Here is a 68,997-nt window from a genome sequence, read left to right on the forward strand (position 1 = left end):
TAGTTTCATAAGTTAAGAGACACTTCAAATATGTATAAATTGCGATAATTATGTGTATTTATAATCTACCTTCAAATAGTGCATGTGATAATAAAGTAAATCCTAGATTTTTCTCTTTTACCTATTTTTTTAATTTTAAAATTTTTGCCAAATTTTCACCTAATTTGTTGAGTGCGAATGGAGTTAACCTAGACTACACACACCACCAAGGTGTGTAAATACTAGAGCGAAGACCTTAGACCCCAGCCAAGCAAGCTGCAAGATAAAATTTCAAATTCCAGAAATACCCTCCACCCGCCCACACGCTACACCATTACCCGTTTTGTTCTTTCCCCTTCTTCCTCACAGGTTTCACTTGCATGAGACTCCATTTCCCTTCTCTCTCTCCCTCGCCGAAGCATCTCAACTCCAATCATCGCCCAGATATTGGCAAAGTTCAGAGCCCAGAAAAAATGGTTTCGAACTCGGACATCCTGACCCGGCTCACAGAAATCCTCAGCACTTCAGACCTCGACACGGCCACCGCCGGCAGCGTTCGCCGTCAACTGGAAAACGATTTCGGAGTTGATTTATCGGACCGGAAAAAGTTTATCCGGGACCAAATCGACATTTTCCTCGAGACCCACAGGGCAGAACCCCAAGACGAAGAAGAAGCAGAGGGGGAGGAGGTCGGTGAAGGGTCGGAGAATGCAGAAGAAGAAGAAGATGGAGATGAAGAAGGAGAGGAAGAGAATAAAGGCAAAAATAAAAGGAGAAAAACGTGAGTTAATTTTTTAATTTATTTTTTAACTGCATTTTTTGTTTTGTTTTATTTGTGTTTGGTTGCTGGGAAAATGGGGTTAGTCGGTAGGAAAGAAATTGAGGTTTTAAATTAATGAGGATACCAGTTGCCCAATTTGGCCTCCCTTTTTTTCGAGTTTATTGGGTCCCACATGATGAGAAATGCGGCTTCTTTTCCTTTCTTCTTTTCTATTGAAATAAAAGCCAAGTCAATAATCTTTTGGGATTTTGGAGTAGTTGCAAGAAGTGAACTTGATTCCTTTCTAGATATTTCTGTCGACTATGTGCATCCAATTGCAGTTTTTATTGCCTTTTCCTTTCTTTATCATATGGTTGGCTGAAATTTGTATTGAAGTTGATTTCTTTCTTTCTGGTCTTAAACTTTGGTTTCATAATCCACAACATCATTTTATGTGAACATATCATACTTTGCACTTAGAAAAAACACATACCTGATTGAAGAAATAATGAATATTTTTTCGGTGTTTCTACATGGATTGCTCATTGAATTATCAAATACTGAGGTTTTCAGTGCCGGTAGCAAACTGACAGCAGTCTGTCTTGCTGTCTCATCTTGAAACTGAAAAGGCTCCTAGAAGTTTAAGAAGAGTATACATTTTTAAAATTTGCATATTTAGATTTAGTTGAGGAGTAAATGCGAAGTCTCTGTTTAGTGAAGAATTTGATATGGAAGTATACGATTGACAGTGAATTGGAAATGATCAGTTCAGAATCTATGGCTTCCCTTAAAACATTCACGCTTAGTTTTCATTTAATAACAGTGACTTTGTATCTAGAGATATGGCCCTTAAAGTCCACCTTACTCATTGTAAGGAAGTCCTCTTTTTTTAATATGCAATTACTTGTATGCCTATAAATCTGTTTATCTATTTAGCTCTTCATAGTTAATACTACATATTTAGAGCACTATATGAAAGGAGTTGAAGCTTATACTATGATTACATTGACAAGTCAAGGATATTGCGCTATATGTTGGAGGCTAGTACTTGTACGACTAACGTTCCTTCTCTCCTGTTATTCTAAGGAGCATATATATGTTGAGAAAGCTTTGCATTCATCTATAGGCTAATTGTCTAATATGATTGTGGAATTTCTCAGAGTAGGCTCATATCTCTGAAATCCAGTTCAGGGACGATGATTTCTTTACATTGTTTCTAGAAGAATGAATTTTCTGTGTACTTGTTGTTAAGTTCCATCTGTGGTTGGTTACTTTTGTCCTCAATATATGAATGAGTATGTGATGTATGTGGCTCTGTAAATACGTATTCGTGCTGGGGCTCTGAGTTTCTGCTATGCACACTTCTCTAAGTTATTTTATATTGCCAAACAGGGTGGATAAAGGAGTTGTCAAAAGAGGTGGCTTCAACAAAATATGTAGCTTGTCTCCACAGCTTCAAGAATTTGTTGGAGAGCCTGAAATGGCCAGGACAGAGGTATAATTTATTAGGTTTATGCAATTTTTTATTGTTTACTTTCAATGCATCCTTGTGTTGGATGGAGATTACGGAACCAAAATATGGTACTTATTCTCCCTCATTCATTTTTAGGTAGTGAAGAGAATTTGGGCCTATATCCGTGAAAAGGATTTGCAGGACCCAAAAAATAGGCGGAATATAAGATGTGATGAATCACTACATTCCCTTTTCCGTGTTAACTCTATTAATATGTTTCAAATGAATAAAGTTCTCTCCAAGCATATATGGCCGCTTAGCAGAGAAGATGGTATGTCTAGAATTACTTTCCTCATCCTTCTGATGGCACTTATATGTGAACCGATTGTCTTTGGTCATGGTGTTAACTTATTTATATTACCCTTGTACTTACATGTTGATTTTCCATATACTCAAGAATGTGCGTAGTGTTGTTTTTTTTCTTTCTACTTGTTACTCTCCGTTTGATGAGCATGGTATATGCAGCTGTTTGACATGCATTTAAACTCCACTAAACTTGAATGTGCACTCAATGAAAATGAAAATAAAGGACATTCCTACAAGACATACGCTATTTTCTACTGTAATTCACTGAGGACAGGCAATATTACTAATTGTTTATTCTCCAGTTTAAGAATGATTTTACATTACGGAGTTGTATGAATCAGCTTATGATAGGATGGAACCGTCCACTTATAGGTTCTCTTGGATGCTTATCCATTTCACTTGTACTTTGCGCATGTGGTTGGTTTTGCTCACTAACAAGAAAGTATAACATTTGGTTACAAAGCTTAATAAAACCATGATTTTTAAAAAATTTGTGCTTTGTTATTTTTCTTCGGAGCATGATTTCATTTTTTCCTTTCTAAGTTATTTTGACTTTCTGTAGCTCTGGTATAATACTGATATGCTCATAAACTATTCTCTTTTTTCAGTATGTCCATTAGCATGGGGATATATGTAATTTATTTTACTTTTTTACAACTTCATCTGCCAACAAAAAAGTCTTCCAAATAGGATCGTTGCCGTATTTCATGTAATGGTATCTTATAATTTTATTTATCATTTACCTTTACTATTGTCACCCTGAAGTTGCATGTTATAGTATTTATTTGAGATTTTAACACCGTAGCATGATGAAACTCAGAACCTGTAAAGCAAAAGAAGAAAGGGGAAGAAAGTGATCATTCTGTCTCTGAAGGAGATGTAAATAATGTAGCACAAGAGGAAGAAGAGGTGGAAGAAGAAGAAGAGGAGGAGGAAGAAAAAGTTAGTAAACAAAAAGAAAGCAAGAAACGAAGGTTACTTTCTTTAATTTCATGTCTTATCCTTTTTTGTGTAGGTTTTTGATTTTGTTGACCTTGTCATTGTTTCCATTATTTTTTTAGTTCTTCTATTATGCATGTTCAACGTTTGGAAGTTGGATATTTTAACTTGAAGTCCTTGTAGACATGTAATTATGATTTATTCGTTATTGATTTGCATAACTAGGCAAAAACAGATTTCCTGGAAATTCAAAACTGTAACTTCTAAATCCGATCATTGAATTCACTTATTGTCTATTTACTTTATCAGAATAACACCCGTAGAGTTATTACTTGTGATAGTTTGAGTTTCTCCTGATTTCTTCTGCTCCCGCCCAAAAAAGAAAAGAAAAGGAAAGTCCATTACTGTTTATTTGTATAATGATATGTACTGGGCACATAGTAACCTATTGGATATTCATAAGACCCTCTATGGCTGTTAGGGCGATATATACCTGGTTCTGAGGTGGCTGGTGTTTATTTTTTCTAATATAGTGTGTTATCAAGTAGGGCTGCAAAAGTGGATAAAGAAGTCAAGAAAAGGGGAGGAGGTGGCTTTACCAAATTATGCAGCCTTTCTCCAGAACTTCAAAAGTTCATGGGAGTGCCAGAATTGGCCAGAACAGAGGTACTAGTTTTAGATTTTCAGAAAACCCCTTTCTCCTCGAGGAAAAAGAAATTATTTTATTTTATTTTTAGCCAGATGAAATCGCTTTAAGTATAATTTCAAAACTTATTGTATACTCATTCTCATTTCTTTCCTGAATTAGGTTGTGAAGAAACTTTGGAGTTATATCCGGGAGAACAATTTGCAAGATCCAAATAATAAACGAGAGATAATATGTGATGAGTCATTGCGTGCCCTTTTTGATGTTGATTCTATCAATATGTTTCAAATGAATAAAGCTCTGTCCAAGCACATATTGCCCTTAAATGGAGAAGGTATACATCTTCAATAAACATGCATTATGTTTCCTATGTACTTATGAATTTGATTGTCATAAATCCTGCAGTTTTCAGCACTGATAAATCAAAATGCATTGTGTAGAATAGGGAAACTGTTTCTTGGATGTGATACTTTTTGCATATTTATTTCTATACTTCATGCGTATGGATTATGATATATTGATAGCTTCACAAGAAAGGGTGATAGGTCAGCAGGAAGGAAGTATATAATTATTGTACTTGCTCTCTGACATATGTTGGATGGAACATGGTTCCATATATTTCACCTAGAGCTATATGCATTTAGCTTCATCGTGAACATGAGTATTTTGAAATGTCTCTTTGTCTGCATAGAGCTGCTTTCAGTTTGTTTATATGTCCAGTGATAAAAGTGATAAATTTTCTCAAGGAAGAATTTTAATTCGTCAGAAGTGTATGCGATGCTATCTGTGCTATGCTGTCACCGAATTTATACTCTCTTGTTGAAGTTTTGACAAATATTTTGGTACCTACTTACAAATTGTGTTATAATCTAGCAGCTCCAGATAACGCTTCACGAAAGGATAAGCAGTCTGAACAGGAGCATGAAGAAGGTGAGATATATCTGTATATATATATATATATATAATATATTCAGGTCTTCAGCTATCAAACTTTGTTGGGTTGCAAAGTTATTGTATCTTTATACCACATCCTGGTACTGGCATAATGTTTCCAAATAATATGCTAAGAAATGAACCAAGGTGCTTTCAGTTATGAACTTGTGAGTCTCAGCACCAATTTCAATATTCAGATTCAGATGACCCTAAGCAAAATGAAAACGACTAAAGAAAGTTGGTTTGGTTCTTCTTTCTCTCCTACCACTTTCGGCCCAACATTGATTCTGCTGCCTAGTAGTTTTGTGTCTGTCTGCTAAATGATGTTGATCCAACACACTATTTCAGAGCAGCTTAACTTTTTGCCTACTTCTATTTCCCATTAATATATGTCTAAAATCCAAATTATAGTGCCCGGGGATCATTCAGGTAAAATTGGCCCATTTTCCAGTTACTTGAAGTTCAATGGGATAGGCATACCTGGGGGAAGATGTTACGTTTGATGATATAAATACATTAATGACTGTTTTCTACTGTATTGCCATTGCTTTAGGGTGCCACTAGATCTTGGTACTAACTGCTTAACTTCACACCTGCATTTGGCTGTTTTTTCCCCCTGAAGGATCCCTCTGATAAGTGGAGAATGATGTGTGATGATAAGCTAAAAGAAATTTCTGAGGTCGACCCCTTCAATGGCTTCTCAGTCCCAAAGCGTCTGACCGCTCATTTCATCAAGACAGGACAGAATGATGCCGAAGTGTAAATAGTTTTAGCCCAATTAAAAGAGGGCATTTTTGCACTAGCCATTGTCCTTTCCAAAGTTTTGTACTTTTTATGCTCGTAACATCTCCAAGAAATGGAAATAGAAATTTTGAGAAACTTGATCGTGCTACCAATGCCCCCCTCACAGTTTTCTTCTGCATATGTTTACAGGCACGCTGTCATTTTCTTTCGCCCCCTTTTCAAGGGATTTGGTGGCCTAGCTTAGCGCAACGTTTTTTTGTTTTGTTCAAATGCTAAGCATAATAAGTTGAAACTGAAGATTGACAGAAAAGAACTTTAGTCCCTGTTATTGTCTTGCTGGAGCGCTGTTCAATCGTTGCAAAACAAGTTGTTTTCTGGTGTGCATGATACAGTCTTTAGCCAATGTTCTATCTTTCTGTGGTTTAAGAATCAGATATCATATATACTTCAATCCGAAGAGAGAAATTTGGTCACACTTCAATCTCAGAGCATTTTTTGTTCTGATTTGGTAACCAATCTGGGCCTCATTATCCTTTACGGACAGTCACTTCTCTGATGTGGAACAATTGCGTTTGATCTATTTGAAATGGCTAAAAGCGGTTTTGAAAACATTTGGCATGAAACATTGAAGTGCTTCTGTATAAAAGCCTTTTTCTGACCACATGCTAGGGGTATTTTCAAGAAGCATTTGGAATTGTAATAGAGAATTCTGACGTGATTCTAATAAAAGCGCTTCTTGCAAAGGTGCTTACGAGTAAAAATGTTTTCTACTGAATCTTCCAAAAGGGCTCTAAATGTTTGGGCCTTCTTGTTCATCATTAAACTCCAAATGGGAATGTATTTAACTCCAAATGGGATTACAAAACATGTCCACCAAAATGTAATTGGGTTTTGCTCGACCTAGTTAACCCTCTGTTTGTTGGGCTTTTGGGTGGGAGATGAACAAAAGGTAAATGTCCCTTGCAAGTCAGTTCCCAAATAAAATAAAATAAAACTCCTTTATTACAAGGGCAAAAATTAGAGATGTATTAGTGGCAGCAGCTCTAGATCGTGAGACTTGTGTCCTCAGATTGGAGGGCACGACGCCATTATTATAGGGACAGGGAACAGCGAGCTAACTCATCCCATCATGGAGGATAAGAATGCGCAATCAATATAACCTAGAAAATGCTTGCAAGGAAGGAAGGTCTCGAGTTCATGCTCTTTTAAATTGGTGTCTCTGGTTATAAATTGGGCCAATTATTCTGTGTGCACAAGTTATCACCATATTTTTGGGTGAAAGACATGAAATCTTATTCAAATATTCCATCTATTTATGAAAATAGTTTTTGTTTTTTATTATCATCGATACGAACATTTTACATAAACTTTTGCTAATTGTATACTTTTTTTTGGTATTTTTTATTATTATAAATTGGGTCATAACATGAAAATATATGTCAAATACAGCACGAAAGGAATCTGATATTTATACTTTTTTTTTTTTTGGGTGTTGATAATGTTACATGTGTAAATTTAGTAGATTTCAGTCGTAGACAAAAGCATAATATCCTTATTTGCAAGCAAAGCACAAATCAAACCATTGATATTTGATGGAATGGAGAGTTGTGAAAGGCACACTTTGGCCACACGGGCATATGTGGTGTAGAATTGTAGGAGGAAGAACTAGGAAGAAGGAGAGGGTGAGAAAATGTTATTTGAAAAAAAGTAGAGAACAAAATCCAGAAAAAGAAAAATGGCAAATGGAATTAAGGAAGGCGACAAAAGAGAGAATCTGATGGGAGGGGGGAGTGTGGGGCCCACCATTAATTATTCCTTAATGTTAAAAGCACCGCCGCTCCTATGCGGCGATCCGGATTCCCTACCCATCATTTTGCCACGTCATAAGCCATGATCGCCCTCCCGACACTCCCCACGTTTTTTTCACCGTACTGCGTACCACACTCCACCGTAAAAGCTTTCCTTTCAATTCAAGACTTGAGATGGGATCTCCACAATATCTCTCTCTACGCATTAGTGTCTCCTTTTTTTCTTTTTTTTTTTCTTTTTTTTTTCCTCACTAAAATATAGAAAATTATAAATACAAATAATTTTATTGAGCATTTACCTCAGTACCCGAGTATTTACAGACTACACAAACTAAGATGTTACCGACTATATTTTACATGTGTGATTTGCATATAATGATAACATAAAATTAAGTAATTTTTACTTTTTACTATTGGAAGAGTTATTTAATTCGACTGTCTTTTTGTTGTTTATTAAAACTTATATAATTGATTTTGGAAGTAAGGCAATCAAATTACAACGAACTTTTTTCTAATAGTTGCAGCCAAAGTTTCTCTTTGTGGTTCAAACTCATGTAGCTAGCTAGTGACAATAAACACCATGAATTTATGACTTTGACAAATGTAGTATAATTCCATCACGCGCATGAAGACAGGAGGTTCAAGCCGACAAAATATCATAATTATTTACAGCTCATTTTGTAGGATTCAGATTCTCTGTTATGATTTTCTCTGCTATAATCTGCTTTACTTTTGTTTTTCATATGCCGTCTTATTAAAATTTAATCTAAGGGACTTAAAAATTGACACATCATCCTTGAAATAAAAATTCAATTTACTCCTACTTAAAAAAAGGAAAAAAAAAAAACCCTAATCCAACTATCGGCAAAGTTAACGTTATGTTCTTTTTTCTTTCTTCTTCCTGTCTCACGCCCTCCACGTCTTGTCCCTTTTTTTCTTTTTTTTTCCCATTCTTCTTGAATATGCCCCAAAATCTCATCTCTCACCAACGTCACAAAACATATTAACAAATATCAAATACTGAAGGCTTTACCCAGAAATGAAAAACAAGAATTTATTCTTCTTTTTCTTGTTTCTCAGGAAGCTTTATAAACATATTAGATTTTTAGGTTAAAAATGAATAAGTTGGTCAACTATCTGAAAAATTACAAAAGGCATTAGATTTGGAAGCCTCATCACAAATTTGGTTGCTGGAATTCGGAGAAGGCTGCCATTTCACCATAAAGCCCAGAAACGCAAATATCCCACCACCTACAATAATAGTAATACAAATTTACAAAAACACTCTCTCTTAAAACATGATTTTTCTTTTGATAGGGGAAAAAGAAGGGATTGTGATTGTAGAGGTTTTGGAGAAATGAAGGCTTGGTGTGAGAGATAAGATTTTGGGGCAGAGACATGAAGAATGGAAAAAAATAATAATAATAAGAACAGGACGCGAGACAGTGATTGAGTAAAAAAAAAAACAGATGTGAGATAGGAAGAAGGAAGAGAAGAAAGAGGACATGATGTTAACTTTGCCGTTAGTTGGATTATGGGTTTTTTTTTTATATTTTTTAAAATTAGGAGTAAATTGGGTTTTGTTTGAAGGATGATGTGTCAATTTTTAAGTCCCTCAGATTAAATTTTAATGAGGTGACATATGAAGAACAAAAGTAAAGCAGATCATGGCAGAGAAAATCATAGCAGAGGATCCGGATCCCATTTGGTATGCAATTAGATTCAAAACACAAGTGATATTATGTAGGCATTAATTAGTGGTAATTTGGAGTAAATAATTAAGATAGATTATTTGTAAGAAATAATGGAAAATGCTATGGATATAAGATGAAGACATTGTGTTTTATATCTCTATATAGATGAAGTTTGCCAATACAATGGATCCCATCTTACACAAAGTGGCCTATAAACTTGATATTCCGAACATTACTCAGTGATTATTCAATATGTCCACTACACTATGTCAGATTCTAATGAAAAATAAGTGAGATCTACTATTGCACGTTGGATCTCACATGAGACCAAACCTATATACATCAAAAATTTGCTATTTAACAAGCTGGACTTTTGATTTGTTACCCTTAATTAAACCTACTAATATATCTTTCGAATGAAACTCTTTCTTGATTTCTAGAAAGGTAAGATCGATGGGAAAAGGGAGAGTGGAAAAAAATGATGATGATGTAGTTGGAGAGGACTTGAGGGAGGGCCCAATAAGTGGAATCCTTGCAAGGACCAAGCAAGAACACAACACACCAATAATGCCATTGAATACAACTCCTTAAAAGCAGACAAAGACACACCAAAACCCTAGATGACAAAAACAGCCTCACAAAAAGTTGCGAGAAGAAAAAAAAAAAAAAAAAACTGTAATTTTTTTGATATCTAGCATTATTTAAAAAGATTCTATCCGTCCTTGACATGCAAAAGGGGACCCACTTATTTGCAAAAAAAAAAAAAAAAAATGGGGGAGGAGAGAGAGGCAAAAGATACCCTCCCTCAGGAGGAGGTCTCGCAGAAATTGAAATGGCAAGAACAAAGCTTGTCATCACGTGAAAGATGCTTTTGGGGTTTGATAAGGATTGTGTGTGTCTTCTTCGGAAGCATTTTAAATTAGGTGTTGTGTTTGTTCTTTTGATTGACCCAACAAGAAGCTAGTTGCCTTTGTAAGTATCTTGAAAGTGAGAGGGAATTGGCTCATGCACTGAATCTTGTGGAAATTTTGAGACGTACACATTGGAAGGTGCAAGGTGCAAGGTGCAAGATGCATATGCTTTTCCTTATCTCTATATATAAAAATGAGTATAATCAATTCATTCTTTAGAAGATTTGTTTGTTTTCAAATCAGATAAATTTTTGTATTACCTAATAATATGTGTATATGTAATGATAACCGTACGTATATCAAAATTATATACTATGTCATCGATTATATGCATCATGTCGACAGAGAGCGTTATAAACACTCAAATGAAACCATTTGAAACTCATAAAGCTACAAAAGGAGTAGAGGATCCAATTCTCTAGCTCTAAAATCTTAACACATACACCACGGCCGGGTAATAATCAACGTAAGTTTTTATTATTATTATTTTTTAACGAATCTATAGGGCTGGAATTCGGATGTGGTAATGATCAACATCATATTTTCTTTGAATCTCATAATAGAGCTGAATGAATAAATAAATCAATAAACAAATATGAAGGTCATGAAAAACTAGACTCTTCATTATTTGTGAATGTCATTTATATTTTACAAAATGTGCTTACCAGTGGATGCGACGTGAGTACATTCGATGTTAATTTTTCTAAAACATATGGTAATCAAACTTATGTTTTTTGAATCAAAGAATAAAGTAGGTGATGATCTACCTACCTGTATATATAATAAAATGCATTATTTTTAATCTCTACCGACAATTTCATTTTGTTAAAATTTGTCAACAAGGAAACTCACTAGCTAATACATGCTTTTGGGGAGAGTTGAATTAACAGAACACTAATTTTTTTTCATTAAATTAGGCCACCTCCTTAATTTCACTGCAGCCAACTCACATTCAAACTCAGAGATCTTTGTATTTCTTTTATACTGAAAAAAAAAAAAACTAATTTATAAATTATGTGCTTATTTTATTTGTTTAAATTTATATATTAATTATTTGTGATTCTTCATGTTGCTTTCTTTGATGGTAATGTGTGTGGGAAAATATATATATATATATATTCTGTGTGGTAGAAAAGTAGAAAACAGTTGGGTGGTACAGAGATACCATTTCTTGGATTCCAGATAGTACCAAAATAATCTCTTCAAATCAAAATTGAGATGCTTTGCTTTGGCACTCAAAACACAAGTTGGTTGGCTTTCAAGCGGTCAAGCCAAGCTACCTCTCTATCTCTCTCTATCTCTCCTTTTCTCCTTTATCTCTATATTTTTATAAAGTCTTTAGAGTAAATTCCATGCCTTCCCTTTTGTTTATCTTTTTCTTGAATGGATCAAAGACCTGGCTTCAATTCCATGCCATCATTTGCTTTCATTAGAAGCAGGATTGAGAGAATCTTATCCCCTTTGACCCATCATAATGAACAATATAAAACTAAATAAGCACACAAAAACGAGGGTATAGCTCAATTGGTTGAGCTCTTTCACCTTCATTTATGTAGGCAGAGGTTCAAAACTTCTAGGCACTCAATGAATATCTATGTACCCGCCCACCCATCGCTTGTACTAAAAAAAAAGGGAAAGACCACATTGTGAAATGACTCAAATGCCCTTCCATGAGTCACTCATAATCTTGCAATTTTCATTTGCATTAATTAGACTAAGAGATGGTTAAAATTCTACAAGAGTGGCTAATTTTGCACTTGCTGGAATAACGGAGTCTTGTTAGGTAAGGTGCCATTTGCTCGGTGCCTTTGGAGAAATCATACCAAGGGGGATGAATGGAGTTGATGGGATAGAATTACACATGGGTAAAACCACTCATGAAAGATGTTTGCACATGATATCATCTTCTTCTCCATTTCTTGTGCTTTGATTTAAAGATCACAATGGCATGTGAACAAATTTAGATTAGGCTTCAGCGTATAAATCTTTTGTCAAACTTTCTTTTCACGTCAAATTCTCGTTTACAACACTTGAACTTGGAATATTTTTCAACAAAATAATTCAAATGGTCAATATCAATAACATGTGAACATTTAGACTCTCTAATTAATTTACAATAATAGAGAACATGTACATGCAAAACACAGTGTAGATGTGCTCAAAATAGCAATTAACATTGACCAAGTAGGTTTTTGTTTAAATATGTAAAGGAAGAATTTGGTAGATTCACAACATAACATGGTGTAATTCTTCCATTATATTGAGGTATCATAGCATTATGAAAAGAAATAAAATATCATATAATTTTCTTCTTATTACCCACCAAACTTGTTTTTTCTTTCAACTTATTGACTCAACTTGAACCAAAACATAACATGGGAAAACCAACCAGTTGTTTTGGGGAAATAAAGAGATTATTTAAATTGTTGAAGAAATGGTAGAAATTTTAGGCATTAGTTGGGTCTTTTTTTAGAACATCTGAATATTTAAATTTTTTTTTAAGGAAGAAGATGAAGATATGGGGAAAAAATTGGAAATTTCAATTACTTTCATTTTATTTTTACTTCGATGGTTAAGAAAATTATAAATTGAGGATATTGATGTACAACGATTTTTTCAAAACCAAGGTATCTAACAAAATGCAGTTGTATTTCTCCCATATAGTCATAGGTTCAAGTCCCCATGATATCTGTGCGTGTGAGTTTCCCCCCTCCTTCTTAACTTTGGTATAATAAAAATTTACAATTATATTATATTTTCATGAATTAATTAATATAGTGCTACCGGCCAAAATAAATAATATATCGGTTCCTTTGGCCAACGGAATTCGTTGACAGAAATTAATATATTGTTGAGAAAACAACTTTATAGCCCATTTGACTCATATATATCTAGGTTTAAAGAATATTATCATTATTTTTAATATATATAAAAAAAAAACTTGGTGGGTTGAGAAGAAGCAATTAATTATCATTCTGGCTTTAGAAAAATGAATATCTTCAATTTTTTAAAATAAAAGGGATGTAGCGATAGTTTAAACTACAAAGAATGGAGATTTCTCACACACATACACAACTATGATGTCGTGGGAATTTGAACTTGAGACCTCTGGTCTAACAAGTCAAGTCTCTTTTTCACTGGGCAATACCCCGTTGGCATTTTTTTCTTCAATTTTAAGAGATAAAATTGAACACAAAAAATACATTTTAGTGTATGTTTTTTTGTTTGTGTGGATACACATGTTAGTGCTTTCTTATGTAAATAAAAAGACATAGAAAATTTGGAAGGATGTGATAGGAAACTAATGGAATGGAATAGACACAAAGATTCTTAGATTACAAGCATCCGACAAAAACTAATGGAGATGCGAGAAATTGGAGCCGGATCCAATCCAAACTTTCTTTAATAAATATATTAAAACAGAGAAAATTGAACTTGGTGGAGCAGCTTCAAGAGAATACTAGAATTGGGATAGATTCTTCAATTCTATGGACTAAAGAAAAGAGATGGGAATCTAATGGCTGTAAAAGCCTGTCTTTTTTTTCCTTGAAAAGGGCATCTTCTTCTCTCTTCCTCCTCCCTCCTCCTGCCAACATTAACATATATATTTGTTCCCTACTGAAATCTCTGGCGATATCGAAGTTGGCCCCAACATTTTTCACAAGATTCCTCATCTCTAAGTTTTTAGCCACCTTTGCTGAATTGATGGGTCCATAAACATCACCCAATCACATGTTGTATAGTCGCTTAATAATTGCTCTGGATTTTGTTGGTTTTCTAAGTGTCATTAATCAATTGATGCAAATCGGAATCTATAGATTTATTTTGAATTTTTAGCTTTTAATCTTTATAAGAAAATGAGGAGAGCTTAATGTTCATCATGTACTCGACTAGTTTTTGGTTTAACGGTAGTTATCTTTACTTGGTTTCGATCGATTTGAAATATTTTCCTAATTCACACTTTAGGTAGGGATTAATCCTATTCAAACACGCCAAATGACTTGTGAACCTTCAAGGGAAGATGACCTAAATTTTGGGTTTTGGAATCCAGAAAAAGGTACAGAAGAAACAAATTTGGTGATCCACCAAGCCGAACCCTAAGGTTTGAAAGTGGGGTGGATTCCTTTGAAATTGGGGAAGAAAAAAAAGCCAACCACTACCCAATAGCATAGAAAGCCCTGCCAATGGTAAACAAACAACTACTATTTTTTTTAATTTATTTTTTCTACAAATTATTAAATAATAAATAGCTGTGAAGGACTGAAGATCATAAAATATTGTACATCTGTAGGAATCTCAATGGACATAGACTGGCTATAACATGAAAATTCCACTTTGGTGGCCCTTCTGTTCCCATTAAAGAAATAACACCACTTTGACCTACAAGCCAGGGCTACAAAAAGTGGGTTATAATTAGGGCAAAATTATATTCTCCATTTGACTGAGAATGGAGATTGGATTTGGAGGGTTGAGATCCATGCTCAACAACAAAATTATAAAAGAGATGTAAAGCTATTTCAATATAATTCACTTTGAAAGAAGAACAACTTTTAGGTTGTGAGATTGACCATTTCAAGACACTTTACCATATTATTTTACTCTATTTTTACCTGCCATTTCAGAAATGTTTCACACAAAAAAAAAAAAAAAAAAAAAAAGAGAGACCAAATTCTAGAGCATCTGTTGGGTTCAAAGTTGGTGATGAGGCCTCAAATTGGTGGTTGGATGCTTTTAGGGTTATGGCTTAGACTACCTATTGACCATTTCTTTTCACCTTTCCTTCATGAGGGGTTGCTTTAAGATAATTGACCCTAAGCATGTGGGGACATTGAGCAAAATGAAGATCAATTTCTTTATCTGATTCTCTAGCATATATATCTTGTTGCTTTGAAAAATAAAAGAGGCATTCATTCATGTGAGCTAAATTGGTCATTAAATTATAGCATTTGGATTGCAAGTTGTTTGCTTTAAAACACTTGGGCACGATTAGATCATGGTGTTTGAATGTTGCATGTGAGTGTTGGCTGTTCAACCTCTTTTTCCTTCATGAGCATCCTCCTTATATAGTGTTCAGGGGCAGGGCTTTTTCCACATTTTTCTACATTTAAAAATGACACAATATTGAATTTGAAGTGTGGGAGGATATAAGATAAGAGTTTGAATAGTATGTCGATCTTCATGGGGCGACCTAAAATAAACTACATGACCGAAAGGCAAACATCTGGCTCCAACACAAGTGTTTCTTTTTTATGTTTATACTTTCATTTTGCCAAATTATGTTAATGTATTGTATTAGAATTTTGAAAAATGTTTAGCTCTATTCACATGTAAGGATGCATGCCTCCATACACAATAGAATATAATGGACTCATACACCTATAATGAGGCTACACGATTACCACATTTAACTAGGTATTGAACTCATCACAAATATATATCATTATTGACATCCATGTCAGTTGAACTTGAAATCTCTTCTAATCAAACGGAGGCAAACACTATTACACCAAATTTGTTTAATGTATCTTCATATTAATCTCATAATGCTAAACCACCACTGGAAAGCACAAAATATACCTATTTAAGATTTGCTTGGCCAACGGGTCGAGTAGAAAAGGATCTTGACTTACAAACCAATAGTCATAGGTTCGAACCCTCATAATACCGTGTTAGCGTGTATATGAGAAACCCCCTTCCCCTTGTAGTCTAGATTATCGCTTATATTAAATACCTTTTTGGATATTAGGTTTTACACAAAAATTCAATTTAGTTGCTGAGAAATTTTTTTTTTGCCAAATTGGTCATTGTGTTTCCCAAAGTTTACAATTTATAGGCATTCCGCTATCTTTCGTCAAGTACAGTTTTTATTTTATTTTTATAGGAAACACGTTTAGTCTTCCTCTAACTCAATGAGTTATGGTATATTGTGTTATTAGGGTTTAAGAAATTGGGAGAAATCTTGTGCTGAAATCGAAATCGCGACTTCGGATGGGAAGGAGACGTAATCACGATGATAGAGCACCAAAATATATTTGTAAGTTGTTGATTTCATTTTAATTTGGTTTTGCTTTTTTATTTTCCTTATACCCCACAATTCAATTTCAACACAAGATTTTCCAAAATTTGTTTGAACCCTAATTGTAAAACGTACCGTAACTTGTTGAGTTAAAGGAAGAAGACTAAAGGTGCTTCCTAAAATAATAAAAATAAAAACTGCACTTAACCGAAACATAACAAGATGTCTATAAATTGTAAACTTTGAGAAACACAATAACCAATTTGGTTTTAAAAAATTTCCCAATGATCAAATTGAATTTTCGTGTAAAACTGAGTGACCAAAAAAGTAGTTAACCCAAAAATAAATAAAAATTTGCTTGTAATCTGATAATTATATGAAACAATAAAAACAAATCCAAAATCCAAATACTCATTAATAAATATCTGAAATTTGAATGCAACATGACATACCTTATTTGGTTCATACATACTCATCCAATACAAGGGAAAAATAGTTTCCACTTCTTCAAAGAATATGAATATTATTATTCTTCTACCACCGTCACTATCTTTATTTATTTTGTCAAAATACTATATAGCAAGAAATTGATACGAGTATTTACTATTTACTATTTACTATTTATTAGAGAGAAACAAAGTAGACTTTCGATGCCCGAGCTAACTCACTCAGAAGAGAAAAAAGCCCGAGTTAACTCGGGAAGACAGAAGGGTAGATAAAAGACGCGACGCCACGAAAGAGACTTTCTTAAAAACCCGTCCAAACTGGGCGATGCTTTCTCTCCCTCAAGAGAAACTTCTCTTCTTCTTCTTCCTCTCTCTCGACTTAATATTCCTTTTTCGATTTTTATTTTCCTTTTTAATTTTCCCACTTTTTCTCTGCCCCCAAACACCCTACTCACTGTATTATTTATAACATTGTCTATATAAATAGATCCTCACTATTTCTGATTCTCGGTTTTCACCTCTCTGTTTCTCTCTCTCTCTCTCTCTATCTCTCTGGTCAATCACACACAAACACAAAGCAACAAAGCGATTGCAAACAGAAACCAAAATACCTGAAGGATCCAAATCTTCAAAAATCTCAAATGGGTTCGGTTCCTCCTGAACTGAGCTTGGATTTTAGACCCACTTTTGTGCCTAAAACGATCAGTGATTTCCTCAAGGAGGTTTCAATGATCGGTAGTGTATCCGAGAGGTTGTCCAAGCTTGACGATTTTGTTAAGCGATTGGAGGAAGAGATGAGGAAGATCGACGCCTTCAAGCGCGAGCTTCCTCTTTGCATGTTTCTCTTGAATGATGGTTGGTTTTTGTTTTTTCATTCCACTAAAACATTAAAACTTCGATTTTTAAGTACATATTTTCCTTTTTAACTTTTTTTTTTTGGGGAAAAGAGGAACCAATTCTGGAGATGGGGTTTTGGATTTTTTATGGTTTTGATTGATGGGTATTCAGTAAATGATTAAATTAGTTCGATTTGAGAATTGGGGTTTTTGGTGTTTGTTGGTTTTGGTTAATGGGTTTTTTTGTGTGGTCGAAATGGTTAATGGGTTTTTTTGTGTGGTCGAAATGGTTAATGGGTTTCAAGTTTTGAAGATATTGATCAATGGGTTTTTGTTTCGTTCTAACTCTTTTTCTGGGTTTGCTTTCTTCATATTGATTGCAGCGATTCTAGCTCTGAAGGAAGATGCAGTGCAATGTGCGGCACTAAATGTTCAACCAGTGTTGGAAGAATTCATACCATTGAAGAAAGATTGTGAAAAAAACAATGGAGGAACCAATAACAATAAGAAAGAAAAAGACTGTAGGGATAAGAAGAATTGGATGAGCTCTGTCCAGCTTTGGAACACTGATAATTATCAACATCCCTCTAGTGATTTCCCATATGATCGAAAGCAAGTTTCTGAAATTGATTCTAAGGTAAACAAACAAAACATCAAAAAATTTGAATAAAACTAAACAAAGCATTGAACTTTATCTTCTAACTGAGACAATAAACTATGGCAGAGAAATGAGGCAGAAAATGGGTTAGCAAATGAGGATCCCTTCCAGACATGTAGAAATAGGACTGCTGGAAGAGCATTTATGCCATTCAAGACATACCCTGCTTTCTCTGTCACGGCGGCTAGGAAGGAAGATAAGGAGGAATTGCCAGTTCATGGGCTGTCGTTGCTTACTCCAGGAATCAAGAATCCAAAGGAAGAATCAGCTTCCAGTGGTTCAAGATCCACTTGTGGCAGGGCAGTCTCCTTCTCTACTGCCAATGCTCAATCCAATATGCGGACTCCACCGCAGCAGCCAACTAGCCGGAAACAGAGAAGGTGCTGGTCGCCGGAGTTGCATCGGAGATTCGTCAATGCCTTGCAGCAACTTGGAGGTTCACAAGGTTAGATAACTTTTTTTTCTGGTCAACTGTTAGATATTGAATCTGAAATTCAGGTTCTAATGTAAATTAACATGTATGTCTTAATTTCGTGATTGTGAGAGTCTAGATTCTAAAACTTAAATTGGAGTTAGTTCCCAAATTTGTTTTTGTTTGCTCATTATTTTGGTTTCATGGATTTGATTCTTTAGAGTTCACAATGGAAATGTGGATTATTAAATGTTTGAATCTGGAAAAGGTGCAAGTATTGTCATTTTCCTTCTATGGCTAGGCTACTTTAATTTTCAATGGTTGAACTCCAGAATATCTTGTGCTATTATTCAAACATATGTATAAGGATATTAGTATGAATCTGGCAAGTGACAGAATATTTGTTGCATAACAGATATTTATACTCTCTTTATTTTCCCCCACCATATATAGTGTCTAACTTGAACTTTTTGGATCTTTTGCAGTGGCCACTCCAAAGCAAATTAGAGAACTCATGCAGGTTGATGGCTTGACCAATGACGAAGTGAAGAGTCATTTGCAGGTCGGTTCTAAGTTTCCCTTTCCTTGCTTCTGTTTGATTATGCAAAAAAATTTCAAAGTAACAAAGGAGAAGGCATTGTGGAAGTCTTCGTCCTTAGAAAGAATGAGATTGGACTTTCAAACATTTTTATTACTTTTGACATTGAATGTTGATGTTGAAAATTGAGCGAATTTTCTTGTCAATGCAGAAATACCGACTTCACACAAGAAGAGTTCCAGCTGCCACTGCAGCCCCAGACAATCAATCTGTAGTTGTTTTGGGGGGCTTGTGGATGTCCCAAGATCAATATGCTGATTCTTCAAAAGCTAGTAGTTCCCAATCTGGCTCACCCCAAGGTCCCCTCCATTTAACTGGAACTGGTGGAGATGATGAAGATGATGAAGATGCAAAATCTGAAAGTTATAGCTGGAAAGGTCACATTCAAAAATCTGGAAAAAATGATGTATAGAGTTTATCCACCATCAATTTTGCAGATATATTTATACATGGGAGGAGCCAATGAATATAAAGAAAAATATAATTACATTATACATAAAAGGAGAAGGATCTTGAGAGACAGACAGAGCGGCTATGAAATTTTGCAGGATTAGTTTCCCTTCCCCTATGTCTTGAGTATGAGTTTTATTGTCTCAAAATTGGTATAAGAATTTTTTGGTTAGGTCCTCATGTCCATGGAAGAAACAAGGCCATTTTTCCTACATCAAGCTCATAGTTCCATGGAAGTTTTATTGTTTTAGATTTGAAGTCTTTCAGATGGGTTCTTGAGCATTTCAGGTGGTGGAACAATTCAATCATGATCTCATCTTAAATGGACCCTGAGGGATCTGTCTCTCTCAATCTGTTGAAAACTGACCCTGCAGCTTCGGCCCTTTTTAATTCTCAGACTGAAGAGAGCTCCTTTGTCTAAATTATCTTCAGAGGAATGATGGAAGTATTGGTCAAACTATGAAATCCAAGGCGCAGATGAAATGTTTGAAATCCAACAGCAAACATCAATTGAACATTTCAACTGATGAAAAAAAAAATGTCAAAATTCTATGCTTTATGATTGTTAAAAACTAGGCACTCGAACCATCTTGTTTTCAGTTTTGCCTAATTGTTGTCTGTATTGTTTCTTTTTGGTCAAAATTGCTGAAGACTTCCATTAATCCAAATAGAATAAAAAAGTTGTGCAGAATGGTTTGCGTTTTTTCTTCTTGTTTTCACCCTGGATTGGACAACTCCAGATACCAAACCTTTAGGACTTAGCAGAACCGCATATCAGCTTTTATCAGGAGAATAAGGTGGAACCCTCTAACAGTTAACATATTCTAATGTCCTTGGAGGTATGCCTTCCTAAGTAGATGACAACTTCGGTATTTTCAAGATTACTATTGTACTCTTTTGGTCCATGGCATTTTGAACTATGCTTCTGCTTGACATTCCTAAGCTCAAATGAGATGATAATTAATTACTCCATCATATTATTTGAAAAATATTGGTTATAGTAATAAAAAAAATTGTTTTGCATTAATGAAATTGAGTCTTCAATTCAATCCCATTCTGCCTATATTTCTATTGTTTAAGTTATCTTTAATTTGCTTCTAGCCCAGTGGAAAAAGGGCATTGATTTGCATACTAGAGGTCTTAGGTTTGAATCTCCATGACATCATAGTTGTGTGTGTGTGTAAGAAATCTCTCACCCTTATAGTTTAGACTATCGCTTATACTTAGAAAATAAGTTATCTTTAACTCTTGTAGCTAGTGCAACCTCTGTTTTGTCAAGACTAGTAGTGTGCGATTCGGTCCTCCATGACACTGTGCTGTGTGTGTGTGTGTTTGAGAATAATATGATGGACTGAGTCCAATTTACATAAGCATTTGAACATGATTTTGTGAACAATTCTCTAAAATAAAGCCATCAATGCATTTACTAGGACAGGAGATAAACATGCTTGAAAGAGAGCAATGATTAATTTCAATGCCTTGGCTACCAATAATAATAAAAAATAAGTGTCAATGTTCAATTTGGTGGATGGCAGATTGGCAGTGTTTTAGCTGTATTGAACAAGATGAAAGGACAAGATCCGGACTTATCTCCTCTATTTTCTTGTCATTATCTTCAATCCCTCTGAGAACTGATGGTTTCTTATTTTATGAAAAGTAGACAATGAATGAGTTGACATTATTCTCCCAAATTCAGGCCACCTAATAAGTATCAGTTTGAGTTCTTAATTAAGAGATTTTAACTGTTGTAGGGTAAAGCAAAAAAATCCAACCAAAAACGATTATGACATTTGTCCTAATTGCAGACACAAAAATGGTAAACTCAGAAATGATGAAGGGCTCAAATATGCAGAAGGCCAAATCAATGAAACTCATGAGCCAACCTAGCCTTTCCTTTTCCAGCAATTCTGTTTCAGCTACTCAAGACCATTAATCTCTTGGACTCAAAAAAACCTCTATCTTTTGCTTTTTTTCTTCCCTGGAATGATATGATAATGAATTAAACAAATATATGATAAGTATTCCAAAAGATATGATAATTTGGTCAATTTCTTTAGATTCGAACTCTCATTGCACCTTGACAGTGTATGTGTGAAAAAACTCATCTCTCCTTCCTAACCGTGTAAAAAAAAGGCCTCTTTATTTGAATTATACTAAATCCTGCTGATTCTATCTTTTATACCTAACCCTGTCATATCCCACTTTATGGAAAGCATAATCAGTTGGTATGTTTATCTGAGCTGCATGACAAAACAGTCTCTCTCACAAGCAAAATAATAGAGAGAATCTTATAGACAAGATTATAATGAAGGGAGCCCATATTGAGGGCCCATTTTGTGGATGGTATAAATGGTTTGTTTGGTGACAGAAGTGAATGAAAATGATGGAGGGTTCTAATTAATTTCTCTTGCTAAACAAAGGGTTTATTTTATTCTTTTGGTTTTGAGTAAGCTGATCAGATTTCAAACCCAATAGTTATTCTCTTTCCTCTATTGGTAGAATGGAGATAGAATATGAGAAGCAGCTACACACATTTGAGAAAGTCACATGGCAGCAGAAGTAAAATATAAGTGCTTGGCCCACACCAACAGCATTCTCATTAAAGATTCCTTCAAGGACCAGCCATAGATAATGATCCCTGCTGATAGGGATGACATAATTTGGAATAATTGACATGGAAAACACATTCAATTGGGCAATTACAGATAGGGTTTTGGAAATTTGGTACAAAGGCCAAGCAACTAACTATTTCCAGGACTTTTCAAGGTCCTAAATTCTATCTGAGATTCCCATGTGTTGCATACACCCAAAGGAAACTGTGTTTGATCATTCTTGTTGACAAGATTTGTGCTCTACCATGACAGATTTGGCAGATTTGGCAACTCGACATATCAGTTGTGAGTTGCTCAGTTTTTCTATGATTCAGGTCTTTCAGAACCAAATTCACCATCCATAAAATAAGAAAAGTGCCTTAAACAATGCATATTTGAGATTCTCTGACAGTTGTTTGTATCTGATTCTCAATTTACCCCATGATTGGTTTATTCTTATGATGTGGCAATGTTTTATTTGCTGCAAATACTCAAAGTCCATAACGGGTTTAGAAAGAAAATAAATAAAACGACAATGTATCAGTTGGTGTAATAAGTTGGTGTCTTTAACATTACTCATTTATTAAAAAAAACAAAAAAACAAAAAAAATTGATGTCAAAGTTTATGACTGGATTAGCCAAGAAGGGATTAGAACTTATTTAGCTGCCGCTACTAAGTATGATGAGATTTAAAATTTGGAATTTATAGGACAGGTTTTGTTTGGGGTCAAGTGCCCAAGGAACCATGCCCAAGATCTAAGGTATGAGATCCATGTTTCAGGGCTCTTAGGATAAATTAGGGTTTAAATTTCTGATTTTGGATTCAAAGCCTAAGTTTTGGGTCAGTATAATTTTGAAATGTTAACTTATGTTCTAAATTTATAAGTTTTATCTTTTTTTTTTAAAATCAAGAGTATATATAAACTTCATTAAGGCAATCAAACAGATACAATTGATAGAACCTTAGGTACTACAATTGATATTGAGTGAGGAAGAATCAAATACATAACCTCTAGCCAACGAAGTCTAGCCTAGTGAAAAAAGACATTGACTTGCAAATAAGAAGTCTCAGGTTCGAATCACTATGACATCTTGGTTGTGTGTGTGCGAGAACCCCCCCCCCCCTTCTCACCTGTAGTTTAGACTATTGCTTGTACTTGAAAACACATAACCTCTAATGCAAGGATTGATACTCCTGAGAGATTCTCCAATAAGTCTCTAAGTTAAGAATTTGTTATATATTTCTAATTTTGGTCATCAAATTGCATTCAGTAGATGTGTTGGTAGATTTAATACGCAACATACATGTAATCTAATGGTCAAGATTAGAAATATGTAATAAATCATTAATATAAAATACTTATTGGAGAATCTCCTTGATACTCTTAAAGCTTGTTTGGGACTGGTTCTTTAGAAAGTATTTTTGCTCATAAGCGCTTCTAACAAAAGCTTTTTCATTATAAAAATCTTGAATTTTCATTAAAAAAATCATAGTGCTTATTGGAAAAGCATGTGGGAGTGCTTCATGAAGAAGCACATAACAAGTGCTTTTCCATAAAAGTGCTTCTAAAATGTTATGTTAAACGCTATTAAAAAGTCTTTTAGTTAATAAAAAGTGCTTACAATCCTTCCAAAAGTACTCTCAAACAAGTTCCTTAGTCACCTAAATTATAAGTCCGTTACTCATAATTTTATCTCAACTCGAGAGACAATGTAATTTATCAACAAATAAATAGGAAGTATATTGACTATTTCATCACGGACTTGTCTTCTTCACACAGTAGTGGAAAAACTGATGTTCTTCCTTAGAAATGGACCAAATGGAAAGTTGAAGTCATAAATTATGTTCTTTCAACATCTCATCGGCCTAAATGGCTGGCCCTCTGTTGATCCGTAATAAGGCTTTCCTCAACTTTGTGCTTTTGAATTTATATTGGGCTAAAAAAATCTATTGGGCCATATCTCAAGTGGGTGAAGCAGCAATAATAGAGAGCATATAAATAGATAATCTAACAATTTTTTTATTTTATACAAATAATATTCTATTTTAATATAATCTAAATTATGGAGAAAAAAAAAGAGTGCAGAGTGGGGAGCATATCCGTACTAGTCAACTTGACTAAATCCATATCTATAATCGAACATTTTTTAAATACACTATTTTTTTGAATGGGGACTAGTAACCCAAAAAGCTAAATTACACTTTTTAATCCATGTAGTTTGTGTTATTTTTCACTCATCTTTAGTATCACAAAGACATCTTTAGTCATCTCTCTTCATTATTAATCATGCACATTTGATAAATAAAAATGTCTCATCTAAAACTTATCCATTAATGATGCATTCATTGTTTTAGAACTGAAGACAGTTTTTTTACATGATTAAAAATAAGTGCTGCTATTTCCACGTACCTGTTTTATTTCATCACTCACCTTATCTTCAAAATTTAAAAGACAAATTTACCTTTTATAAAATGACTTCTAAAAACTTAAGGAAACATGTTAAAACTCACTAGCCTCTTCACACGCGTTTACGTGCCTATGAGAGGCTATTTTTTTAAAAAAAAATTATTTTGTTTTAGAATTAAAAAAGATAATGAATAGTTGTGTTCCATTAAAATAGGATCCATTATCTGATTTTCTTTTAATTTTAACTTTTTTTAATATGAAAAAGTGTAAATTTACCATATTATCCTCATTTAATTAATAATTTCAATTCCTAATGTTTGCATTAACCAAGGACATTTTCTAGTATTTTGAATGTTTTACCATTCTTTGTCTTTTGCTATAGATTTTTTTTATAAAAAGGATAAAAAAATACAAAAAAGATTAACCCCACCCCACCCACTGTCTTTTAACCTCCACCCACCCTCTCGAACCCTCCTCCTCCTCCTCTATTTCTTAACTCAGACCCCTAGCCCCAGATTTCTGTAGTCACCCCACAGTGGAAAGATATGGGTATTTTAGGAATAATGGTGGGTAGAAAGATAGGGTTGTGTTTTTTCAAATTTATATGGTGGGTGGAAACTAAGGTGAGTGGAAAAATAGGATGGGGGTAGAAATAGCAACACTCTTAAAAATAAAAAAAGTAACAAAAAAAATATTAATAATTTAATTAATATTCTACATTGAGTTTATCAATTTATTTATAACAAAATTATCAATTGGAAGTTAATTTTCTTTCAACTTTATGCACACAATACTTTTGTGTGTGTCAGTGTGTCACCACGCTAGAATTGTCTTCCTTTTTATCTTTTTGAAAAGAAAAAAATGGGGAGAGAGAGAGAGAGAGAGAGAGAGGTTGTTAGAAGTGCACTCTCGCTATCTCCCAAAATGGTCACATGAATCATAAATGTAATTGTATGACCAAATTTGTAGGACTAGTTGAGAGAGAAAAAGAGGACACTTGGGCAAAAAGGAAACCTCAAAATAACCAGTCAAACCCTCAAGCAACGGTCATGTGTAAGAAAAATCAGTCCCTACAAATCCCAGATTGAAATACGGATGCCCCAATATCTGGGCGCCAAACAAGGCTTCAATATCAAATTACAGTTACTAAACTTGCAGACAATAATCAGAAAAAACCTTAACACTCAAAAAAAATCAGAAACACATAGAGAGAGTGGGTAGATAGAGAGAGAGAGAGAGAGAGAATAGAAGAAGAGCAAAAAGGAAAAAAAAAAAAAAAAATGGCACAACCACAACCACCTGGGGAGAAAACCCAAGATGCCCCAGAAATGGAAGTGAAAGAAAACCCAATAAGCCCATCCTTCAAATTCAATGCACAAGCACCTGAATTTGTGCCAAGATCACATACCCAGATGCCCATTTCTGGTTATTTTTATCCCTGCTTTCACTTTCTTGGTGAGTCTGCTTCCCCTGATTGGTTTTACATTGGGGACCAGGAGTTGCCTCCTTATTTGATATCCAATAATCCCAACATCCCTCTTGCCAATCGATCCAAGAATGCACTCCCAGATGATCTTCAGCAGAAGATCATCAAACAGGTATTCTATGAATGTTCATCCTTTATAGTTTATGTGTTAATGCCTCTATTGTTTCCTGTGATTATATTCTTTGGATGATTTCTGTGTTTAAATTTCCTACCTTTCATGCATTTATATTTGGGTTTTGTCTCATCTTAATGTCTATGTATTTTTTTTTCTTTGCAAATATCATTGTTCCTGTTGAGCTCCTTGAAATTGACTACATTTGTGTATTGGTTTTTATTTATATTCTTTTAGACTATATTGTTAAACTATGTACCTGCAAGATCTGTTTTTTATTTGGAAGATAAATTATATGTCAGGATTTGGATCATGTTGGGCAAAGTGGTATCATCCTTTTAGGTCCTTCACTTATTCCCATCCCTCCATGGCTTTTGCAAGTCAGATTATATTGATTCAGATTCACACACCTGCTATCTGAAGAACTTATTGTTAACTTGATATACATTGTCGGCCAATTTTTCTAACCGTTTAAGTTTTCGAGGTCTAGTGAATGTCTAATATGGTCGGAGCTCTAATTGCCAGAGGTTGGGTTCAAACCTTCCAACCCAAATTCCCCGGTTTCCCCTCTACATCGCACCTTCGTTTCTTAATGAAATTCGGTAGTAGGATCTTCATAAATAATATGGACCTTATCCAATTTCAGATGAGAAACAATTCCAGGATTGCCAGGCAGGAGATTTACCCCAGAAGTCATTGAAAGCTTTTGTCCCATAAGGGAACCCATCTCTAAATGTTGATAACAATGAGAAATCTCTCTACAAGTGATAAATCATCTTGTTTCCTTTTCATGTTATAATTCTGTAATATGCATGAGATGTTAAGGCATTCTACATATTGGTTGCCTGTCATCCTTATTGATGCTGGTCATTAAACAATTAGGACTGAACTATGACAGCACCTCCTGAATCTAAGGACTATTTCTGCATAAAACAGGTGGAGTACCAGTTCAGCGACATGAGTCTGCTGGCAAATGAATCTTTAGTGAAACATATAAGTAAAGATCCCGAAGGCTATGGTAAGCATTTTCAAAGTTTAATTTATACAGATTAAGTAAATTTTTTGGTATGCTTTTCGATTCACGCATGATTTTTTATGTAAAACAGTTCCAATATCTGTTGTTGCTTCCACCAAAAAAATGAAGTCACTTATTAGTAACAACCACATGCTTGCACAAGCACTCCGGTCCTCTTCAAAGCTTGTAAGTTGTCTGATAGAATTCTGATCAGTTATTTTCCTTTTCTTTTCTTGTCTGAATAATATTTCTCATTTGGTCTTCAAGCTTTCATTATTGTTCTTGAATAATGTTATTAAAGGTTGTAAATGAAGATGGCAAGAAGGTTAGACGTAAGTACCCTTTCACTGAAAAAGACAAAGAGGAATTGCAGGTAAAAACAGATTCTTCCTAAACCACATGGATGTAAATAGCTTCATGAATCATTTTATGTTGTGTCTTCTTTCTCTCCTTCTTGCAGTCGCGTACTGTTGTGGCAGAGAATTTGCCTGAAGATCACTCTCATCAAAACCTAGAGAAGATATTTAGTGTGGTTGGAAGGTTGGATTTTTGCACTGAGCTTATTATTTCACTTCCTTTTCTTTTGTGTTATCATACGTTTTAAGAGAATCATCACTGCATATTTATATTTGCTGTCAAGAACAGTGTGAAAACCATCCGAATATGCCATCCCCATGAATCTAATTCTTCCCGGTCCAAAGGCGATTTCATTATCAGCAACAAGGTAAAAGATTAAATTGAACCATTTTTTTAATCTAATAGTCAGACATATAATTCCGAAGGAACTTATTGTATAAGTTTTCTTTTATTCTTAAATTTCTTCTCTATTTTATGAAGCTTCATGCACTTGTGGAGTATGAGACAACAGATATAGCAGAGAGAGCGGTACGTTGATTGCTGTTATAACTTCAGAGTTACACCATTGGTTTTCTTAACATTTTTTCGTGCTACAGGTTGATAAGTTGAGTGATGAAAGGAACTGGAGAAAAGGGCTCCGAGTAAGGTTGCTGCTTAGACGCTCGGTATGTCTATATAAAACTTCTATATCTTTAACCTCCAATTGTTTGACATAGCCTCATTACTTCTGATGTAATTTAATTTACAGCCAAAATCTGTTTTGAAGAACCGAAAGTCTGATTTCGATGGCATTTTAGAGGATGAAGAGCCACAATATGACTGTGCAGAAGAAACTTCTCAGCCAAGCAACCCTGAATTGGTTACCGATAGTCCTAATGTGAGTCTTTCCTTGCATACCAATCATAGTATCATGCCATTACATCACCATAGCACTGTCTTTTTACAGCATGTAGATCCCTCAGATGGACTGAGAATAGTTACCAAATGTCAGTTGTACAAAGTAGATTGCATGCTATGTTTACAATGAAGCAATGCTGCATGTGTCACAAATAGTTTTATCAATTTCAAATAAGATGTTGATCTCACATGAGAATATGTTTGGGTAGGAAGAAAATTTGGCGGCATCCAAGAAAGGATGGGCTTGGGGGCGTGGTAAGGCCCGAGGGCGTGGCCAGGGACAGAGTGGCCGCGGCCTGATTGCTCCATCTCCACAGTCAAGCAATACCATCCAGTGTGAAGCACCTGCAAAACAGAATGCCAAGGGCCCAAGAATGCCAGATGGGACTAGGGGCTTCACCATGGGAAGAGGCAAGCCCGTAAGCGCCATCAATTCGCTTTAGGAGTGATTGGTGGTGCCCCATTTTTGTTGAAGAAGGTCTACTCAGTTATTGGTACATGCATGGCTCTGCCTTCCCTGAGGATTCTTGAGAAGAAGGGGGATTTTGGTTAAGTAGCCATAATTTGTGAAATGATTTTTATTGATTTAATTGAGATGTATAGTATGGTAAAAAAAAGTATGGGGATGTCATAGCTCTTGGCAGTGATCATAGTGATCACTTTTTTTGTTTTGCATTTTTTATAGAGGTACTTTGCATTTGGGATGGCATTCAGTTCTCTTTGTACAATTCTATTTGAATAATGAAGTTGATGGGCACATCTCCCTCTCTCTCTCTCTCTACTGCTTAACTTTTCATGGTTCCTTTATAATCACAATATCTAAAATATTTAAACACAACAATAGTCATAAGCACTTGCTCAATGGAGCACTTCATCAGCAGGATTTGGTTCAGGTGTGGAATTCATGGTGGTTTCTGGTTTGAGATATAACCAGCAAAATTTGAAACCATGGTAGGGTTCTTGTCAGAAATCGTTTTTCTTTAGAAGAAAGAAACAAATATTGAATCAAAAATCCTAATGAAGAATTTCAAATCGTAATCATTGGGCCCATACACAGAGCCTTATTATCTGAAAGCCGGAACAGTTCGTTTTCAGAAGGATAAACCCCGAAAAAAAGAAAAAAAAAGTTAGAAGAAGTGGCCCATGCAGGTCTCGAACCTGCGACCTTCGCGTTATTAGCACGACGCTCTAACCAGCTGAGCTAATAGGCCTTGTTGATGGAAACACCTTCCAAACACAATATAACCGTAACTTTCACATATTTATTTATTTTATATAAGAGACAACAGAAATTATTCTAATTTAGAGCGAGGGAATATGAAATTGGGTATGAGAGGAAGAACACGTTGCATTGACTAACTAGTCTAACCTAACATATGCAATTACAAGTGCTTTTGGTGAATCTTAGGATGAGTTTTTGATTGATGGCATTGTCCACCAAATGCCAATTGCCCATCTACAGTTTTGTAAAAACTTAATCTTGTGATGGGATTTCAGCATGAGTGCTCCTTTTCAATTGGAGTGGATCCCAAAATGAAATACATGATTCCTAGCAATCATGTCAGGCAATGTGGTTAGTCATTTTCCATTTTTAAGCATCAGTTTTCCATATGCATCATTATAGTTCACTTCAATTGGCCACTACTTCATGTTCGCCAACTTATCTTTGTACCCTTTTTATGTTGTACATGATTTGGCCAAATCAACCTAAGAAGCAAGAACACAATGCTTTTTCCAGTTCAACAAGCCTTACATACATGGAATAGTTCTGTAATTATGCGTTCATCTTTTCTCTTTTTGTTCACTTTGCATCACCAAGGCTAAATCGTTACGAAAATTGCAACACCTTTTTTTCTTCTTCTTGTTTTTATAGAATTATATTAGAATTATATTACTTCATAACATAATTATATTTATAGGTTGGTTTACATCAGTATCTCAGTTCTCAGTTCTTTTAAAATTGAACCCAAGTTCATTGGATTTGAACCACCTCTCTGATAGGATATGCCATCAATGGAACTTGGAAGAGATAGGTTTTGTTAGGTCTCCAGTTTTTTTCTCTTACCTTACCACAAAGCAAAATGGGATGACATACGCCCACCCAGTCCAGTTCTTTTCTGAAGTTAATTCTATCAGAAGTGCAAATGTAGTGGCATGAATGCCATGCCAAGTGCTTTTTCAAATATTAACTATCAGAAAAAGTTGCAGACTTGCAGTTGTATAATGCAAAGTGCTTGGTGAAATATCTTTGGTTAGCCTTCACCTCAGCGACACTTGTACTTCCACTCTTTTGTATTTATATGATAAACATTAGGCATTTTTTGTGCAGGCCGCCCCTTATCTCTGCACGTTGACTTAAAGACTTAAACAATATATTCTCATGAATCTTTAATATGAGATCCCAGTCAGGTTTTGGAATTTGCTCCTACCACATGTATCTATTTAGGTTACTTAATTATGTTTTTCTCACCTCATGATCATGCTAAAATTTCAACCAGTCCATGCTGCTTCAGATATAGTGTCAGTAAACTTCTTTTTCTAAATTGCTATCCATTGCCCTGATTTGGAAACATTCTCAAACGACAAGCAATTGTGAAAAGCGCATGTGTTGAATTGAAACTAAAAGTTTACCAATTAAGAAATAGTTGAGAACAAATCTTCAATTTGCTTTGTCCAAAATCATCAGATTCATTCATCACTAGCAACTTATGTATAAAACGTTTTGAAGCAAGAGGTCACCAGTGCACTGAGTTTTTGGCTGTTTCTGTAGTGCTATTGATCATCTATGTTTTAACTTTTTAAGTTTGACATCTTGTTGCAGCAAAGACATTGTTCATGTTATTTCAACATTCCTTTTGCTTCAGAAAGAGAGCAGTTGAATGATGTGGAACTTTGCTTTGTTAGCATGGAAAAAAAAGAAGTAATAAAATAGTAAATGGATTATATCACAGGGAAAAAAAATACTCCAATATGATAATTTGGTTGCAGAGTTGGCCATTAGATTTTTCCAACTAGTGGCATTACCACTCTGAGTTTAACCAATGAAATCACTTTGAATTTTCAGTGTTTTCGCCTATAAATAACAGCAAAAGATCCCTTTAGATGTCATCATAATCAGAATTTCACAGCAAACCTTTTACATTGATCACCAGCTATGACTCACAAAATCATCTCCTACTTCACTTTTTCTTTATGTTTACTCTTGTCTTTGTCTCCCTTTGTTCATATGCATCCATTTGCTTATAGCCAGCTTGATTACAATTTCTACGACAGATCATGCCCCCGCTTATCAATGATTGTTAGGTACAATTTGTGGGCAGCAATCAGGAATGACACCAGGATGGCTGCATCCCTTCTTCGGATGCATTTTCACGATTGTATCGTCAATGTAACTGTTCTTTCTTAAACCTTTTCCACATCTTTATCTCCTTTGAAGAATGTTTTAAAGTAAAAATTTCTAATACTGAGTGCTAGACTGTTTACTAGTAGCTTTCTCCTCTACTTTTCACCCTTTTATTGGTTGCAAAAGAAGACCTAAGACAGCAGATATATTGGATTTACACATGTCTGCAATTCACATTTTCATACAGAGTTAGAAAACTTTAAAAGATATATTGGTTGCAAAGGAAAATAGGCATATACAGCTTCCCTCATTTTAGCTGAAATCCTTTGTTCTAAAACCAAACAAATAGCCTGAAGTTGGTCCTAAGCAACTTCAAGAAATCCTCATATCCTAAGCAAGAATATCATGGAAGTTACAACTTTCTTGTGACAATGTGAAACATGTACTTCCTAATAATTTATTCTGCAGAAGCCTTTACTAGAAACTCTGTGTTGACACAAGGTGTTATATCCAATGTTGTTGTTTTGTAGGGGTGTGACGGCTCAGTGCTTCTTGATGACACAGAAGACTTTAAGGGCGAGAAGAATGCATTGCCAAATCGTAAGTCACTTCGGGGTTTCGAAGTGATTGACAATATAAAGGCAGATGTTGAGAGATTTTGCCCATCGACTGTTTCGTGTGCTGATATTTTGACTCTTGCAGCAAGAGAAGCTGTTGGCCTGGTATACTTGACAGATTTCTATATATTATGGCCAAGTTACCAAATTGGTTGTTTCTCTTTGCAGTCTTTCTAGTCTCACTTTCATTTCATTATTCTGGTTTAGGCAGGAGGGCCTTTTTGGCCTGTTCCATTGGGCAGAAGAGATGGAACAACTGCAAGTGAGAAGGCAGTTACTGAACAACTACCATCACCTATTGAGCCTTTAGAGAATATCACTGCCAAGTTCACATCAAAGGGTCTTGACATAAAAGATGTTGTAGTCCTCTCAGGTTCTTGTTTTTCACTTTCTTCCCACCAAAACCATCCCCTTTTTTTTTTCTCTTCTCTTTTGGGTTTAGTCATTCTCCAAAGTTTTAAAGCCTAAAGTAATGATCCAAATATTCTTGACATGAACATATTTCTTGCTTTTGTTTCTTGAAGGTGGACATACTCTAGGATTTGCTCAATGCTTCACCTTCAAGAGAAGACTCTTCGACTTCAACGGCTCTGGCAAGCCTGACCCAACACTTGATTCTTCAGCCCTTACAAACTTGAGAAGCATATGTCCCAAAAAAGATTCAGCAAACAGCAATCTTGCTCCTCTTGATTCCACTAATCTCAGATTTGACAATGCCTATTACACAAACCTGGTTAGCAACACAGGTCTTCTAGAATCTGATCAGGCATTGGTAAAGGATCCAAATACTGCTGCAATGGTTAATTCTTATAGTGCAAACCCTTTTCTTTTCTCTAATGACTTTGCTGCATCAATGGTGAAGCTTGGTAATGTTGGAGTATTGACTGGGAAAGATGGGCAAATAAGGAAGAAATGTGGATCTGTGAACTAAACGAATGATTTGTAATATTAATGGCATTTCTCTCTATGAAAAAGTAGTGTAATCTAGTTGAAGTTGTTAATGGAACCATGAACATATGAATAACTAGTTTAATGTTCAAGTATTATTCTCTTGCCCTTTATGGGAAAACCAAAGCAGCACTGCACATTATAACTAATTGATATATAATGAATATATTAACTAATTTGAAGCATGACACATGAAAGGTAACATTGTTTAGGCAAATATCTGGAATGTTAAATTTTCAGGCTATAAATTTTAAACCACATAGTCATTTGTGAAACACAAACGAAGTTGGTTTATTGGGGTTTGCCAAAAGCTAGCTTTAATCGCTCAAATACGCATGTATTTTCAAATCGTTAGTAGGTGTGAGGTTCGCAATCACCCATAATTAATTATCAGTTATTCACGCGCATGTAGAGAGCTATTCTAGCTTCTCTCACTCACTGAGTCTGAACCCTTTTTATAACTAGTGTGTGACTAGTGAAGGTGGTGACCCGGTGTGAACTAAGCCTGATATCATCAGTAAACAGTACTTGTTGTTCACAGAATCACATTGGTTTCTAATTTCCACTTTCAAAATGGGGAGAGAGAGAGAGAGAGAGAGAGAGAGAGAGAGAGAGAGAGAGAGAGAGTTAATGAGTTCTAAACCAAACTGAAAATGCACATAGTTTGAAAAAAGAAGCCGACAAGGAGTGCTTGGATTCAAAAAAGGATATAGAGAAAAGCTGGTAGATGCCTGAGCCTAAGTTGTAACCTCTGTACGAGCACATTGAGATCTTTGTCCTTGTCTCTCCAATTTCCTCCAGTCCCCAATACCATCTTTTTATATATTTGAATCTGCCAAAAAAAATTTATTGTATATCATGAACCATCATCATCATCATCATCATCAACAACAGATCAGGGACATATTCTCTGCTTTCAGGCTAGATTCTATCTATGCTGACCTGACCCTTGGCCTCTCTGTGGCTCTCTATGTTTGCCACCTTTTTGGCTAAAAGGATTTTAGTGAGATTCATTTTGGGATTTGTTAATTGGATTAGACTCAATCTCACCAAATAAAAAAACCAAATGAAAGACCAACACATCAAATTATCAAGCAACCACCCTATTCGAGCTTGGGTTAATAGTAAAACTCATTGATTAAAAGACTAAATATTTTTTTGTCACTAGATTTTACATGAAATTTCAATTTGGTCAATGAGTAAAAAATTTAGCCATATTGATAACTGTATTAATCAAAGTTTACAATTTATAAACTTTTCGTTACATTGTTAGGTTAAATAACTTTTTGGTCATTGAGTTTTACACAAAATTTCAATTTGATCTCTGAGAAAAAAACAATTTAGCTCTTGATTAAATACCAAAACACATTTAGCCTACATTAACTATGATCTAGCTGGCTTCAATTGTTGGGCAATCAATCAATCCTTTCTCTAGAATAATTCTTTAATGTGCCAAAATAAAATTTTCATCACTAAGATGGTTAGGCCTTGCTTCTGTAACTTCCGAGTACATATAATTGGTGGAAAAGACAGAGAAAGGAAGAGAGACTTGTGGTCCAATTGGCTTAAAGTTTTTGACATAGTTTTTAACTTTTTGACACTTTTTTGACAGAAATCTTACACTTTTTGACAATCAAAAAAAGCAAACCTATTCCTTATATTAAAAAAAAGTGATTACCTTTTTTCTTTTTTCCAAAAAAAACAGAAAAAAGAAGAAGAAGCGAACCCATTGCAACATCCACAAACTTGGACTTGTTTGATAGGAAGGACAAGACTAGCAATCAAGGCATAATATTGATATTGTTGTCTAACTTGCAAGATGAATGGGGACTATTTATAAGTTTTAGTCATCAACGTCTTATAGCTAGTCTCTATTCATCCTTCAAGTTAGGCAATATATTCATATTATGCCTCGAATGCACATAAAATATAAGAATTTTGCTAATAAAATATAAGAATTTTGCTAGTAAAATTCAATTTAGTATAATCTTCCCTATCAAACAAGCCCTAGTGATCTCCCAATGCAATGGAATGATCAGAATCATCCATTTTTAAGACGTAAAGATGATGGTTGCTAAAGGAAAATTAGAAATTATATAGTCATCTATCACATAAATAATCATCATGCTATGATAATCAAATGTTTAAATTATTTTCAATTTCACTAATCTTTTGCATGAACGATTTCCAAAAAATGAACAGTTTCAAACATCACTCAACAATGTTAATCCAATAATGTCCGCAAAAGTCCATCCAAAAATTATTGGTATACAGTGTTCTCTCTTAAAAAAAGTACAAAATACAAAATATAAAATATCCAAATGTGAACAAGTCGAAATGTCTTGCATTTTATTCATCATTTTTATCAACCATTCGTCTAATGATATTTCTCTCTACTTTGTTGAAAGAAGTTCTGAGTTTGAAATTTTTTTTTTTTTTCTAAATAAAAGAAAATAACAATTTATCAAAGTGTCCATCCAGATATGTTTTCTCCCCTTCATCTTCATATTCCATCTCCTTTCTCTATCCTTTATCCTCTAAACACACAAATTGGCCAAACCAAACGGACTGGTTAAGCTAATGGCCGGCCTGGTTATGTTTGGAAAATCCAAACAGATTAGATCACCAGTTCAGCTTTTCATTTAAGCTAAATGAATGCATTTTTATTTTAAAGTGCTCTCTCTCACTGCCTAATGCAACTATGCAGGGTCTGAAAAAGCAGAGGACCCAAGTCCTCCATTTGGCATATTGATAAAAGCATTATATAAGCTAGCTGTTTCTCATTTTCTTTACAACACCAGAAAAAGCTCCCAGAAAAAGCTAAATCTCCCTCCCATTTGAAAAGGGCTTTTCTTGGGTTTTGTCCCCCCCAAAACATTCCCATACAGCCCTCCCTCTCACTCCCTTCTCCACCTCTCTTCTTCCCTTCCTCTCACAAATTAAACAATCCCCATTATTCTTTCACATGCTTCCCATCATCTTCCTTTTTCAGGGAAAAATCTATCAATCCAGCTGAAAAGTTAAATTCTAACCAAAACAGAAAACAAAACAAAAAAAGAGAAAAGGCTGCAACTTTTCTCAGTCTCTTCTAAAACCCTCAAAAATCTCACCATTTTTGGGATTCGAAAACTTGACACAAAACCACAACTTTCACTTATGGAGCAGCAGCTGCAGCCACCGCCCACGGCAGTGACCCAGCAAGCCTACACGACCCATTCGGGTCACGGGTCGGTGGGACCCGTGATTGCAGTGGTTGCAGTGATCACCATCCTCGGAGTCATAGCCGGTATGATTGGTAGGCTCTGCTCGGGTCGTCGGATCATGGGTCATGGACGGTACTATGACTTCGAAGCATGGGTCGAGACAAAATGCTCATCGTGTCTAGATGGCAGACTAGACCCTCCTCCGCCGCCTCTGGCTGCAGTCCCCGGTGAGAATGTTCTGGCGGCCGAGGCAGCAGACACATCACCAGAAATAAAGGAAGAAGAAGAGCAACAACAACAGCAGCAGCAACAACAACATCAACAACAACAACAGCAGCAGCAACATCAACAACAACAACATCAACAACATCAGCAACAAGAACAACACAATTTACATGCAACAAGTAGTAGTGAGTGTTAATGAGAGGGAGCTGCTTAATGCTATTTGGTAATTGGGTTATGCTTTTTAATTGGGTAGTGGATATTTGCCTTGTCCAAGGTTGGGCTTTATTTGTAAGCTTCTTGCTTTCATTTGTTTTGTTGGGCTCGTTTCCTTTCTTTTGTTTTTTTGGTTTGCCATTGTGGTGGGATGTATACCATTATTCATGACTCATGAACACGAGGCAATTTAAAATATGAATATTTAATATGAAATTGGTGGGATTTTTAATTTTTGTTCATATTGAGAATGTTGCTAAGGTAGACAAAAATAGAAAATTTATAAATCTTTGTTTATGTATTTTGCCTATATATGGTATTGTGTAATGTAATGTGTATATAGTGTTGATTGTATTTTTTATTATTATATAGAAGCAATATTGAGGGAGGATAAAACGAACATAGAACTTCGGGTGTTTGAATTAAACATTCTTAATCATTTGAGAACGAAAGGAAAAAAATAGCAATGTAGTGTTAGACTGTAGAATATACATATCTTGGCTCTCTGGATTCGTTTTAGGGTCATTCCATATCTGCATATCCCTTGTTATTGTCTGCAATTTGTTTCTATCCCTTTTCTTTGGATTCTTTTCTTGTGATGTGATCCATATATTATTAAGTTGTGAATTAAAATAGTAAAAATTCCTTTGTTATTCATTAAAGACAACTAGCTTTGTGGTTCCATGCAACTTTTGGTTTTTGAGGTCCCAAGAAAAGAAAAACGATAATGAGTCAGACAAAATAAAAATGAAGAAAAAATGAGACGATATCGATTAGATTTTTATTTCAATTTTAAATTGCGTGACATGGTTTTCAAGAAGAGTACTCTTTATTATATTGCTTCATTAGAATTATTTATTAAAAATGTTGTTACTCAAATTACAAAATCAATTAGCCAGTTCATCAGATGAATTTGATGGCGTAATCCTATAAATCGAGTTTAGCTGTGATGTATATTATAAGTAAGTTTTTTTATATTGATATCTTCATTCGCAATGTTTTGTAATTTATTGCAACTTAATATGCACCAAAAATCACACACATAAGTTTAGTTGAGAAGAACTTACATGTAAGTTGTAACGTAGCGGTATTCAAAGTCTATCAATTATATCGGAAAATTAAAATATATGACAATAAGTTATTGACTCGAAATATCGCCACGATAGTATCCAATATAGGTAAGTTTTTCTCAAGTTGAGAGAGCTTAATCTGGACCCAATAACTACCTATGACCATCTCTAGCTGGATAATGATATCCCAGTTATGCATTGTAAAATATGTAAGCTCTTAGAATTGGATCGAAGAATCAAATAACACAAAAGTTAAAAACGTTGGAAGACAGCAAGAAACTATTGGAGCAAAACCAATGTGGGGTCGGTGAAATACTCACCGATGATATATAATTCAGACAATAGTTTGGTTAGAGAGGAAACTCACAAGGTTGCATTGTGCCTTTGAAGAGTGGTCTAGCACAGCCCATAAATAGTGTCACTCGATACCCAGACAACTTGGGTTGGGCTTTGACTTTGAACATGCTTCTATTCGTTTTTAAGTTCTTTTATGCATTTACGAAAAATAAAAATAAAAAGAGTAATTTTATGCATTTGAAGTCATCAAATTCAAATGATAGTAAACTGACAAAACTTTAAAATGTAACTAGACTGATCATGATGATGCATCAACTTCCAACACAGTACCCAATCCCTCCAAATATATTTCCTTTCGTGGAAACAAAAAGCAAACGAGTAGATTCTATATATGGAGAAAAAGTGGACAAACATTTTGGACCTTTTCTCAAGCACATGAAAATCCAGGACCATGCTTAGTCACTCGAGGATAATGAATGTATATATTAGATTTATTGTCAAGCACATGAAAATTCATGGCTATACTTATATTACTCTATGCTAAAGTGAGTCGCTTATGCGTACATGGACAATTCTTGACTGTTGATGTATATGAGGCTCACAATCTATCAGTCGTTACAAAAAGTTGATAACATGTAACAAAATTCTATCATATAGTAATTAGAATAATATATTTACATATATCAACTCAATCAAACGTCAAAGTGTATCAAAAGGATGACCCTCCCTACCTAGGATTAGGATTGTAGGGAGTACACTTCTTGTTCGTGCAACAATTATCTACTGCTTTTGGAGACTTTTCATTTTCGTTACTACATATCCACTGGCCTCTTGTGACGAGAGGACATCCTCTTTATCAGTCAATCTTTAGAGGGAAGGGCCTCATCCTTTCCTTGAAGTCTGGTACTAGATGCTGTTCATCCTCGTATACTAAAATTCTCAGCTCAAGTTAATAGTTCTACATTGCCCTCTTGTTGTAATGGGTTTTCATTTTGGGAAAAAAGCAAACATCCGATTCAATATACGAATAATGTTTCGATTTCTTTTGTAATTAAAAAGGTTCAGGAGGATGTGGAGAGAAGTTACCAACTTTTTCCATGGATATGATATAAATTGCTTGCTCAACCACTAAATTTAGAAGCTGCACAACCACTAGAAATGTTGATCTTGTCATGCTTTCCATTTCATCACTTTTTGGGCCTACGTAACATATAACATGCTATGGTTCCCAAAGCCCGTCTTTGGTGCAACCCCTTTGAAGACCCCAAAAAAAAAAAAAGGTATGAAAATTACATATATCATTTCATTTTTATGGAGAATAAAATTATTTGCTTATCTCTCTTAATTGAAAGGTAAACATGTCGACGCAGGTTTTATAATGTGTAACGACTTTCACACTCCACTTTTGTTCGTTTGTACTCGTTCCCTTTATTTTACTTACTTGGTCAAAAAGTAGCCAATCCAAATTAGCTATAAGAGACAATAAGACTCTAACGGTGTTTAACTTTACAACTGGAGCAAAGGTTTCCTCATAGTCTATACCGTAGGTCTGTGTGTACCCTTTTGCTACAAGTATTGCCTTGTATCACTCGATAGATCCATCTGCATTGTGTTTTATAGTAAACACTCATCTATATCCGATAGTCTTTTTTCCTCGTGGTATAGTCTCCAATGTCCAAGTCTGATTTTTCTTAAGAGCTTTCATCTCCTCTTTTATAGCTTGGACCCACTTAGGATCTTTCAATGCTTCAGAGACCTTGGTTGGAATATGGATAGCAGACAACTGATGCACAAAAGCCTTGAGTGGTTCAGACAGCTTCTCAGTGGATACATGATTTGCGGTTAGATACTTTGATGTCTTGCCAATATCAGGTGAATAACGGTTTGGTGGCTTCCCATGATTTTGCCCGAAAGGTAATTGATATCCAATAGTTTTATCCTATAAATGCACAAGCATAGTAGGAGTAGTTACCTCAAGGATATTCTTAGGAGATTGGTCTATTGGTACTGTTGAGTTAAATGGGGGGGTCTTCATCTTGTTGTTCTGTATTATCGGTAGGTGTGAGACTCGGATCAGAAATATCTTTGCATGGATCAGGTGGGTCAGGCAATTGATCGCTATGAATGGGCGATTGATCGTTTTTCGGCATAGACTAATCTTGTGCTCCAGACTCGGGACGATCGATCATTTCTGTACTGAGGAGAATTTCTTAGTTTTCCAAGTTGCTCTAATTATGCTCTTCACTTCGTATCTCCCCCTGAAGCTTAGAATTGTATGATGGTCATGGAAGAACAGCTCATATTCCAGAAAGGTCACATCTAAAGTGACATAAGTATGTCGAGTAGGAGGGTGATAACAGCGGTACTCTTTCTGATGAGTGGCATAACCCACAAAACACAACGAAGCGCACAAGGATCAAGTTTGCTACGTTGATTTTTGTGGAGATGAACGAAAGCCACACATCTAAAGATTCGGGGTGTGAATACCAAAACCAATGGCAGAGGTCTGTGTTGCGTAAGCACCTGTAAATGAGTTTTAAAGGTCAATACACTAGAAGGCATGCAGTTGATCAGGTGAACTGCGGTGACAATAGCATCATCCCAGTGATGGCGAGGAACATGAGCACCAATCAGAAGTGCTCGGGCAGTTTCAAGAAGATGTCGATTCTTTCTTTCAGCAACACCATTTTGTTGAAGTGTCTGAGGACAAGTCGTCTCATGGATAATTCTATGTTGTTGGAAGTAAGTCTGAAAGTCATGATTGACAAATTCTCCACCATTGTCTGAGCGAAGCATCTGGATTTGAGCATTAAATTGAGTTTTCATCTGTTTGTGGAAGGACTGAAAATGGGAAAACACTTCATTTTTATTCTTCAGCAAATAAAGCCATGTCATCTGTGTCCAATCATTTATGAATGTGATAAACCATCGAACACTAGAAGGAACAGTGATAGGTGAAGCTCCCCAGACATCAGAGTGAATTAACGTAAATGGAGTAGTACACTTGTTCGTACTCAACGGGTATGGCACACGGTGACTCTTGGCCAAAATACAAGTATCACATGTGACGTCGGAGTCCTTAAAACCTGAGAATAAATCTGGTATAAGATGCTTCATATAACTAAAAGACGAATGTCCCAATCGACGGTGCCACAACCAGATTTGCTTTTGTTTGCTATCAAAGGGATGCGTCACACTATTAGCCACGCCGGGACTGAAGTCATCGACATAATATAGCCCCCATTTCTTAGTATAACGACCAAGAATCTCCCTAGTGTGAATATCCTGAAGCAAACAAAAACTCAGGTAAATGAGTACACAACAATTCAATTGTTCAGTACGCTGACTAACTGACAACAATTTAGTGGATAAAGATGGAACAAATAAAGTATTAGACAGTGAAAGAGAGGATGAGAGTGCAACAGTGCCAGCCCATGTAACAAGATAAGTAACTCCATTGGCATTTGCTATACAAGTTCGTCGAGGTTGTGTAGTATTCAGAAAATCATCAGGAATCAATCTTATCTAGCTCATGGAATCAATCTTATTGGAAGTATAGAATCCATAACTAGTATTATTACTGGTCGTATTGCGTTGTCCTCGATCTTTAAGAGTAGCCCACCAATCGGTGTAGCCATGCAATTTAAAACAAGTCTCACAAGTGTGTCTCGGATCACCACAATATGCGCAATCTGGTCCATGTGCGAGGTCGTCTGTCGAGAAGTCATAGTCGGTGCAGCGGAAGAGGCATGGTATACAGGTTTAGTAGGAATTCGGATCGGGACCTGATCCAGAGTCGAGGCCAGAGTCGGAGTCGAAATCGAGATCGGGGTCTGAATTAGAAACAAATTCGGGGTCGGGGTCATCATCGGAGTGGGGGTCGGGGTCGTCGTCGGAGTTGTCATAGTCGGGGTCGTCAAAATAAGATCCTGATTCCAGATCGGGTTCAGGGTCATCAAAATTGGATCCAAATTCAGGATCAGATTCGGGGCCAAAGTATGCATCTGTAGGAGCTGAGCCATCTGGGCACTCAACTCGGCTATGGTTGGTTGAGAATGAGAGAAGGAGTCGGTGGTGCTACATCCATGAGGGTTGAAAAAATCATCAACCTCCATAGCGGCGGCGGGGGTTTGAAACTAGAGTCAGCAATTCCAAGATCGCTGCTCTGATACAATGCTAAAATATGAAAACTATGAGAAAATATTTGTTTGTGGGAATTTTCTGTGTATTCTTCTCCTTGTAGGAGGTCATATTTATAGTACAACAAAACTTATATGGGCAAGTAAATAATAAATTCCTAAATCTATTTATAGTAGGAAATCATGAATTAAAATAAATCAATTACAATTATAATACGAATTCTTGGTATGTAAAAAAAGTAAGTCAACATCCACAAGTCACGCCAACAAATTTGAGATATGTTAGCAAATGCACAGTTTCTATGTATAAACAGGACAGACAACTTTATCAAGTAGGCCTTGCCAAAACTGTAGAGCTTGGCCATGAATGAAACCCAGAGTTGCTAACACCCACGTGCCCTGTTTATATATGCAAAAGATTCATGCAGTGTCAGATTTGCTGTTGCAGCAATGGGCAGGCATGACACATACTAGTGGCAGCAAATCCTTGTGTTTTTCTTCGTGAAGGAGAGATGATGAAGGTTTCTTGCTCTCCTTCTGTCTCAGTTTTGTTTAGGCATTTTATCGGGCACCTTACTCACTGCCCTTAAAGAAAATATAGATAACAAGGAGTTTACAATTTAATATATATAAAGTAAAAGAAAGAGAATGGTAAAACATTCAAAATACTAAAAAATGCATTTAGTTAATGCAAACATTAAGCATTGAAATTATTAATTAAATGAGGATAATATGATAAATTCATACTTTTTGATATTAAAAGAAAAATCAAATAATGGATTCTATTTTTATAGAACACAACTACCCATCATCTTTTTTAATTCTAAAATAAATTTAAATTTTTTTAAAAAAAAGCTTCCAGCAGGTGCGGGCGTGCGAAGAGACTAGTTAGTAGAAAGAATGTTGCGTTTACGTTATCATATTGTTACATACCATGATATGTGTACAGTGTAAAGGAATAATTAAAAATTTGTTCCTTAAACTGTTGAGGATTTTCCACTATGGTCTTTGATTTGATTAGGTAAAGTTTGTATCGTCACGAGCCAAGTGCTCAAGTTTTGCAAAATGCCCAAAATGATAACTCGATGTAGTGTGCAGTTTCGCCAAAAATGATACAAAAGGGTGACAGTTTTTCACAATACAAGGTGTCATGGAGTTCAAACTTGAGATCACTATTTTGTAAATTAAAATCCTTTTTCATTAGGCAAGATCCTGTTGGTATATTCAAAGACATAATTCGAATGATGAACAGCATATACTATACAAAAAGCATTGCGCACTTAAAACTCATTGAATCCAATCCAAAGCATTTGTTTATAGGTGGATGCAAATAGCGGGCCCACCCAAGTAGCCATTGTCAAGCTTCAACAATGAATGGAATAGTAAGCTCCTTTAGAAAATAGCAATGCCAGGACGATTTATATGCCTACATATCTTGATAAGGTAAAGGTAGTGCCTTATCCGAGTCATGTCTATATATACACGCTTGGGAGGACCTATGCACCTAACAAGCTAGCAAGTAATGTCTTATTTCAGTGATGGAGGATGCCATGCTTGCGTCTTGCATGGCCACTGCACCATATGTCAGAACTACAGGCCATGAGATTAGAAAACCAACCCTGCAAAAGTAGGGTTTTTTAGATTTAATTAAGGATTTATTTACAGTTGGAGTTGTACTTTAGAAGGCGATTTGTTGCTTCGAAAAGTGCAAATGAATGATGCTCTGGTGCAACTCTTCATGTCAATTATTATTATTATTATCTTAATTACATTCATGTCAATTATGTTGGATTTATATGAGTAAGTGTAATGAGAGTGGATCAAAAAGAGAGCACGCGTTTATTTTCCCTTCCTACTACTTGTTGCAACTTACATTCATGTCCTTCATGCTTTTTTTTCTTTCTTTCTTTTCTTTTTGCAAATTAAGAAAAAGAAAGGGGAAAAGTACGTTTGTGTGAAAATAAAATCTAGAGCAGATGAAAAATAAGCTATCTTTAAAACCTAGCCTCCGGTCTCTCTCTCTTAAACCTCTTTTGTTGTGTTCTGGGGAGGAGGAAGAGTGGGGAGGAGGCCACTCTTCCTCCTCTCTCCCTCTCTCTCTTTTTCTTACCTCCCCACTTATTTCCCCTTCCTCATCTACTAGATTTGGGGTTTTAATCGTGGAAGAGGTTACTTGTGTCTAGATCTGCTTGGATTTGTAGTTTTGTTGGTTGGTGTTTTAGTTGTAAGGTGACTGGTTGCAATCTCGGTGGTGTTCTTTGTCTCCAAGGCGGCGATGACGTCTATGGTGGCAATGGCAACAACGGCGGTAAGGGCTCTGTTGGTTTTTGGTTGTTTGTTTGTAGTTTTCTTATTTTGTAATAATTGCATCAACTTCTTGTGAGTTTGGTGTTTGATTATTTTCTAGTATCTACTTGTATTTTGTACTTGTGAGAGTAAAAAGTTGTAGTTGTATTCGTAGATTTGGGCTCTGTGATTCATGTTTAGTTCGTTCAAGCATGGTCTTTGTGCCTAATTTATGAATACAATTATCGTTTTTCTCTTAAAAATCTAGAGCAGATATACTTCCCACTCTGCACCCAAATTCGAATTCACATTCCTGTAGTTCATGTTAGTTTAAAATAGAATATCACTAATATAAAAAAAAATCTCAAGTATATAGACTTGAAAATTAAGAATAATGTGGTAAACCTAAAACAACATCTTTTTAGGCATAAACACAATAAAACCCAAAAACCAAGAGTAGAAGATCCTGTTTCTGTTATCCTCGGTTTTTGAGTATGAGATAAATTACAGAGCTTCTAGAGTTTCATTAGATCCCACTTTTATAGAGAAGAAGACAATAATTTTTTATTTTTTTTTTGCGAAAGGACAATAATTATTAATTAGTTGTTTGTTATTGGCATTGGCATAAACGTTGGTTCCACCACTTTGGCAATGCGACCACCACATTCAGACAGACAAGACACACTCAGACAAACCACTTTTCGACGCAGCCTTTAACCGACGTAAACGCACGAGCACGAGCTCAGAAGCAATAAATAATTATGAGTAATTAAATGATAAAAGTTTTCTTTGTTAACAAAGAGAAACACCTTTTGTTATGTTTTATATGTCCAATTCTCCTATTCCGTGGATAAAAAATAACATAATAGCATCTTCAACGGATATGTCAAATATTAATTATCAAATTTAAATTTGATAGTTGATGTGGTAATTTAACATTTATGAAGTTTTACACTCCACAAGATATATCAAATTAAATTTATTATTTTATTACATTTCAGTGTTGATTTAAATTGGAAAGAGAAAGAAGGAAAAAAATTTGTAACAATCAAATCATTCAAGATAAAGAAGAAAAAAAGAAAAAAGAAAAAAAATAAATGAAAGTAACAGTCAGCTGTCTTTAAAAAATAATAAAAATATATATATTTTTTTATAATAAAATATTCATTTGACATCTTGCTTTTGAGATGTCAAAACTAACGGCTGAACCTCTAGCCTTCATTCCACATTAGCTTTAGCAATTCGGTTGGAGTGATATAAAATGTTATTTCTAGTCATTAAATATCTAAGTGGCACTTTTTACATATTGGTTGGAGATGTTCTAAGAGTATGAAATTTGATTGTCCTAATCTTAACTTTATAGCTCAACATAATTGATTGAACATATCAAGTTGGGGTAAGCCCTTATACATGAAATGAAAACAAAAGGACCAAACTTAATTTTTTATTTCTTTTGATACAATGGAAATTGATACCATGAGTGCAACGGTATGAAAACTCGTGAGCACTTGAACTACAAGTCCATTGTACTGCAATAATTAGAGCATCTCCAATAGTAGTAGCAAATTAAACTCTTAAAACTAAAGTTTGTTGACCTATGTGGCAATTTGAAAAGGTTTATTTAATATTTGAATATTTTTTGCTCCAACCTTGAATAATTTTTGCTCCATCTAACTCTTTAATTATCAAGTAATGCAATATCATGGAAAATAATGAAAAATATGAAAACATGTGAAAATGTCTATATATTCAATATTTGAAAATAAAAATTCATATTTTTAACATTTTCAAGGTAAGTTTTGTTTTTCTAAAGTAAAATTTTTGAAGAGCCAATATAAACTTATTAGTCATGAATATAGATAAATAGATTGAAGCTTTAATGATTGACTTTGACAAGACTTTTGGAGAGACTTTTTATAATGTGATTCACCTATTAGATCATCACAAAGCTGTTGAAGAGACTACTAAACTCACCTATTTGATCATCACAAAGTTGTTGAAGAGGCTATAGCATCTTTAATAGCCTCTTCAACAGCTTTATAATGCTAAAATAAGTGAGTCACATAACCAAAATTCCCTCCAACAGACTTATCAAACTCAGTCATCAAAGCTACAACCATTTTCTCTCTATTCATGATTGATTAGTTGACATATGCTCTTCAAAACATTTAATTTTACTTTGAAAAGACAAAATTTACATTGAAAATGATAAAAACTTACACTTTTTATTTTCAAATAATAGACATACTTCAAATATTTTCGTATTTTTTGTTTTTCTCAATAACATTGCACTAATTGAATTGAAGAGTTTGTTGAATTTATAAATTATAAAAATAGCAAATAAACCTTTTTAAATTGTCACATATTTTAATAAAATTTAACTTAAAAAGATTAATTTACTATTATTATTGAAGATGCTATAATTGGTAGGAAATAATTGACTTGTATGTCAAGTGCGACTACTAATGGTGATTGATTTAGGGAGGGCCCCATATTGAGGGGGACAACATGTAATAAAAATAAATAAAAGAAACAGAAACAATCAAAACAGAGCGGCATTGGAAAAGTTGGCAGGAGAGACATAAATAAATAGGGTTTTACTAACTCTGTTTCCCACTACATTTGTCATTTGAGAGAGAACTGGAAGAGACGCAAGAGAATAGTCTGGAAGAACTCTACAAGGGAAACTCTGCTGAGATGGGAAGGCCAAGGTGCTTTCTTGACATTAGCATAGGAGAAGAACTTGAAGGCCGGATAGTGGTGGAGCTTTACAATGATGCGGTGCCTAAAACCGCCGAGAATTTCAGAGCTCTCTGTACTGGTGAGAAGGGCATTGGACCAAACACTGGTGCTCCTCTCCATTACAAGGTCCTCTCTTTTTCACTGTTTCTTTCTTTGTTTATGTTTGTATGTTTGTTAATGCATCTTGGGTTATTTTTACTACTTGTTTTTATGATGTAAAAGACTGAGAAAGTCTTGATTGTTATGCAGAACTTCTGGGTTTTCCATTTTGATTGGGTTTATGTGTCATTAATCTTTGTTTAAGGATACGTTCATTTGCAAAACTGCAACTTTTTGTTGTTGCTTTCTTTGGTGATTGTGGTTTTGTACAACCAGCTTCTTATATGCTCAGAGTCATTTGCCATCGGAGTACCTGTGAAGACAATCGTATCAAAGATTTTTTGTTGTGTCTTAAAGAGGCTCATTTAGTTACTGTTCATCCGTAATTTTTGGGATATTTTAATAAAGAATTGTGATTGTTGATAAAGAAAAGTTAATTGTTTACCAGGGTCGATTATATGTGTTGAAAGGAAAATGAAATTTCATAGAGACTGTTGAAACTCATAGAAACTTTGAAGGCTGGACAATCAATGGGCGAAAAAATGATATCCTATTGTAACTTCTTGTTTTTTGTTTTTACTGTAATGTGCTTTTTCAGTTTGTACAGCGGTTCATTAGCTGCCTTGGGATATGTTAAATGTATTGCTGTGAAAATCTTCTGTTATTCCCATGTCATATCAGGGAGTTCGTTTTCATCGTGTTATCAAAGGTTTTATGATTCAAGGGGGTGATATTTCTGCTGGAGATGGTACTGGGGGAGAATCTATATATGGATTGAAATTTGAGGATGAAAATTTTGAATTGAAACACGAAAGGAAAGGCATGTTATCGATGGCTAATTCTGGTCAGGACACCAATGGGTCTCAGTTTTTCATCACAACAACTCGCACTTCTCATCTAGATGGGAAACATGTTGTTTTTGGGAAGGTAGTTAAAGGAATGGGAGTTGTCCGTTCAATTGAGCACATAACCACTGCTGATAGTGATTGTCCCAATGTTGATGTTATAATTGTGGATTGTGGAGAAATTCCTGAGGGGGAAGATGACGGAGTTTCTAATCTTTTCAAAGATGGTGATATTTATCCTGATTGGCCAGCTGATATTGATGAGAGTCCTATTGATCTTTCTTGGTGGATGACCTCTGTAGAGTCAATTAAGGCTTTTGGTAATGAATATTATAAGGTAATGTTCATGTTAAGTTACAGTCTATTGATCTTTCTGATGTTTATTCCATCCACCGCCCCCTCCCCCAAAAAAAAGAAGAAAGTAAACAAAGAAATAAGTGATTGTACTGAAAAGGTGATATTTACTGTTAGCAGAAACAAGACTATAAAATGGCTCTTAAAAAGTACCGAAAGTCTTTGCGCTATCTGGATATTTGCTGGGAGAAAGATGGAATTGATGAAGGTGAATTTGCTCTTCTAAAATTCTGTAATCTGTTTATTTCCTAATTGTATTGGACAACAAGTTTCTATATCATGATTTACTTCGTTCCCCCTGCGACTCTGCAGAGAGGAGTTCAAGTTTGAGAAAGACCAAGTCACAGATTTTCACAAACAGCTCTGTAAGTTATCGTTTTTGTGTTGGCTTTATGGTATAATATATTGATCATTTTAGTTGAAATTGTATTATGAAAGTAATTTCTCTCTAGAATGACTATCTATTTGAATTTTTAATGTAAAAAACAGGGTATTTTAAAAAGGGTTTAGATGCCAATATAAAAGGTTGGCAGGACTTGATTATTGCTTGAACATGATATATGTTGTACTTTAAACTGTCATGATATGTACATAACCTTCCAACTTAGTTACATAACTCATTACTACTCTTCCTAAATCAATGGTTTTCTTTTGTTTGGGGAACAAATTGCAGTGATGAAGTTCTTATGCCCTTCTTCTGCTTCTTAAAAGCATATCCCATTACTGTAAATTCTTTCCTGTTTTTATTGTATTTCTAGTGCATTTTGTCTAACTACTTACTATGTTTGGTATGTTGTTCTAGGCTTGTAAGTTGAAATTGGGGGACCTGAAAGGAGCACTGTTAGACACCGACTTTGCAATGAGGGATGGAGAAGATAATGTTAAGGCTTTGTTTCGCCAAGGTCAGGTTAGTATCTTCTGTTTATGCATGTATGCCACGGTGGTCCTGTGTCTACTTAAAGTTGTATCACTCTTCACTTCCTGGTGCATTTAATTCTATATTTCCAGTGTCTTATCCATGCAGTCAGCCTTTATTGTTATTTATGAAATTTGTGAATATTGCCTTCACTATTGTTGCTGGTTGTTAAGTTACTGATGGGAAGTTTAGTGGATTGCGTCCTTATATCCTGATGGCTATGTTCCTTCTGTCTGTCAGGCATACATGGCGCTTAATGATATTGATGCTGCAGTTGAAAGCTTCAAAAGGGCATTGGATCTGGAGCCAACTGATGGTATGGACAGAGTCCTTTGTCATAAGCCTAAGGCTTTATTTTAATGCCAGTTTTAGTGGTTTGAGAAAAAAGATGGTGAGCAGTAGATAAACTATGGAGAGTCATAAATTTGAACGTGAGTGGTAATGGAGTTGAACAATCTGAATCCAACGTTTTGTTATATTTTCGATGGAGAGCCATTACCAGTCTCAATATAATTAACAAGAAGTTTCTTGTCAAAGGAGGAGAATACTTTTGCTTTAGTACTTTGTAACCGCCTCCTAATTGGTTGGGTTTATTAATATTCTTTTATTGAAGGCATAAATGGTCAAGTTGATGCAAATACTTTGCAAGTTGGGCTTACCTGTTTGCCAAAACTTACTGTGGTTTACTTTTGATCTTCAGCTGGAATAAAGAAGGAGCTTGCCGCTGCAAAGAAGAAGGTCCGTATATTAAACCAGACTTGTGAAATTCTGCGGAAATAGGTGTTAGAGATTTCTTATTTCATATTTTTGGACAGATTTCTGATAGACGTGATAAGGAGAAGAAGGCCTACAGCAAGATGTTCCAAAAGTAGCACTTCGGCAGTCAACTGGTACGTAAGATACTGTTTGGTTTGATTTTTTTTTTTCAACCTATGACTCAACATTGATATTAAGAATCACTGCCTAATGTAATTTGCCAATACAGGCTGCCTTTACCTTGAATTTACAAATGCTTTGGAGTCCAATCATACCTAGTGTCAACTGGTTCAGACTTATTTTGTCACAAGCCCTGATTTTCTCGAGGGAAAATCAGGTACCGAATATTCTGTCCTCTCTATATTTTCTCAAACATTGCGTGACAATATGTTAGATATACACAACGTATATACATTATAATGTTTTTTGACAGATATCTAGCATACAATGTTGTTCGACTGCGAATTAGGACCACACATTCAAATTGATTTTAACACAATCAAATAGTTTAGGTTGGCAAGAAATGTATTTTGTCTATATATTTACAGTTTTTTGTAAGTTCCATATAGAATTTGGAGAATTGGTTCATTCAGCTATTGGTTCCATATCAGTATTGCTTCTGTATTTTAGACTTCAAATTTGGTTTGTATGTTTTTGTAGTTCGTTCACGGATCTTTATTTACTTTAACACCTTCCTATTTCGCAGGTCGCTCCAGATCATAGGAGAATAAGTCTGATCCTTGCAAGAAAATTTACCTGTAAAGAATTAAAGCTTGAAGCTCATCTAATTGAACTTCTCCCCTCTTGTTTTTCTTTTTCCTAGCAAGACAGCGTTACTTTTTGGAACTTGCAAAAGGCCAATGAGTTGTAACTTGATCAAACGTTAAACCGAACAATTTTGTCCTGTTACATGCTGGAAGCATTTGTTGATATGATGGTTAGCTAGACAAACTTTCACTTGGGCCTCATTTTTTCTTTTTTTATGGTAGATATTATGCGCTAAGTAATTAGTTTTTATTGTCATGAATTATGTTAACATCAGTCGTGCAAGACTATGGATTGATTATTGCGAGCCTTGTAATAAATTCCAGTCACGCTCAACTTCTGTTATAGGCAAAAATCATGTGACCCATGCACATGCTAGTACAGCTTATATTTATTGCAGAAAAAAAAGTCTTGTTTGGTTGAAAGTTAATCTCAACTGTAGATGTATGGGAGCAAACTTTAGGACAAATACACCAAATTTAGGGAGATTCACTATTATACCCAATATGGGGGCTCAAATTATAAAAATACCCTATATAAAATGGATTTTAGAAACACACCCAAAGCCCATTTACAACATAACAAAAAAGTTTTTAACTTCTTATAAATTACAAAACTGCCATCAATTTCTTAAAACAAGCCCAACCCCAAAATCTCATAAAAATACACAAAGCACTCAATAGGGCATCAAAGTAATTTAATAATCAATATTAAATTCAATAAGGCTAGCTATCATTTTTTGGGTTTTTTTTGGGTTTGTTTATAGGAATTCAATTGTGTAGGGTTTATTTATAATATTAGTGCTAGAAATGGGTATATCACTAAATATCTCCCAAATTTATGTGAACACTTCAGAATTAGGTTACAAATGAAAATAGACTTATCTGGTGCTTTTGTCAAAACCCAAAAAGATCGTAAAACTTTCTGTATATTGCACGTTCTTGGTTTCTAAGGATCTGAGGGAAGACAGCTGGCGAACTGAGATTGGTTATCAAGTTGCATCATTCTTAGGGTTGAATTTTTGTCTTGTCAGATTAGTGCAAGTCACATATTCACCATCACCTTTTTGACTTATAAAGTTGGATCTGGTGGCTCCACATCACCGCCGTTTACCTCTTTTTCTCGTTTTTTGGTGGGTCACGTCTACCTCACACACATATCAGAGTGCTTGACAATTTAGAAATTTTAGGTGGACATACCTCTCAATGGAGTGAATATTCCATGTGTTTTATTTTTAATCTAGTGTTATGTAACATGTAGTACGTTGTACTGTATATAAGTTATTTTAGTACTTGACGAGTTAATCAAGTAGTGTAAGTACCGGCATTTTTATTGGGAAAATACTTCCCTCATTTTCTTATGAGTAGGAAGTCCTAAAAGAAAACAAGTTGAATTTCATAAAATCAAAATATTCCCAAGTGTTGTACCATGTATAGCAACAGGAGGAGCGTGTAACAACATCCATCGCATAAGATACATGAACGCTACCCTCAAGCAAAAAGAGCCAAAGCAAACAGGGAAAATCAATTTGGGCATGCAAAATCGTGGTTCAAGCAAGGGCGGATGCACATTGGGACAAGAGGGGACCCCTTGGAAGGCTAGAAATTTGGCAAGGAACTCCATGTAAGCCCCCTTAGACAGCTGCTGGGCGACCCTTGGTATGCACACCAAATGCTCGACGAAAGTCCCAAGCCATCCATTCCTCTACTGCATAGCTGCACTGTGCCTTGCGCTCTCGCGCTGCGTGTCTTTTTAAAACTAGCCTTGTCAAACGACGTCGTTTGGTCCAAGGCTTAGTCAATTTTTTTATAATTGACCTAGCCTCAAAACGACGTCGTTTTGGGTCAGGTTTATAAATAAATAAAAAAGAACACACACACACACACACACACAATACCCACCGACTTTGCAGGGCACCTCCCAACCCTTCTTTCCCAAGTTCACAACCCTTCCCTCTCAAATCCTAACCTCTCCCAACCCCCTAACCTCCGACAACCTCCATCAACTCTTCGCCGATGGCCCATTGGTGATCACCACCACCATCTTGTGCCGCCCTTTTTTCAAGTACAAATAAGCAAGTCAAAATTTAAATTAATAAATTTATAGTGATAATATATATTGTTGATATTGATAATTTTTTTTTTTTTTTTATGTAATGAAATTTATGAATATGAATCATATTGATGGATAATTTAAATTTAAAATTTTCAAATGACGAATTAATATGCATTTTTAGCATTATTTTCTTCGTAGAAAATTTTTGGAACTTTTACACTAAGCCTCCTTGGGCACGTAACCTTGGATCCGCCACTGGGTTCAAGGGAACGGAGTATATCCACTCTGAAAATTCAAACGTTGTAATCATCAAGTCCGAGATCCCTTAGTGCGTCAGTAGCGGCTTCCTTACAACTTACATGGTTTTGCTTGGCCACCCTTATGTGTTTCTCAACACCGCTATTGAGCAGAAGAGTTCTGTGCAGTGAAAAAGATGACGTCGGAACAGTTAGGTTAAAACGAGAGCACAAATGAATGGCATGCATAGTATGATTAAAAATACGGGATACTGATACGAAAACGAGAGGGAGATGGGTTTATAACAAAAAGACTTGCCTGTTGGCTGCATTTCTTGCTACCAGATTCCGGATCATGAGACAGGAATTCTTCTGCATTTGCTGTGCTGCAGGAAACTTCTGCATAGCTTGTAGGGCAAGTTCTCCAGCCCCAGCTTCAATGGCACGTGCAGCATTTTCTGGGGACCTTAAGGAGAGTACAGAAATAACAGCCATGATCTGTACCAAAATGGAAATAATTAATGCAAAGTTGAGCTATGGAATAAATGTAAGACTGAAATGAAGATCACATCACAGTTAGTGGTTGCTCGGGAAGTCATTACAACATTATTCTCGCGAGGATCTGATCACTAATAATATTTTGTTCATAATTTCTTGCAAATAATACTTAAACAGAGAAGAAATAGCACTTTGCCGTTAATAAGCATGTTTTGATTTCAGGTATGTTAATAAACATGTTCAAACTGCCAGATCTAGAGCCATTAAAGCCATTAAATCAACTGTACAGTGTCAGACACAACTAAAACCTAACATGCATTCGAGAACAGGGGAAACAATTAACAGTTGAAGCACTCAGACAATAAAGCTAACATCTAACCACATAATGGCATATGAACTCGGAATTCAATTGAATTGGTACCTCAGCCACATAATTAGTCCAAAAAATATGCAAATTCAATATGAAACAATTGCAGTTTCCTTACCTCTTGCAGGACAGATGGGTCATCAAAAAATCTAGCCGACAGTTTAATTAGCCTATCCATACCCTTCTTCTCAACAATGGCTGTCTTATTTGCGTCACTTCCTGCCAACTAAAATATAACAATATATAAGAGGACCCAACAAGCTTCACCAGACAGTAGCATATGCAATTTTCTAAGTAATACTGAAGATAACTCAACGCATCTACCACTTTGTAATTAATACCAAGAGTTTATATAGCACAAAGCAATAGATAATGTATTTACTTCCAAGAATTGTGGTCCAAGAGTTCTAGATAAAACCTTAAAACTGCTTTAAGTCTTCACTGTCCGTAAAATAGGTTTTTCTCTTGTGACCTCCAATTGCTCACATATGAGTTATTAAAGAACGAATGTGAGAGGTACACCGTGCCAATGGTGTCTCAAAAGAAAAATAGAAAATAATTTCACTTAATCAAGGTTATAAATGTGATTTAGACCTTGCAGAGCAAAGAACAGCAAACTTTAGCAACGGTCTTGTTGCCTTGTTCACTGCTGTCATCAATACATACGAGAACAGCATCAACTCCACCATTTTCGGAAATGGAGGTGCATATTTCATCCTGTGGAAAAATGAAGACCAATAATTAAAAGAATTAGAATAAGAAAATATAGTGTACAATATATCACATTTGTAATTAGTAACAATCCATATACAAATTAGATGAAGAGGCTAAGATTGTATCCCCAATCAAAATACTATCAGTTGTTTCTGCTATGAGACATATTTGCATGAGATATAATGATAAAAAAATAATATTTTAAAAAAAACCTTTCCATTATATGAAAATATGGGATTGATCCCCCTAACAAAGTCTAAATTGGAATTCCAAAATGTTTCACACTGACTAAAATATAAAAGGCCATACAATTGTAATTAAAACATCACTCTAAATTGCCATCGTATCAGATAACATTCTTACATTGACAGCAACAGCCTTCAAAGCGATGCTTGCTGAAACAAGACTAGATGAGCTAAGCCCTGCACGTATTGAGTCAACTAGAGCTCTGGCAATTCCAATTTTGGCAAATTTCCGGGCATAACCAAAGACCTGAAATTCACAACATTGTTTTTATAAGGAATGTGTTTCTCTTTTGAATTTGAAGCATGTAACACTTGACTTAAAAAGGTTTGCCTCACTGCAGAAGCTTCTGGAATTTTGCAATAAACCTCAACTTACTTGCGAAGCCAAAACGCGATTATCATCAGGTGTTAAGAGAACCCATATAGCATCATATACGCTCTGAATGCTGGCTTCCCTTTTTACACTCAATACTCGCAGAATGAGCTCCTCAATCTTCAGCTCTACGAATAGCTCTTTTAGAACCTCATTACCCGTTGCAGCCGCAGCAATGACAGCAAAACCACTACTCAATATGTCTATATTCTCAAATCCATCAGTTATACTACCCACAACAAGCTTTGGTCCATCACTTGCCCTAAACGTTTCTCTACTTTGTAAATCTACAAATGAACAAAAGCCCAGAAATTACGCACAACATACATATAATGATTTTAAAAAAAATCAAATTTCACAAGAAACTAAAGAAGCCAATTTAACCATCATACCATGAAGCAAAAAAGCCAATGCCTTCAAAGCCGAAACAATAGCATGTTCGCACCCCTTTTGAACCTTAGAACATATAGAACAAATTATTTCAACCCCTCCATTTCTAGAGGCAATTGCTGCATTTCCAGAACCTTCGGAATTACAGAGCTCTGTAAGTTTATTAAGTAACTCCACCGTCTCATCGTCGATTTGATTGCTTGGACCGGCATTCAACTGGTTCAATCTATCCAAACAATGTATCACAGGGTTGTCCTTCACACTACCCTCTCCCGGGACACAGGTGACAATCCCTGTAACACACAAAGAACCGAAAATTACACAACGAAATGAAATAAACGCTACACTTACTGAATTGGGTCTGTTTGGTTTCCGAGAAAATGCGGGAAATGAAATGCAGGCAATTTGATTTCACTCAATCACTCTGTTTTTTTTTCTTCCTCCTACAGTTCTTCGAAACCAAAACGAATCGTATTGGAGAGATTGGGGTAAGAGTAGTGTACCAGAGAGATCAACGCCCTGGAGAGTTAGGGTTTGGATGGCATCTTGGAGGGCCTCGGTGGGGTCCATGCCGAGATCGTCCATGTTCTCCTTCACCACCTCGTCGAAGGCCTCCTGAGAGATCGAACGGACCGCGTTCTTCGGTGGGCCCATCGCTGATGTTTCCGGCACCGTCCGATCGGAAATACGGACTTGGCGTTGGGGATGGTGGTAGTAGAGTTGTGGAGAGTTGAGAATGGAGAGTGTGGGTGGCAAAGAAGGCAGCGCGCCGATTTGAAAATGAGGGGATGGTCTGAGATTTGATTTGAGGGCTGATGCCTAGGTGACTTGTCTGTGATCAAACTTTTCTCACAACCAATTATGTTACTCCACCTGTCAAAAAAAAAAGAAAAAGAGAAACACTCCTTTTACTTTCCTTTTAAGTGAAAATGATCGGTTGTTGTGCTCGTGTACATAGAAAAACTTGCTTAAAGCCAATCGGGTGTAGCGGATGGAAAAAAAGCATTGACTTTCCGACAATCTCAGGTTTGAACTATTATGATATATTCATAGTGTGTATGTGAGAAACTCCTCTCTTTATTATATTTGACATATCATATACTCGATTCTCGTTCTTTAAGATTTGTAAAGGTCTTATTGAGAAGTTTTTATTTTTAATTATAACATCACCTAACATCGACGTAATGTTACTAATTTACTAAAATTCTGCTATATTCAAGCCAAAAAGTTAATATCGACAAAGTTAGCACATGGAAGCCTTTTCATATGATGCACAAAAGTTACAAGTTACAACAAATTTTGGGGCCAACATTGTGTAATTTGGTAAAATAATCATATTCCAATTTTGAACTTCATTTATTTACAATGTATGAATCACTACTATATTATCTGTCCATTTGTTGGTATTGAACATTTGAGATAATACTTGATAAATTACTCCTTTGCTAATGTCATTGTCATGTCACACAATCGTATAGCATGTCTCTGTGGTTTCTAATTATACATGACTTTCATGATTTTTTTTTTTTAAAAAAAAGGGAATAATTATACCAAGACTTTTTACCCAAAGAAAAAAATATATTATAGCATGACTTGTCTAATTTGTGAATGTCATCATCACGTCACAGAATCATTATAGCGCAACTATTTCCCTTAAGCATCCTCAACTTCTTTTAGGCCGCAATTCTTACTCGTTTTCCCCAATTTTTTTGTTCATTTAAAATCGCAATGCCTAAATTTTCATTTGCATTTTGGACTAATTTTTTATATATTTTATTTTATTATAATAATTTCAATCTATTTTTTTTTTTTGAACAAAAATTTAGGGGGAGATTTGCTACTTTCACCACTAGTGCCTAGGCAGACCCACAATCTCAAGCTGTAAGGACTTATGCCTGGCACCCAACTGCCAACTGTCACCGCTATGAATTTATATAGGAAATTACAAACAGCGCACCAACAAGAATTGCTGACAGCGGAATTCAAACACTGTTGGGTAGTGGGGTTATACAAATTGCATGTACCTTATCACTTGAACCAACCCTTGTTGGCAATTTCAATTTACTTTCAAACTCAAAAGAAATAGTTAAAACGATTACCCATTTGCATTTGGTTGACTTTCCTCTAGATTGATGGAGAAAATTCCTTCCACTCTCACTCAGTCACCAACCCATTGTCTCCTTATCATTCATTTTTAGAATTCTTTTAAATCCTTTTTTTTCATTTTTGTTTATAAAAAAAAATTTAATACAGATTTTGTAATATGTTTCAACCTAATAATTTGTTAAAAGTGAAGGTTTATTATTCAAATAATAAAGGTCATAAAAAAAATTCAAATGATAAAGTGATTTTATCTCTACATCGAAAAGCTGAGTTTGATTCTTACATTCTGCTTCCTTAGAATCAAAACATTACTTATTAAAAGGGCAGAAATTATGAGCACCAACAAAACAAGTATTCAACTCTCTCCATTAGAAAAGCAAAAAAAATTATTTTGACCTCCCAAGCATGAAATTGAGGTCAGAGAGGGAGAAAGAGACATTAGTGGAGGACTAAGTTAGGGAGACTTGAGCTTAATAAGAAGCATTACAACTGACAACATGTTTTATTTGTCTTACCAACCAATTTTGAAAAGGGGTCAATTAGGCCGTTTTGCACCACTCCATCTGCCTACATATAAGAACCCTAGCCAACATTTGAATTCACAATCTCATTCTCAAGTCTCATCCTCTCAACCCTCTAAAATTTCCATATATCTTCCTTCTCCTTGAGTCGCATTTGAAAGTGAATAATGGGTTCCCATTATTTTGCACAAGCCCTAGCTATGGTGCTAGTTGCTTCAATGCTGGCAGTTGGCTCAGCCAACAAGGATTGGCAACATGGAAACTACACTGGTTGGGGTTTCAACCATGGCCTCAACGAGACCAAAGGACCCAACAAAATCACAGTTGGTGGGTCGGAAAACTGGCGTTACGGATTTGACTACAAACAATGGGCTTGGAAGAATGGCCCATTTTACATCAATGACACTCTAGGTGAGTTCGCAACTTTTTGTTCATCTTTAGCTTCCTTAAGCAATTTGGGGGGAAAGTAAAAAGCTTGCTTCTGTTCAAGGATGTTTAAGTTTACTAGCATGCTGCATGCTCTAATTATACATATGAAATGTTGTCTTCTATTGATATCTGTAAGTTGCTCAGTTACGCATGTTATCTATATTGACATCCTGATAACACAACATAACACGTGAAACTATCAAGCAACATAAAGTTTCCTTAGTTACATTAATTCTACTGTGCAATTTGCTTCACTATAAGAAACCCTTTTTCCATGATGAACATGCAGTTTTCAAGTATGATCCTCCAAATGACACCACACGTCCTCACAGCGTGTACTTGTTCCAAAACCCTTGGAGCTTCATGAAGTGTGATTTAAGCCAAGCCAAGATGGTGGGAAAACCGACACAAGGAGGTGGAAAAGGCTTTGAGTTTGTGCTCAAGAGTTGGCAGCCTTACTACTTCGCTTGCGGCGAGTACAATGGCCTCCATTGTAAGGACGGACTGATGAGGTTCGCCGTCTTCCCAATGTTTCGCGGCTGGCATTACTGATCTTCTGGCAATGGAGCCTTTCTAATTTTCATAATTATGTTCATTACTTTGTGAGCAAATAACAAGACTTGGTGTGCAAGTTTTGAGAGAGTATAGTTGATAATTTCATAATTATTAATTCTTGTTTAACTAGTGTAAGATATAATACAATGATACGTGTGCCGTTTTTTTTTAGCAGAAATTTATAAATAAGCTATTAAAAATTCATTGTCTTCCTACTTTTATTAACCTTATAGGCAAACATCCATCATTATCAACTTGGAAAGGATGATAATAGGTCCTAGTCATTAACTTTGGTACTCATTCAACTGCAAATTTTTTTTTTTTTAACTATTGGAATTCATAGATCATTTTTATAAACAAAATATTATTAAGATATCTAATTGTGACCAATAAAATAAACAAATAATATGTTTCAAGCAAATACTAAAATTATAACTATTTAATTCAAATTTGAATTAAAATGATTTGTTGCAAAGATAATTTAAAAAATTATGATTTAAAAAATTATAAAGAAAAAAAAAATTCGAATCATTAAAAAACATGAGGTTGCAGACTTTTCAAGTAAGCCAGCTCGTATAGTTTCTTCTCCTCCTCCCTATTTAAATTTCTAATCTTTGCTTCAAGATTTATAAACCATGTTGTGTCCTTGAGATATTTATCTCTTCCTTTAAGTCAACTATTTGATCATTTGTATATTTTTGTAACTTTGTTTAGTGATGTCTTGTCCTCAAAAAGTGACTCGATTCAGAAATTTTAGGGTTTTGTCGTAATTATAGCTGAGTTAGTTATTTCTCTTTTATTTTATTTTTTTGGTTGAGAAATTTTATGATTGCATTCATAATTCAGTCAAAAAAGTCATTAGCCACAAAAGGCCAATATAAATTAGCCACAAAATGGCCATTACAATAACGAAGCGGTCTAATATCAAAATTAAGAAAATCAGGTATGTCTCCACTAACGATCAGGCAAGATCGAAGAAACTCTGGCATAGGCATCCTAACTAAGATTGCAAACTTAGAATAATAAAAAAGAGATAAAGCTTGAAAAAATCAAGCCATAACAATACAAATAAAACTCTCACCAAGGAGAGATGAAAAGCTCTCACAAGGGAGAGATGAAAAACTCTCACAAAAGGATAGGTGAAAACAACACAGAGAACCCAAAGAGTCTCTGCAACTTATTCCAAACATAAAGAAATTACAAAAAAGATGATGGTGGAGATCTGACGCCGAAATGCAGGTAAATATCCGACGTTGAGCCGCAGCCGCCTTTAATGGTTGGATGAAAATCATAACAAAACTAAGACAAATAGGGATAACCCTTTGTCTCTGAAGATGAGGGAAGAGGTGAAAGGAGGAAGAGAGGAAGAGAAGAGGGGGGAGGGGGGAAGAATAATGGCTTCCTCCCCACTCAAAGTGAAAAAGGCTCTAAGAGTGTTTTTTGGGAGAAAGGGGGTTAGGGTTTTTGTTTTCGAGTTAGTTATTTCCCTTAAAAATGATTAAAATTGTTTAGGTTGAGTTTCCCCAAAGTCCTTTAATCTCTTTGGGATACTATTATAATAATATGAAGAGTGCTGTTGAGGAAATAGAAAACGTGAATGTGAATGAGCGACTAGAGATAGAAAAATGAAAGGCTATTTCAATTCTTACCAACTTATCTTGTTGTCCCGGACAACAAACATGTATGAACCATTTTACAGAGTATATGTGTCCGGATAATTCAAAGTCTTGATAGTTAGCTTTTCAATTTTCATGACGAGAAAACAATATTAATGAAGGAATTTAAAACAAAAATTACATATCTCAAAATGCCTTATTTTCGTGAAACGCAACAGAAAAAGGACAAAAAGAAAATATATTATCTTGTTCGAATTGACTGTGTCATGGAAAAAATGAAGAAAACCTTATTTTATTTAAAGCATCCGTTTGAACATGTATGCTATGCCAAGTTGGGTTGATCAGGCCAAATTTGCAGAGTCTTGAACATGATTAGCTAGTAAGACTCTTCCGTAGTGGTTATTTATTTATTTCTCTATGTCATCGTCATGTCACACAATCGTATGCCGTAGTTTTTTTTCAAAAGCATGAAATACATGTTTTCCCAACTTCTTAGGTCGCAACTTTTACTCGTTTTCCCCAATATCTAGTTCGGTTAAGCTCACAATGCCTAATTTTCCATTTCACATTGACTTTAAAAATATATATATTTAGATAAACTTTTATGCTCAAAAGAAATAGTAAAAAAAAGGATAGCCCATTTGCGTTTGGTTGACTCCCTCTAGGTTTGATGGAGAAAATTCCCCCAACTCTCATTCATTTTTGGAATTTAAAAAAATATATATCTTTTTTGCTTCATTTTTCAGATGATTTCAATGCAATTATTGAGTACCTTTTTTTTATACCGTTAATTTCACTTCGTTATAGCATCTCTAATGAATGTTACAAATGTACAAAGCAAAAGTGTACTTTTGGGTATGATATAATTTCCTTGAAGAAGAGGTGTGGTGAAATGTGTTAACCTTCTCACCGCATCTGTACTAGTTAGAGTTGCTCTTAGAGAAGTCAATTTACGGTACCTCTCTTTGAGATTTTGCACTTTATTTCTTTTTTTCCTCCAATTTTTTTGCAATGTGTATTACAACGTAACAATTTGTTGAAAGTGATGACTTATAATTAAAATGATACTTTCATCCCTATACATACGAGGGATAGAGTTTAATTCTTACATTTTGCTTCCCTTGTATGAAAATTGTTGTTTATTAGATGGGAATGAAATTGAGGTTAGAGAGGGAAAAAGAGACACACGTGGAGGACTGACTTACGGAGACTTAAGCTTACAACTAACATGTTTTCTTTGTCTTACCCACCCATTTTGAAAAGGGGTCAATTAGGCCGTTTTGCACCACTCAATCTGCCTAATATAAGAACCCATTGCCAACATCTTAATTCACAATCTCATTCTTAAGTCTCCTCCTCTCAACCCTCTCAATTTCCTTCTCTCTTCCTTCTCCTTGAGTTGCATTTGAAAGTGAATAATGGGTTCCCATTATTTTGCACAAGCCCTAGCAATGGTGCTAATTGCTTCAATGCTGGCAGTCGGCTTAGCCAATAAGGATTGGCAACAAGGCAACTACACTGGTTGGGGTTTCGGCCATGGCCTCAACGAGACCAAAGGACCCAACAAAATCACAGTTGGTGGGTCGGAAAACTGGCATTACGGATTTGACTACAAACAATGGGCTTGGAAGAATGGCCCATTTTACATCAATGACACTCTAGGTGAGTTTGCAACTTTTTGTTCATCTTTAGCTTCCTTAAGCCTTTTGGGAAAAAGAAAAAAGCTTGTTTCTGTTCAAGATGTTTACGTTCACTAGCATGCTGCATGCTCTAATTATACATATGAAATGTTGCCTTCTATTGTCAGTTGGATATCTGTAAGTTGCTCAGTTACGCATGTTATTAACAACCTAATAACACAACATAACACATGAAACTATCAAGCAACATAAAGTTTCCTTAACTACATTTGTCATAATTACATTAATCTATTGTGCAATTTGCTTCACTATAAGCAACCCTTTTTCCATGATGAACATGCAGTTTTCAAGTATGATCCACCAAATGACACCACACGTCCTCATAGCGTGTACTTGTTCCAAAACCCTTGGAGCTTCATGAAGTGTGATTTAAGCCAAGCCAAGATGGTGGGAAAACCGACACAAGGAGGTGGAAAAGGCTTTGAGTTTGTGCTCAAGAGGTGGCAGCCTTACTACTTCGCTTGCGGCGAGCACAACGGCCTCCATTGTAAGGACGGACTGATGAGGTTCGTCGTCTTCCCAATGTTTCGCGGCTGGAATTACTGATCATCTGGCAATGGAGCCTTTCTAATTTTCATTATTATTAATTACTTTTTGAGCAAATAACAAGACTTGGTGTGCGAGTTTTGAGAGACTATAGTTGATAATTTCATAATTATTAACTCTTGTTAATTAACTAGTCTAAGATATAATACATTATATGAGACGTGTGCTTTTTTTTTTTTTTTTTTTGTTGTTGTAACAGAATTTATATATAAGCAATCAAATATTCATTGTCTTCCTTTTTTTTTTTTTTGTGAAACATTCTCTTCCTACTTTTATTAACCTTATAGGCAAACATCCATGCAAATATTCACAACAAGGACTCCGTATCCACAATACTATTGGACTACATCAACTTGTAAGGATGATAATAGGTCCACGTCATTAACTTTCCAATTTCACTACAAAATTTATTTCAATGATCTGCACTTGTACCTTTTTTCGAAGAAAAAAATTAGACAAATTAAAAATCATTAAGACTTTTAATTGTGACCAATAAAATAAGATCAATGTGTTTTAAGAAAACACTAAAATTACAATCATTTAATTCAAATTTGAATTTAAGTGATTTGAAGAACGTCCTAAAAGACGATTCATTGAAAAACATAAGGGGTTGCCAGATTTCAAGCAAGCATGCTCTTATAGTTTCTTCTTTCTCCTCCTATAAATTCCTAATCTTTGCTTCAAGATTTATAAACCATGTTGTTTCCTTGAGATTGTTATCTCTTCCTTTAAGTCAACTATTTGATACTTCCTATATTTTTGTAGCTTTGTTTAGGGGTGTATATATAGATATGGGCAACAACCGTCATGCATATATTTTAGGGCTTTGTGATCACTACTACAAAAAGTGAAAAAGACGACCAGAAAACAACGACGGTCTAAGTGAAAACCGTCGTGGTTTTTAAAAAGACGACGGTTCTAAAAACACCGTCGTGTAATACCTCCTTAGACAACTAAAAAATGGAGATTCAAATGGCTGTTCAAAAACAACGACGTACCTAATTAAACAACCGACGTCTATTTGAAACAGATTTTCGCAGTGTAAAATCAAAGCCAACAAAGAACGGCAGAAGTTATGAATCGACCGACGTAGAAAGTTTAACGTCGTATTTATTCATTTTATACGTCGTACCTTTAATTTAAACCGTCGTCTTAATAAGAATTTTTGTTAACAATTTTTTTCTTTGATTTTCTTATCCTACGTCGGTAGATCTACTTAATGACAAAAATTGAAATAACCACGACGGTTTATATAGAAAACCGCCGACATAACCAGATTTTTCTGAGATCCCAAGGGTTACGAAATCTTACCGGATGGAACTCTGTTCCACATCATAATCTTAACAGATGACACAGATTTGCAATCAGAGAGACAATTTTTTGGAAGTTGTTGATGTGTGTGCTTTTGTGTATCTACAAATATTATACCTAACGTCGTTGCAAATTTGCAATCAGAGAGACAATTTTCAACGACGGTTATATTATACCTAACGACGTTTAAAAAACAAATCAGCGTCGCTCAACAAATATATTACGTCGTCTTAGTCTTACTTAAGACGACGAAAAACGACGACAGTAATACAAAAACAGTCGTTGTTTTTATACTCTTATTTTTTTTAAATCTGTCATCAAAAAAAGAAAATTTACATATTCCAGAACATTAATTTCCTTCATTTTAAATTTCTTTGATTTTCAGATTTCTTCATTCCAACACATCTGATCTTCAGATTTCCCTGAGAAGCGAACTTTCCTTCGACAGCGAGTGGAGGCCAGACTTGCATCTCTTTTGATGGAAAGCAAGGAGTATTCAGAAGCACTAAGTGTCCTATCGGGCTTGATCAAGGAAGTGAGAAGGCTAGTTGACAAGCTTCTTCTTGTGGACATAGATTTGATGCGAGTAAGCTCAATTTCTCTTTGAAAAAGACATCCAAATTATTGTCTTTGAGATGTGAGAGACAGTGTCTCTGAGAGAGGAAGAACCTGGAACCCTAAATGTAAACCGAAAATGAATGAAAGCGACAAATTTATAGAATAAATTTTTAAAACCAACGGCGGTCCTTACAAAAAAAACCGCCGTTTAAATTGTAAAATCAACGTCGGTATGACCGACGTATATTACATAAATCCACGTCGGTAAATTAATAAAAGCGACGTGTTAAATAATCTACCATGACGCGAGTTATTACTTATGTACTTTAATTTTTGAGTTTACTACGACGGTACCTACAACACTACTGTCGTATTTATTTACCACGTCCGAAGTTAAATGTACCATCGTATTTTGTAATTTATACGTCGTATTTATATGTAACCGCCGTAATTTAAAAATTAAAATCCACGTCGGTTATATTAAACCTAACGACGTTAAATGAAAAGACTCCACGTCGTACAACAAATATTGCGTCGTGTTAGTTAAAAACGACGTAGTTATATGTAACCGCCGTATTATTTTTTTGAAATGGTTTTATATATAAGCAACTTTTCGTCTACCTGACTTACACATGCACTGTTTCCAAAACCGATTAAAAATTTCAATCTCCCAGAGAAAACTTTTCGTCTTTTTTCCTTGTCAGAGCACTGTCAGAGTATCTCATCGTCTTCCTCTCGTCTTCTTAGTCGTCTCTGAACTTAAAGATCGATCGTCTTCCTCTTGCTTTCATTGCACGCAAAAGGTAAGCTTTCATTTTCACTATTTTGGTTACTGTTTTGCATGCTCATACGTTTTTTGTTTGAAAAATCTTTTTACCTTTTTTTCTGGCCAAAATCATTTTACTTCTTTCCAAGTTTGATAAAATATACAGACAAAGAGGGAAAGTTTCCAACTTTGAAGACAACTACCTCAACTAAATAAGGCGACGGTAGCTTCTTATTTACGTGGTTAAATATGTAGACCACGACGGTTCGTCAGTCGTTCTAGCGTCGTCTGAAAATTGACAAAGTTGTTTTTAAAATTATAGTCTTTTTTTTATTTGCTTGTTTAATTGCAGGTTTGATTTCTCTGAACAATGGTTTTTTTTTTCCCTAATTTGATAAAATATAAAGAAAAAGAAAGTAGGGTTGGTATCTAATATAGACGACGGTATATCTATTTTTTTACGTCGTGTGAATGTTAATACCACGACGTGGTATTTTAGGGTTTTGGATCTGCAATCAAACATTCACAGAGAAAGAAAGAAGGGTTTTGGATCCTTTTATAGACGACGGTGTATTACTATTGACGTCGTGTGAACATAAATACCACGACGTTATATAAATAATGGTTTTAAACATTTATTACGTCTGAGATTATTTCATCGCGTCGTTTAAAATCATATCATACGTCGTATTTTATTAATAACCGTCGTTTGTGTTCTTAATCTTTTCCTGAAATATTTTCACTTGCAGTTTTGTTTGTTAAAATGGTTTCTCAACACCAAACTAAGGATTCTGGCTCCAAGAAAAATGAAGGTAAGGAGCTTGGAATGGTAGCTCCTCAAGACAAGTCTTCGAAGGAGATGAAGTCTTCGAAGAAGATGAAGTCTTCGAAGAAGATGAAGTTTGCTTCATCATCTGCTGAGACAGAACAAACCAGCCAGACAACAATCTCTGATGATTCAAAGACTGGTCGAGGTATGAGCACAATGCCTCGTGTTGTGAAGAAAAAGCTTCAGAAACTGAGGCCAATTGTTGAGTACAATAAAAGGGGGAAAGGTATTGGCCAAGCACATAGTGAAATGCAGTCGTACATTGGTGTCTTGGCACGCTCCAGAGTTCCACTTGTGGACAAGAAATGGTCTCAAATCCCCAAGGATATAAAGGAGCAGATTTGGGAAGCAGTTGACATGGCTTTTGTGGTAGGTCAAGGGGGCAAGAACTCTGTTTTATCTTCTGCTGCAAAGAAATGGAAGGATTTCAAGTCTACACTAACGAGGCATTATATCCTTCCATACACCAATGACAAGGAGAAATTAAGCCAACCCCCCGAAACATATAAATTCATAGAGAAAGCACAATGGGATGCCTTTGTAGCTTCAAGGTTATCCAAAGATTTTGAGTCCGTGCATTCTCAACATGCACAGATTAGGGAGAAACTCGAGTACAATCATCGATTGTCTCGAAAAGGATATGCTAGATTGGAGGATCAATTGGAGGAAACCATGCCTGGGGTAGAAATTGATCGATCTACCTTATGGAAGAGAGCTAGACAGGACAAACATGGTAACATCCCGATCCAAAGGTGGCAGAGAAAGCAAAATTAATTGTAAGCCTACTCACTCTGTTTTAAATTTTTATTAAACTGTGAATAATTCTTATTACGTCTTATGTTATATTTTTTTCGTCGTGTGAATGATATTACCACGTCGAAACTTTTTTAAAAACGTCGTTAAAGGTCTAAATAGGAAAAACTACTCTGTTTTCTTTAATTATAGCATAAGATGTCGGTGGTTCATTTTAGCGTCGTGTGAATGATATTACCACGTCGAAACTTTTTAAAAAACGTCGTTAAAGGTCTAAATAAGGAATCACTACTCTGTTTTCTGTAATTATAGCATAAGGCGTCGGTGGTTTATTATTTTCGTCGTTTTAAAGAACTAACCACGTCGGTGTAACTACCGTCGTGATAAATTATAATAACGTCGGTTTATATGTTATTGCGTCGTGTGAATTTATATATTACGTCGTTTGTATATAAATAACCGTCGTGTGTTTTTTGTTCTTACTTTTTTATATATCTTTTTTTTAGGATGAATTGCAAAAACAAGTCTCGGAAGGCAAAGTCAGTGTATATGGCAGCAATGATGTGCTGACCATGGCTTTGGGCCCCGAGCATCCAGGCAGGGTGAGAGCAGTAGGTTCTGGGATTTCCCCAAGGCAGTATTTCAATTTACCCAAACCTCAGAGGGTGAGCTTTGACGACCGTTTGAAGGACAGTTTAAGAGTTCTCCTTCAAGAAGAGACTAAAAAGATGGAGGCTAAGGCTAGGGAAGAGGCTTTGAGGATGGAGGCTAGAACAAAACAATTGGTAGAGGCTGAGAGGGAGCATTTCCTTAGTCAGCTTTCCCAATTAATTCCCAATTTTGATCCAAGCATGCTTAAACCAAGAATTAGCCAAAGTCCCAAAAATCCAATGTCTGACAAAGCAAGCTGCTCTGGAGGTGATGGGAAACATCAGGAAGAAGAAAAAAAGATACTGCCAAAAATGGGAAACATCAGGAAGATGAAGAGAAGGAAGAAGAAAAAAAAGATGAAGAGAAGGAAGAAGAAAAACATGACGACAAGGTATGTTCACATAACTTTGCCTTTTTTATTTGTTTTTCAAAATTTCAGGCGTCGATA

At 35.3% G+C, this 68,997-nt stretch overlaps 9 protein-coding genes and 1 non-coding gene across 18 annotated transcripts; 8 read left to right on the forward strand and 2 right to left on the reverse strand.

The window, feature by feature from the left end:
• The first annotated feature begins 208 nt into the window (after window positions 1-208).
• On the forward strand, window positions 209-6,000 carry LOC117637985 (upstream activation factor subunit UAF30). Of its 6 annotated transcripts, none has more exons than XM_034373057.1 (9): window positions 209-760; window positions 2,132-2,234; window positions 2,349-2,523; window positions 3,379-3,532; window positions 4,043-4,163; window positions 4,306-4,477; window positions 5,017-5,073; window positions 5,488-5,581; window positions 5,699-6,000. In XM_034373057.1, the coding sequence occupies exons 1-8, from the start codon at window positions 360-362 to the stop codon at window positions 5,577-5,579; spliced, it is 1,275 nt and encodes a 424-aa protein (XP_034228948.1). In that variant the 5' UTR covers window positions 209-359; the 3' UTR covers window positions 5,580-5,581; window positions 5,699-6,000. The 6 variants fall into 6 exon arrangements, with proteins under 6 accessions (XP_034228948.1, XP_034228949.1, XP_034228950.1 ...); XM_034373058.1 differs by having other exon boundaries at window positions 5,020-5,073; XM_034373059.1 differs by having other exon boundaries at window positions 4,046-4,163.
• Window positions 6,001-16,998: 10,998 nt separating this feature from the next.
• Window positions 16,999-20,352, forward strand: LOC117637455 (transcription factor HHO6-like). Its single transcript, XM_034372344.1, has 5 exons — window positions 16,999-17,550; window positions 17,915-18,168; window positions 18,256-18,634; window positions 19,087-19,163; window positions 19,351-20,352. The coding sequence occupies exons 1-5, from the start codon at window positions 17,337-17,339 to the stop codon at window positions 19,609-19,611; spliced, it is 1,185 nt and encodes a 394-aa protein (XP_034228235.1). The 5' UTR covers window positions 16,999-17,336; the 3' UTR covers window positions 19,612-20,352.
• A 5,281-nt stretch (window positions 20,353-25,633) lies between these two features.
• On the forward strand, window positions 25,634-29,271 carry LOC117637406 (la-related protein 6C). 2 transcript variants are annotated; one of them, XM_034372288.1, is made up of 10 exons: window positions 25,634-26,246; window positions 27,183-27,264; window positions 27,353-27,447; window positions 27,563-27,634; window positions 27,722-27,801; window positions 27,907-27,985; window positions 28,099-28,146; window positions 28,215-28,283; window positions 28,385-28,495; window positions 28,725-29,271. In XM_034372288.1, the coding sequence occupies exons 1-10, from the start codon at window positions 25,929-25,931 to the stop codon at window positions 28,956-28,958; spliced, it is 1,188 nt and encodes a 395-aa protein (XP_034228179.1). In that variant the 5' UTR covers window positions 25,634-25,928; the 3' UTR covers window positions 28,959-29,271. The 2 variants fall into 2 exon arrangements, with proteins under 2 accessions (XP_034228179.1, XP_034228178.1); XM_034372287.1 differs by having other exon boundaries at window positions 25,640-26,246; window positions 28,367-28,495.
• Window positions 29,272-29,652: 381 nt separating this feature from the next.
• TRNAI-AAU lies at window positions 29,653-29,726 on the reverse strand. The gene has a single exon. It is a non-coding gene; the product is annotated as a tRNA-Ile (tRNA).
• Window positions 29,727-30,043: 317 nt separating this feature from the next.
• On the forward strand, window positions 30,044-33,476 carry LOC117637894 (peroxidase 10). 2 transcript variants are annotated; one of them, XM_034372945.1, is made up of 5 exons: window positions 30,044-30,088; window positions 31,789-31,903; window positions 32,389-32,580; window positions 32,683-32,848; window positions 33,000-33,476. In XM_034372945.1, the coding sequence occupies exons 2-5, from the start codon at window positions 31,808-31,810 to the stop codon at window positions 33,404-33,406; spliced, it is 861 nt and encodes a 286-aa protein (XP_034228836.1). In that variant the 5' UTR covers window positions 30,044-30,088; window positions 31,789-31,807; the 3' UTR covers window positions 33,407-33,476. The 2 variants fall into 2 exon arrangements, with proteins under 2 accessions (XP_034228836.1, XP_034228835.1); XM_034372944.1 differs by lacking the exon at window positions 30,044-30,088 and having other exon boundaries at window positions 31,515-31,903.
• Window positions 33,477-35,960: 2,484 nt separating this feature from the next.
• Window positions 35,961-37,244, forward strand: LOC117638090 (putative uncharacterized protein DDB_G0294196). The gene has a single exon (XM_034373186.1). It carries the CDS (start codon window positions 36,580-36,582, stop codon window positions 37,045-37,047), a length of 468 nt encoding a protein of 155 aa, XP_034229077.1. The 5' UTR covers window positions 35,961-36,579; the 3' UTR covers window positions 37,048-37,244.
• Window positions 37,245-47,434: 10,190 nt separating this feature from the next.
• LOC117637053 (peptidyl-prolyl cis-trans isomerase CYP40) lies at window positions 47,435-51,536 on the forward strand. Of its 2 annotated transcripts, XR_004587139.1 has the most exons (10): window positions 47,435-47,724; window positions 48,379-48,879; window positions 49,017-49,104; window positions 49,209-49,261; window positions 49,699-49,803; window positions 50,053-50,128; window positions 50,513-50,550; window positions 50,628-50,702; window positions 50,798-50,905; window positions 51,275-51,536. XR_004587139.1 is itself a non-coding variant. In XM_034371805.1 (9 exons), the coding sequence occupies exons 1-8, from the start codon at window positions 47,554-47,556 to the stop codon at window positions 50,682-50,684; spliced, it is 1,089 nt and encodes a 362-aa protein (XP_034227696.1). In that variant the 3' UTR covers window positions 50,685-50,702; window positions 51,275-51,536. The 2 variants fall into 2 exon arrangements, 1 of the variants encoding a protein (XP_034227696.1); XM_034371805.1 differs by lacking the exon at window positions 50,798-50,905 and having other exon boundaries at window positions 47,554-47,724.
• A 2,057-nt stretch (window positions 51,537-53,593) lies between these two features.
• LOC117637498 (armadillo repeat-containing protein 6) lies at window positions 53,594-56,978 on the reverse strand. The gene is made up of 8 exons (XM_034372401.1): window positions 56,715-56,978; window positions 56,214-56,504; window positions 55,825-56,108; window positions 55,567-55,695; window positions 55,084-55,206; window positions 54,608-54,715; window positions 53,944-54,122; window positions 53,594-53,805 (listed from the first exon to the last, which is right to left on the reverse strand). The coding sequence occupies exons 1-8, from the start codon at window positions 56,863-56,865 to the stop codon at window positions 53,682-53,684; spliced, it is 1,389 nt and encodes a 462-aa protein (XP_034228292.1). The 5' UTR covers window positions 56,866-56,978; the 3' UTR covers window positions 53,594-53,681.
• Window positions 56,979-58,934: 1,956 nt separating this feature from the next.
• On the forward strand, window positions 58,935-59,966 carry LOC117638213. The gene is made up of 2 exons (XM_034373343.1): window positions 58,935-59,246; window positions 59,554-59,966. The coding sequence occupies exons 1-2, from the start codon at window positions 59,003-59,005 to the stop codon at window positions 59,814-59,816; spliced, it is 507 nt and encodes a 168-aa protein (XP_034229234.1). The 5' UTR covers window positions 58,935-59,002; the 3' UTR covers window positions 59,817-59,966.
• A 2,811-nt stretch (window positions 59,967-62,777) lies between these two features.
• LOC117638075 lies at window positions 62,778-63,856 on the forward strand. The gene is made up of 2 exons (XM_034373166.1): window positions 62,778-63,097; window positions 63,419-63,856. Exons 1-2 carry the CDS (start codon window positions 62,854-62,856, stop codon window positions 63,679-63,681), a joined length of 507 nt encoding a protein of 168 aa, XP_034229057.1. The 5' UTR covers window positions 62,778-62,853; the 3' UTR covers window positions 63,682-63,856.
• The last annotated feature ends 5,141 nt before the right edge of the window (window positions 63,857-68,997 follow it).

This window comes from Prunus dulcis, chromosome 8, assembly GCF_902201215.1.
Source record: "Prunus dulcis chromosome 8, ALMONDv2, whole genome shotgun sequence".
Classification (NCBI taxonomy): domain Eukaryota; kingdom Viridiplantae; phylum Streptophyta; class Magnoliopsida; order Rosales; family Rosaceae; genus Prunus; species Prunus dulcis.

Coding starts and splice junctions, on each gene's coding strand:
- LOC117637985 (XM_034373057.1), top strand. CDS start 360: ATGAGACTCCATTTCCCTTCTCTCTCTCCCTCGCCGAAGCATCTCAAC. Junction 761..2,131: donor AAAAATAAAAGGAGAAAAAC/GTGAGTTAATTT, acceptor ATTGCCAAACAG/GGTGGATAAAGGAGTTGTCA. Junction 5,074..5,487: donor TGAACAGGAGCATGAAGAAG/GTGAGATATATC, acceptor TCCAAATTATAG/TGCCCGGGGATCATTCAGGT.
- LOC117637894 (XM_034372944.1), top strand. CDS start 31,670: ATGACTCACAAAATCATCTCCTACTTCACTTTTTCTTTATGTTTACTC. Junction 31,904..32,388: donor TTCACGATTGTATCGTCAAT/GTAACTGTTCTT, acceptor GTTGTTTTGTAG/GGGTGTGACGGCTCAGTGCT. Junction 32,849..32,999: donor AGATGTTGTAGTCCTCTCAG/GTTCTTGTTTTT, acceptor TGTTTCTTGAAG/GTGGACATACTCTAGGATTT.
- LOC117637498 (XM_034372401.1), bottom strand. CDS start 56,865: ATGGGCCCACCGAAGAACGCGGTCCGTTCGATCTCTCAGGAGGCCTTC. Junction 54,716..55,083: donor GCTGTTCTTTGCTCTGCAAG/GTCTAAATCACA, acceptor GTTATATTTTAG/TTGGCAGGAAGTGACGCAAA. Junction 54,123..54,607: donor ACCCATCTGTCCTGCAAGAG/GTAAGGAAACTG, acceptor ATTTTGGTACAG/ATCATGGCTGTTATTTCTGT.
- LOC117638090 (XM_034373186.1), top strand. CDS start 36,580: ATGGAGCAGCAGCTGCAGCCACCGCCCACGGCAGTGACCCAGCAAGCC.
- LOC117637053 (XM_034371805.1), top strand. CDS start 47,554: ATGGGAAGGCCAAGGTGCTTTCTTGACATTAGCATAGGAGAAGAACTT. Junction 49,804..50,052: donor CTTTGTTTCGCCAAGGTCAG/GTTAGTATCTTC, acceptor TCTGTCTGTCAG/GCATACATGGCGCTTAATGA. Junction 50,129..50,512: donor GGATCTGGAGCCAACTGATG/GTATGGACAGAG, acceptor TTTGATCTTCAG/CTGGAATAAAGAAGGAGCTT.
- LOC117637406 (XM_034372287.1), top strand. CDS start 25,929: ATGGCACAACCACAACCACCTGGGGAGAAAACCCAAGATGCCCCAGAA. Junction 28,284..28,366: donor GGTTGCTGCTTAGACGCTCG/GTATGTCTATAT, acceptor TTTAATTTACAG/CCAAAATCTGTTTTGAAGAA. Junction 28,496..28,724: donor TGGTTACCGATAGTCCTAAT/GTGAGTCTTTCC, acceptor ATGTTTGGGTAG/GAAGAAAATTTGGCGGCATC.
- LOC117638213 (XM_034373343.1), top strand. CDS start 59,003: ATGGGTTCCCATTATTTTGCACAAGCCCTAGCTATGGTGCTAGTTGCT. Junction 59,247..59,553: donor TTACATCAATGACACTCTAG/GTGAGTTCGCAA, acceptor ATGAACATGCAG/TTTTCAAGTATGATCCTCCA.
- LOC117638075 (XM_034373166.1), top strand. CDS start 62,854: ATGGGTTCCCATTATTTTGCACAAGCCCTAGCAATGGTGCTAATTGCT. Junction 63,098..63,418: donor TTACATCAATGACACTCTAG/GTGAGTTTGCAA, acceptor ATGAACATGCAG/TTTTCAAGTATGATCCACCA.
- LOC117637455 (XM_034372344.1), top strand. CDS start 17,337: ATGGGTTCGGTTCCTCCTGAACTGAGCTTGGATTTTAGACCCACTTTT. Junction 17,551..17,914: donor CATGTTTCTCTTGAATGATG/GTTGGTTTTTGT, acceptor TATTGATTGCAG/CGATTCTAGCTCTGAAGGAA. Junction 18,169..18,255: donor TTTCTGAAATTGATTCTAAG/GTAAACAAACAA, acceptor AAACTATGGCAG/AGAAATGAGGCAGAAAATGG.